Source organism: Pistacia vera, unplaced genomic scaffold (genome assembly GCF_008641045.1).
Source record: "Pistacia vera cultivar Batoury unplaced genomic scaffold, PisVer_v2 Contig167, whole genome shotgun sequence".
Classification (NCBI taxonomy): domain Eukaryota; kingdom Viridiplantae; phylum Streptophyta; class Magnoliopsida; order Sapindales; family Anacardiaceae; genus Pistacia; species Pistacia vera.
In genome coordinates, this window is record NW_022195758.1 from 103,230 (window position 1) to 175,318 (window position 72,089).

Genomic DNA, 72,089 nt, shown 5'->3' on the forward strand with positions numbered 1-72,089 from the left:
CACAGGACTGACCCACCAGAGGATTCCATATGGATGGTAACCCTAGTGTCTATGAACAAATCCTCTAATATGGTGTGCATGTGATCCTGTACTTGAGATCACCGAACGCTTTGTGCACCGATTGGTGCAGTTTGACACTAGCCTAACGCAGTTCTTTTTAGAGGTGTCAAACGGTAGTGATTGCTGCATCATAGTGTATCAAGGCTATGGTGATAGGGGAGGATTCATCACTCCCGGTACGGGAGAAGTTTCTCACGGCACATTCAGTAAATGGCAATGAAACTAAAACTATGGCCACAGTGGGATTAATTTGTTGCTCTATCCAGTTTATAATACGTCATTGGTCCAGAAACTGAATACTAATTATCGAGAGTAACCGGAGGTTGACACTATTTCTTGCCTTGTCTCGTCGAGATACAGTAGTGAAAGGATCGAATTGTCCGGTAGCCATATCGTTGACAGGTAGAACTTTGCTGAATCTGAATCTATCGGGTGGCCATGATGCCTTGCTAGGGCTAATCTTGGTCTGTGTATTAGTGAGACGTTAATTGGTGTTAATCACGATACTATACACTGCCGTTGATGAGGAGCCTATGGGTCACACACATAGAAGTAATTTAAGCCAGGAAGAAAGAGGGTGTTTCCGTCTTTTGGGCGAAAGGGTATTTTGGTATTTCTAGTGCAATTAAATTTGCTGAGGTCGTAGCCTTTATTTAATTTGTTAGAAAAATTAAATAAGTGAAATTACGTTTGAATATGTGTTCGCACATATTTAATTAAATCATCATTATTGTTAAATGTTAATTAAATATTAATTGATTTTAATTGAGATAATGATGAATTAAATAAAATATCTAATTGGGAGTGTTTGGTAACATGGGGTGTTTGGGTTGGAGCCCAAGCCCATTCCATATGGGAATAGGGCAACTAAGTTTGCCTATAAAAGAAAAAGTGTTTGTGTGGTTTTGATAAGATTTTAATTTGCCTTTTGAGAGAAAAGAAAACACACACAACACAAAGAAAAACACTCTCCCCCACCATTTTGGTTTGTGCCAAAATCAAAGTTTTTCTTCTTGATTTCTTAAGGCCAAGGAGGATCTAGCAAATCCCTCCTTGGTTCCTTGTGATTGTCTTCGTGTGGAATTCGTGGGTTCGATCCTACACTTGGATCGGTAGCAAACACGTTCAGAGACAATATTGGAGGAGCCTCCAACGTGGGTATGGATCTAAAACTCTAGTTTTATTTTTCTGCAGATTCTTGTTATATATAAACTGTAATTTCTGTGCCCTGATTTTGGGTTCTAAGGAACGATCCATTGTTGTAAAATTTTTGTTTTTCCACTGCGCAACTCGGATCGTTTCCTAACATGATGTAATTCGGTGCAAAACATTTGCGACATGCTTTTCCAAAACTTTATGTTTACAGCTGCAACATTCATTAGGTTTATGTGAAACTGTTTGTTGAATGGTTGGATGTTCAATGCAGTCTATTACTTATTTTATCACATATTTTATAATGTTGTCAAATCCTTATACGTCCCACCCTTTCCATGCTATCCTTTTTGTGCTTATTTGACAATGTTTTGCTAGAATGGCTAATGTTGTCGTCTACTTGTAACTGCAGGATGGATAAGTAAGCGTCAGGAACCGAAAGTGGCTATAAGAGCTTGTCCATGTCTGAGGCAGATATCAACCGGAAAGGGAAGGGCAAAGCCAAGACTGGTAAGAGCAAAAGGCAATGGACAAAAGCTGAGGAAGCGAATTTGGTTGAGTGCCTTGTGCAACTGAGGGAGAGCGTCCATTAGAGGGCTAAAAATGGGCAATTTAAAGTTTGTTTTTTTGGCTAGCTAGAGAAAATGATGGCCCAAAGTTTACCTGGACATGGGCTGAAGGCTTACCCACACATAGAGTCCAGGTATAAGTTGTTGAGGTGCCAATACAATGCCATCAATGACATGATAGAACATGGCAGCAGATTCGGCTGGAATGACCAGGAGAAGTGCATCATTGCGTCGTTGGATGTATTCAACGACTGGGTTAAGGTAAGTTGTAACGCCCCACTTAAGGTACGTAGTTAAATTGTGTTGTATTACTTTAATGTTTATTGATTTGTTCTCATTTGAGCTTGCATGTTGTTAATTTCAGTTGGTTGGCCCTTAGTTGGATTGATAAATTGATTTGGTTAAGTGTTTGCCCTGATGTTGGTTGAGACTTGGTGAATTTTTGAAATTCAGTCTTCGTCGGGGCGAAGAAATATCTTCGCCGCAGCAACATCGGCTTTGTGATTTGCGAGTCAGTTCTGTAATTTTTCGCGGGGACGACGGAAGTTCTTCACCGCAGCGACGGGCCAATTGAAAAGTTTAATGAAGTTTCTAGAGGATTTTTTCCATAGGGGCAAAATGACCTTTCTACCCTTAATTAGCAGGAAAAGTGGGGAGTAAAATGTAAGAGAACTTTATGGAAAATGTGTTGGAGTTGGGGGTGTGAGTGTGAGTGTAAGGAATTAAAGGACAAAGATGGAATTTCCAAGAAAGAGCAAGGGCAAAATGGGAAAGCATGTGTTAATTGTAAGTTATTAAGGGTTTGGGTTTAGAAAACCCTTCATTCCTCTTCTCTACCGCCATTCCCATTCACCACTTCCTCTCAATTTTCCTTTCAATATTTCAAGAATTTTAGAAGGCTTTTTGAATAGTTTGGGGTAGAAAGTTACTCTAAGGCATCCTAAGGTAAGGATTCTTGCTTTAGATGTGAAGTTTTGCTTATTTATGTATCTTGAAGTCTTATGGTTTTATTGTTTAACGTTGTAGAGAAGGGAAAAGTTATTAAGGAAAAGGAAAAGTGTTAGTGAAATCTCTCCATTACAAGGTAAGTAAATCCCAACCCAAGTTGAGATTTGAGAACTCTCTTGAGTAGAGATTGAATAGAAATTATGTATGCATGTTATGTGTTATGTTATTGAGATTTGAGATGGAGATGACTATTTGCTTTGTAGTGGTTAAATACACTTCAATTATGAGAAGTGAGATGTGTATTGAGGATGTAGTTGAGATGAAATTATAGGAGATTGAGAAATCTTTTTGGAAGTGTTATTTTACGACAGGAATTATAACTTTGTGAGGGAGTTTCCTCCCATTTTGGATGGTTCAAGAGAGGAGTAGAACCATAGATAAAGTAGAGTTTATGTATGCACATTAGTTGTTTGATGAAACACCTAAGAGAATCATGAGCATGAGTAGTAAACCTTAATTCTTGCAACATTGCATGTTGGCATTTCATGAGTGCATTAGTGGAGATGAACCATCCATATGCATTAATTGTGCATTGAGAAGTGGCTTGAGAAAGAGTAGAGAACTTTGTGAATGAACTACTCTAAGAGTAGAGAGAATGAGAAAAACACTAAAAACGGGTTGGTGCTTTGTAATCTCCACCTGGTAGTTACGAAAAGCGGGTTGGTGCTTTGTGATCTCCACCCGGTAGTTACTAAGAGCGGGTTGGTGCTTTGTGATCTCTACCCGACAGTCATGAAGAGTGGGATGGTGCTTTGTGAACTCCACTCGGTCGTGCCTCCAGTAAGATGAGGCCGTGACATTCAAGTGAGAAAGAATGAGCAAACATCAGAAAGAATAAAGAGAGAACACGAGTAGAAGTCACAAAGAGTGGGATGGTGCTTTGTGAACTCCACCCAGCCGTGCCTCCGGTAAGATGAGGCCGTGACATACAACAGAAAGTTAATAGAAAAGAGCTATGTGAAAGAGAAACAGAAAGAGAAATAAATGAGATAAGAAGAGTGTAAGGAAAGAATTAAGAGAAAAAGTTACGGGGATAGACGAGTAGAGGATTTACTTACTGAGCATTATTTTGTGCTCACCCCGTTGTTCTTCTTTGTGTTTGCAGGATCTAGGTGAGGACGCGGTCGGATGGGCGTTGGTAAGCGAGGAGCAATAGCTACACTGTCCACTGTTTTTATAACTTTTACAAATGATACCTTACTTTGTATAAAGAATGATTATATGTATTAAAAGAAAATTTTGGGCCCATTTACTTTTGCTAATATAAATATATTTTACTTGATATATTTCTATGAGTATCCTAGTATAAAGCAGTTATTACATAAGTGGTCTATGGTTGCAGCCCATATAATTACATGTTTTCAATTACAATTTACACATGCAATTCTTTTGATTACCTTGTTTACATCTTTTTGACCAATTTTATTATTTATTTTTTGCAGAGTCACCCTAAAGCAAAAAGGTTGCGTCACAAACCCTTTCCCCACTACGATAGGTTACTGTTCATTTTTGGGAAAGACCGAGCAACTGGCATGAATGTTAAGACCCTTGCCGATGCGGTTGAGGAATTGGAAAAAGAGATCATGTAAAACTCCCCTCCAGTTAGGTATCCTCTGAATATCCCTCAATGAGAATCCCGGGGATACATGTCTGGAGAACGAGTTGTATTTAGAAAAAAACTTGTATAAAGATAACAATAATATCGAAAACATGCATATAAGATGTCACGCAGGATCCAAACTTATAATTTCAAAAACTTTATGAATTTATCAGGATCCAAACTTATAATTTCAAAAACTTTATGAATTTATCCGGAACTTACACAATCAAAACATATTTATAGGGTGGAAGCTTCCAAAGGTGTTTCACAAACATTTACTATTTACATTATTTACATCAAGATAAAAATATCAAGATGACAATAAATCATCTCCCCTCACGTGTAGCCCGCTGTCTCTAGCATCCTTCGCTTCTGGTCTACCTACAAAGCAATCAACAATGAAAGGGTGAGTGCTAATCGCTCAGTAAGGAATGATCCATTTCATTCTAAATGTGATATTTGACCTTCATTTAAATATATTTGTTAACACACCACTTATCTTTTACATCTAGGTATACTTCCTTTTTTTTTTTCTTTCCAATTCATATGTTTTTCATCATTTTATCCCATGGCTATATAAACATCAATGCATACACATACAAATAAGTATGTAAACATGATACACACACATTACATGCCATGATATAACATCTAAATATCATGTAACATATGAAGCATTTAACGTGTAGCCGATCAGACTTTTCTTAGCGTCTTAAGCACTTCATTTCATCTAGCCTCAAATTCATCTAGAGTTCATATCATCGGGAGGCGTGCTTACGTGTTATTTAGCATCTAAAGCATATATTCATCTTTCCTCAATCGGTATACGAGGATATGTTTACGCGTTTTCTATCATGTCTATATGCATCTCTAACATCTTATGGCATTTAAATACATATTTTAGTGAGCTTAATACTTTTAATTCATCTATGGATTATCAATCCATTTACATTACCTCTTGTTCACATTCATCATCTACCTAATGGGTAAACATTAGTACATGGCTTAATCACATCAATATGTAATCAATTCATAATCATAAGAATTAATTATGTTAAATCTTAAACTTTAATAACTAGAAGCTTATACTTCAGGCCATTTTCCATCCATTTTCTAAACAAATTGGCTCTTGCACTAAACATAAAAGTTGTAGGGCTATGTCTTAAATTTCTAGTGCTTCAAGAATCATCTCATTTCGATTTTTATAACTCAAGTTATGGTCGAAATACTGAAGCATGTTTAACATAATCCCTAAGCTTACCAAATCCGAATTTTTCATATTAAACTATGCCACATCAATTCCTATTGACAATTAACCAATAGGTCAACTAATGGATCAAATAAACCTCCCCTTAATAGTCTTTAACATCTTAAAGGAAGTGTAAAATCTCTTTCCCATAATCATCCATTATTGGTATAACATTGTAAACTAATGCAAACAACACATCAACACTTCTAATAACAACCATTCAATGCCATGTGTCCTCCAATACTACAAGTTTTGCCACAATCAACATCCACACTTCAGTTTCTTCAATCAATCATAACAACTCATAAAACATAAATAGCAATAACTTCATGTATAATGAATTCAAGGCAATAAATAGAATAAATGAGTTCAACTACACTTGCCATCAACTAATTATATGCCTTAAAGCCTAAATTTAAGGTTGCATTAAAATCTACAAACCCTAGCATAATCCCTAAAGTCATGGGAGGTTCTTCCTTACCTTTTTAAAGAATTCCTCCAACAAATCCTTTGCCTTTGTCTTCTTTTACACCTTAATCCTACATATATAACATTATACCTCAACATCTACTTCAAATCTTCAAATCACATCAAACCTATGGTTTTTAATCCTTACCTTAAACCCTTCAACTTGAAGATCCAAGGCTCCTATCTTGTTCTCCTTGAAAAATTATGCAAAACTCCTTTAAAACTTAGAGAGAGAAAGCTTGTTTCATGGAGGATTTGAGAGAAAATGGAAGAAAGGTTGAAGAAATGCTCTCTCCCTTGGCTTGAACGAATTTCCTCTCATTTATAGGAAAATATTTCATTAATTTTCCAAAATTATGCTATTGGCCCAATTATTTTAATTGTATAACTCATAAGTCCTTAATTCTTCATATGAGGGCATTTTGGTCATTTCGCACTAAACATAATTATTACTTAATTAATGCCATTAAATGCAATTAAGCCAACTCATCCTTGACTTTTTCAATGCTTATCCATAGGCGAAATGACTATTTTGCCCCTAATACCTTTCTATGGATAATTAATTCATATCATTCCAAATGAATTGACTATTTTGCCCTTAGTTAGATTTTATGCTTTTTAACATAAAATTAACATCTAAAGGACTATTTTTAGTTAGGAACATACCTTTGATATCTTGGGTATTACAGATTGCCGACATCCATGACGTTGGCATGGATGTTGATGTCGAGGTGGAGGTGGAGATAGAGGGCCACAGTAATGTCCCAATGAAGGAAGATGTGGACAGCCACTGCTAGCCGCGGTAGAAGGACAATCCACAATAGCAAGAGGAAGGCAAAGGATAAGAGCCAAGATAGTTTCATGGAACAAATAGGCGTGTTTGGCAAAACAGTTCAAGGATCCCATGAAGAAATGAAGGACATTGCCTTGTTTTTCAAACGAGAGTCTTTGGAGGACAAGAGGAGGTTGTTGTTCAATGATATTTTCGAATTGGATAAGTTTACACTAGATTAGATGCTGGAGGTTGGCGAGGCAATTGCCAAGGAACCCCATAAAATGGATTTTTTCTTTGGGTTACTGATGGAAGTTAGGCGAGAGTATGTGAGGAACAGCTATCTGAAAGTAATATGTATCGACCATCGTTTGATCATTTAGATTAAATTAATGTTAGCTTATTTTGATTTGAGCAATGACGTCTTATTTTAGCGAACTGGGCTGTCTAAGTTAGTGTTATCCATTGCATGAATATGGTAGTTTTTGGCTAGATTGGGGGGATGCTGGGTATTTTGCATTGTAAGAATGGTGGATGTATTTGCAATTAGCTTACCAGTGGTAGTGCATTGTCTCTGCACTTAACTGTACCTTGTAAAGGGTATAGTTTGCTATGTAAGTAACTTGTTTTTGTAAACCCAACTTATCTAAGTTAATGTATGGAAATAGTGTTCATGTGTGATTGACATGAGTTCAGTTGTGTATCTCATATTTATGTTGTCAATACTTTATTAATGATAGCAAATAGTCCTGTGCACCAACAGTTATTTAAGAGATGCAAGGTATAATTAAAATGACTATGGACTGTTATTTCATAGCACCCATCATGAAGAACTGAAATTGACTAATTGCGTTATTTTTGTCCAATTTCAGGTAACAACACCATTTACACGAGCAAAGATTTCCCCTCAGGGAAGGGATGGAGTCGTAGAAGTTAGTCGCCCGGTTTGCGCTAAGAAAACTTATGAAGGCAATGGTACAAGTAACTTAGATTCTTAAATTGCCCTATAAAATTATTGTTGAAGTGTTAACCATTTGTATTTGCGTAATAGGTGTTAAACCTCCACAACATATGAGTCAATGCATTGCCACCAATAGAGAGCATGGAATGTTGAGCAATAGTATATTTGACCGACACCTGGGTATGCTTCTTTTCTTAATTCGAAAGCTATTTACCTGATGCTTTTACATGTGTTTATACATTGGGTTATGACAGGAAATTATGGAAAGGTTGGGGAGATGTTAACATGTCAAATTTCAAGTGCCTTGATTCCATGTGGTTTTATTTGTACTTACAACGATCACATAGGCGGAAGGTGTTGAGATGGGTTCAAAAAGAGGATATACTGTAGAAGAAATGTGTATTCATTCCCATTGTACTCTGGTTAGTTAATGTGCACTGTATTTACATGTTGTCTCCTTATTACTTCTCTATTTCGAGGATGCTAACACATTGCGTTTCTATATGGGCAGGGGTCATTGGAGTCTGTTGATTCTATGCAACTTTAGGGGAAAAAATGAGTTCAAAACCCAACACCAGTTGCATGTTATTACTGGATTCCCTTAGATCGGTAGACCCTATGAGGTTTGAACCCTTGATAAGAAAGTAAGATCTCCTAAAACCTAAACCTCTTTCTGGTCCAGATCCATGTCTATCCACAGTTTCTAAGTTTTAGTTGTTTTTAGCGATTTACATTTCCCAACTTGCTTGATAGGTTTGCTTGCGATATTTATGAAAATAAAAAATGACAGAGAAGATGGATAGTGTTGCTGAAATACCTTTCCTACTGTCGAAGGTCATTACTATGGCCTTGAACCAAAATAAAATTTTGGTTATGTATTACCGTATGACTGTACGTTGACTGAGTTAATGACTCCAATTGAATGTAGGTTCCCCAGCAGAGAAACCAAACAGACTGTGGGTATTTTGTCCTTTACTACATACTGAAGTTCGTGCAAGGAGCCCCATCATGTTATTCTGTAACTGAAGGGTACCCTTACTTTGTAAGTGCAACAACATTGGGAAAATACTGACATTTGTATACTAAAATGTAGAAAGAATGATGCAGTTGATTTTTTTTATCTATTTTGGTACAGATGAATTTCAATCCTTCCGTGACAAACTGCAGTTGGACGTCGTGTAGAGTAAGTTATTCTTGACATTTGTTCTGTGAATTAGTTGCATATGGCATATACAGGATAGTTTTTGCTAGAAAGGCTAATGTTGTCGTCTTAACGTCCCATATTACGTCACCATCAACATCATCATCATCATCATCATGGGTATTGGAAACTTCACCAACTTCACTCTCAATTGGATATATTGTCATTTCACTCCTAATGAAATTATGAAGTAGGCAACAGGCAGAAATTATTTGACATTGGGTTTTGATAAGGCAGAAGGATGCATCTCTCAAAATACCCCATCTCTTCTTCAGTATGCCGAAACACCTCTCAATACAATTCCTTGCCTGAGAGTGTTTCATGTTGAAATATTCTTAGGCTATTCTCGGTTGTTGGCCTTGCCTCCAATCATTCAAATGGTATCGTTGCCCCCTGTATGGGGCCAAGAACCCTTCTCCATTGGTGTATCCAGAATCACATAAGTAATAACACCCTATCATGAAATTTCACATGTCAGAATCCATATAAACATATACTATGTCACTCTATCCTAACATGTACAAGCAAATTCGATTGAAGATGTACCTTGAGGGACCTTTAAGTCATTTCTCCTACTAATGGCATCCCTTAGCACTCTACCATCTATAGCTGAACCTTCCCACCTAGGGAGAACATAAATAAATTGCATGTCAGGTGAGCAAACACCAAGCACATTCGTTGCAATTTCACCCTTTCGTGTTCGATACCTAGGTTTATCACTGGCGTCGACGTGAACCCTGATGTATGTTCCATCCAGTGCACCCAAACAGTTCTAACAACACAAAAAAATAAGAAAACATTGATGCAGTTAGTGGATGATGTTGAAACCAGAATTTTATGTAAATTATATGTAGTCGTTGGGAAAATATGTGCCTTGAACCATCTCCAGCATTCATCAGTTGAATTCTCCGGTATTGGCTCCGATTTCTTAAGTAAAATGGAATGCAATTTCAACACAATGTGAAACTTTCGTGAAAGTGTCTCACCTGATCTAGATATTTGTCTTTTCATAACCCTGTACTTCACATGGTGCACAAGGATGTGAAGGAAACTACCTACTATTTCCTCTATACTGGTATGTCTAGTTGAAACTAACCCCCTACGACTTTCTAGTAAATTACATAACTTAAAAAATGCTTTCCTATCCATTCTACAGTTCTCGAGACAAACTCCATCAATCTCAAAAATCATGTTCTGTAAGTTTAAATTCCTAATCTCACATCTACCAATTAACTCACCCGCGTAGGTTATGGAACGCCTAGATCGATTCCTATTCCTAAGGTGCAATGCTAACCCTAGAAAAAGAAACATGGTGAACATGTTTTCCAGCATGTCCAAGGGCAAAAGCAAAACTACCACCAAACACACTTTTGGCTTAGTGTTAAACGAGCCATGGTTGTTTCACCTAATCCATGTACAAACAAACAAACTATTACTTAAGAATAACTATACCAAAGTATTTGAGAATAAACAACAACATCAACTTATTCAACAATACCCAAAACATGAGGTTATTGCACAACAACAATCACCATTCTTTAGACAATAACACAACCAATAAGCAAACCAAGAAAAACAACACTCCATAATTCTATTGATATTTTCGAAAGCAAAAATCAACAGCAAAAAATAGTTAGCAATCTATACTCAGACAAAGCAAACTAATAATAATTGAATTCCTTTCTTCACCAAGTCCAGCCCAAATATAGTTTAGCTTTCCAGCATGACAGATACAAAATCATGATAGACAAGTTTAATTTACAATAAAAAGGGAAATCCAAATTAAATGTAAGTGGACAGTCTACATTTGATAAACACGTAATAGGCAATATCTAATGCATGTTTTTACTAAGCTGGTTTTCTTATTGACTATTAGTTAACAAACATAATAAACTGTGCTTATAGGAATATCAAATTCTGCCTAGAGGAATAAGTTACAAAAAGTGTAACTTCACCATGAAACTACAACATTGTTTACTGTTTACTTCGCTTTGATTGGGGCGACGGATGCTCAGATAAGCGGCGGCGCTTGGGGTTGACTCTTACCGAATGGAAATTAACAGAGCCGATCAAATGAGGAAATTTCAGCAACAGTTTTTTGTTAGGAAAAAATGACCAAGTCATGACAGCGGAAAACAAAAAATTATTTACAACATAGATCGTTCCTTAGAACGAAGATCGGGGCACAAATTTACAGTTTACACATTAAATAAGAATCTGCAGGAAATTCAGTCTAGGGTTAAGAAATCATACGCACATTTGGAGGCTCCTCCAACTTGTCTCTGAACAGATTTCGCTACCGACCCAAGAGTAGAATCAAACTAATGTAGTCCACACGAAGACAACCCCAAGGAACTAAAGAGGGATTTGCTAGATCATCTTTAGCCTTAAGAACCAAGAAGAAATCAAGCAAACTTTGTTTCAAGCAAAAAGCAATCTGGTGTAGGAGAGAAGAGGGCTGGAGTTTTTGCTTTGTGAATGAAAAATGAATTCTATTTTTTAATTATTTCACAAAGTTTTGCACTTATATAGTCCACACTGTGCCCTATTCCATCATGGAATGGGCTTGGGCACCAACCCAAACAACTCCTATGTCCAAACAGCCCCATTTAGATATTTTAATAATTATTATTGTTATTTCAATTAAATTCAATTAATATATATATTTCATATATTAACATTTAACACTAACAATAATTCATTTAAATATATGTTAACATATATTTAAATATAATTTCACTTATTTAATTTTATTAACAAATTAAATAAAGGCTACGACCTTAGCAAATTTAATTGCACTATGAAATTACCAAAATACCCTTTCGCCTAAAAAGACGAAAATGTCTTTCTTATAAACTGGCTCTTAAATTATCTTCTGTGTGTGACCCGTAGGCTCCTCATCATACCGGTAGTGTGTAGTATCGCGATTAACACCAATTAATCGTCTCACTATACACAGACCAAGATTGGCCCTTAGCAAGGCATCATGGCCACCCGATAGATTCGGATTCAGCAAAGCAGCTACCTGTCAACGATATGGTTACCGTACAATCCAATCATTCCATCATCCGTTATCTCAACGAGACCGAGGCATAGAAATAGTGTCAACCTCAATTACTCTCGATATGTGTGTATTCAGTTACTGGACCAATGACCGGAATTATAAACTGGATAGAGCAACAACTCAATCCCACTATGGCCACAGTTTTAGTATCATTGTCATTTACTGAATTGCGCCATGAGATAACTTCCCCCGTACCCGGGAGCGATGAATCCTCTGTTGACCACCATAGTCTGGATACACTCCTTGATGCAGCCAATCACTACCGTATTGACAGCTTTGATATCACGCCCGAGGATCCACACAGGAATGTCTCTCGGTGCCCACACAGGTACGTGACTCACAAAGTACTGTCCTCCCCCCTTAAGGGATAGCTAGCCTGATGGTACTCACCATGCTTCCCAATTGACTATAGCCCCTTGGTCTTGGGTTCGAGTGGTGGGGGAGGCGAAAGAAATCCCTTAAGGGGGGGGACAGTACTTTGTGAGTCACGTACCTGTGTGGGCACCGAGAGACATTCCTGTGTGGATCCTCGGGCGTGACAATAAAAAGACGCCTTTTTATTGTCACACCCGCGGCCCCACACAGGAGTCCCTTGCGGTGCCCACAGCTAGCCTGATGGTACTCACCATGCTTCCCAATTGACTATAGCCCCTTGGTCTTGGGTTCAAGTGATGGGGGAGGCGAAAGAAATCCCTTAAGGGGGGGGGACAGTACCTAGTGAGTCACGTACCTGTGTGGGCACCGAGAGACATTCCTGTGTGGATCCTCAGGCGTGACATTTGAATAGAACTACGTTGGGCTAGTGTCAAATTGCACCAATCGATACACAAGGCGCTCCGGTGATCTCAAGTCTAAAGATCACATGCACCACCATTCGTTAGAGGATTTGTTCGATAAACACTAGGGTTACCATCCACATGGAATCCTCTGGTGGGTTAGTCCAGTGAACTTGCCTATAGCAAGCACCCATGTGTTTCACCAGGTTGTCACCAAACAACCTTGACAAGTGAGATCAGTCATTGCCTTTCGACACGGTCGTTCAACACTATGATGGTCTTACTGTATTATCTGTGCCCTTACTTCAGAATAATACTAGGGCTACAGACGTTTCTAAAATGGCCACCATATGTGCTCATAGGGTTCTCACTATCAAGATTTAAAACACTTAATACCCTCGCAACGGTTCTATCATTCTAAGGATATATATCAATATATACAATGATGATTTGCGCGATATAGAATAAAATGTCTTTTATTGATCAATGAACATTATTACAAAGAGTCAATTCTACAATAATTGATTGGCTCTAGGTCACCTACTCTAACATTTTTAACAATGCCAAGCTGCCCTATCATCCTTTTTGACAAATGCACAAACGGATTTCAATTTGTACAACATTGTTCCTTTCCCTAAACCATCGATCTAAATCCCTAAACTATCGATCTAATGGTGCAATGTCCTAAACCGTCAATCTAAATCAAATAACTTTATAACAAAATGATTTTTAATTAAAAAAAGTACAAACCTAATCTCTCGAAAGCGCTACTGCTTGTGGTCATTGGAAAGCATCGTAGTGAAGATGGTCTGCGACGATAGGAAAGTCAAGGTTAGCATAATGATACACAATAATGGAGTACCAGAGTAAAGGAAGACGACGAACCTTGGGCGTGGTTGTCGACATCGTCTAGAGATTAGGTCAAACTCGATGTCGTCGCTGTTGTGTTCGTCGAAGAAGATGAATGAGAATGGTGGGTTACGGTTTCACAAAATTAGTAAGTTATAGGTGTAGGTCTTTCAAACTTCAGGGCCTTTTTATCTTAAAATATTATTAAATAAGGTTACAAATGTCTTTTTTCTGCTAAAATGACATATTTCTTATTAGGCATATATTTAAGGCAATTATGTCCCAAGTGATTGATATGTAATGACAAATTTGGATTAAAAAAAAAAAAAATAAACCCGATAATGTCAAATACCACCCCTAGACTAGGTTATCTTATTACTCCAAAGTTCATCCACAATGTTCATTATTGACAAATAAACAATACCGTCGTATTTTTTAACCTTCAAACCAAAAGCGGAAATTGCTGAAAAAAAAAAAAAAAAAAAAAAAATAGATAACAGCAGTTATCTTTATACAGCCCTAACCAACCACACCCTAAGTGTTGTTATGTTAATAATATGTAAGTTTTGTTTGTGGTTTCAGGAAGGGAGTTGAAAAGAAAGGCAAAATTGGAAATTTCAGTTTTGCCGTGGCGAAAATTTTATTTTGCCATAGCGAAAAACCCTGGAGTCTAAAAGACCATTTGTGCAATTCCATTTTCGCCACGGCGAAGCTGGGAAAATTTTCGAGAGTAAAGCGAATTTCCAATTTTTCCGTAGAAAGAATTTTTCTTCGCGGCAGCGAAACTAGAAAGTATATAAAGAAGTGCGCGGCCGACACCTCATTTTGTGTATACTCTCTCACTCAAACTCTCAACTTTTCTCCGATTTCAGCCAATTTTTAACCTAAATCTACCAAAATTTTACTGTCTAATCACTTCTAAACACATTTAATACCTTGTTTTGCAGGATTGAAGCCGATTTTTGAATTATTTTGAAAACCCTACGTTTTCAAAATTTGGGGGTTTTGTGCGATTCTTGTGGAAATTCAATCAATCAAAGGTGTATTTAGCTTGGGTTGTTAGTAAGTAAGAGTTTCCTTTCAATTAATTTGATTATTATTGCTTTTTATGGAAAAATTGATTGGGTTAGTTGAGATTGGGATTTTTATGCATTATTGTGATTGTGGGATATTTTTGGAAGTGATTTTGATATTCATTATTGTTAAAAATTGTTGGCTATTGGTTTATTTGCTATATTGATTGAATTGGTTGTGATTTGGAGAGTGGTTGAATCATTGTGGTTTGCGAAGAGAAATGTGGAGGTGGAGTTGGAAGTTATTTTGGTACTATATTCTTGTGTTGTGATATTGTGGTGTTATGGAGTGTTGTTGTATTGATTGCAGAGTGTTTTGGATTGAGTTGTGGGATATTTTTTGTGTGTAACCGAAAGTGGAGTGTGATTGAAGTGTGGTTTTCAAATTTTCTTGAATTCTTGTTATGGCTCCATTGAAGCATCAAGCAGTAAAAAAGAGGAAAGAGAGAGGTGAAAGTAGTAGAGGAAAGGCGAAAGTCACTGATGATCGTTATGTGAGCGACAATGTGAAGAAGCGATATGAATTGGATGTTAAGAAGCAACAAGGTTTTATTGAAGAAAGAGGACTTGATTTCTTAGATCATCCTCTGGGGTTAGTGATAGGATTCAAGCTTTGGGAATGAGAGAATTCTGCAAGGAGCCCAACCATTCAATCTTTGCAACGTTTGGTAATGGAATTTTATGCCAACTTCCCTGAAATCAAAAGGAAAAGTCTATGTTAGAGGTTTTCAGGTTCCATGTAATGCTATTGCTATTAATGAATATTATGGATTGGAGAATGTGGAGAATGATGAGTATGCAGATTCTTACGGAATGCAGACTAAGATGAAGTGAGTCAGAGGATAGCCAAGCGGGGAACTACTTGGCAGATTACTAAAAATGGGAGAAGAAAGTTTCTGGCAACAATTTGAACACTGACACTCGAATTTGGCAGTATTTTCTGTGTTCAAAGATGATTCCAGTCACACATCATAGTTCAGTGGATAGTGCTAGGGTCCTGATCTATTCCATCTACACAATGAAGAAAATGAATGCAGGAAAGATGATTATGACAAATATGATGCACGCAGCTAGACCAGTGAGAGCTAGTTATCTTTCCCCTCATCTCATTACTGCTTTGTGTACGAAGGCAAGAGTCCAGATCTATCCAGATGAGATCCAGATCCAGCCAGCACCAATCCTGAATATGAAGTATATGCTGAACCTTAAGACAGATGCACCAAAAAATCCAGTAGCCCCACAAGCGTCTCCTCATCCACAACAACAACCAATCTCTGATTTAAACCCAGACGGGACCGACCAGTCCGACCGAGACCTGGCAGCCTCTCCGATCCGGTTCAGGTTCCAAGGGGTTCTGCTATATTTCAAATTTATAGGAACTAGTTGAAATTTTGTAAGGGTGTTTTTACAATGTTTCAAAATTTTAGGGACTACTGTAATTTTTTTGGGCATTTAAATGAATTAAAATTTCAAGGACTAATTTGTAATTTTTGGGGGTATTTTTATAATATATAAAATTTAAGGGACTAATTAAATTTTTTTTAAATACTTTTGTTGTTGACGTCATCAATCCAATCGGTTGGACTGGTTAACCCGTGACCTGGTCACTTTGCCGAGTCTCATAACGGATCGGGTTTTAAAACAAATGTAATCAAGGAGCAAGTGCAGAAATTAACTGAAGATATGCACTACATGAAGCAATACCAACAATTGATAGGTCGCCAGCTGAACACAATCTTTGAGATGCGACGCCAATAGTGTCTTCAATGATATGGACATGACACGGACATGACACCTTTCCAATGGCAGGACTTCCAACCTGTTCCACCTGAAGCTGCAACCAATGATGAAGAAGAGGAGGAGGACGATGATGAGGAAGTTAACGATGAGGGATTTATTTTCTCAATTTTCTTTACACTCCATTAAAATTAGGTTTTAAGCATGTTACTACATTTTTTAATATACATTGATATCATGTACTTCGTTAAACTGTAAAGTTGAATCTGGTACTATTAATAAGCTTTTTATTAAAAAATAAAAATTAGTTCAGCCTTAGTAAAATCTTGGCTGCGCCCCTGATTCTTGGTAAATGAAGTTGAACCATTGCTGCTTAATTGAATCTATAATGCCTCGGCCTCGCCCCTATGAATCCTTCAAACAAGGTAAGTAGCAAGGAAAATAAATTTGTGAAGACAGTTTTGAAAGTTACAGAGAAGTTTGACCCTTTCTTGAATAAAGAACGTGGGCACAGTATATAAGAGTACTTGCTATAGCTCGTAAATATTAATATATGCATTATACATTCTCCTTCAATGGTTCTAACCTAATTAAGGATCAAATCCCAAACCGGAATTTAGCTTCACTTAACGAGGCAAAAGACAAGCTGAAAGGCTTCTTTCTGAGCGGTAATAAGCCCTTTTACAGACAAGGCTATGAATCCATACAATTTCACTCTACATCCAATGCCTTGAAATACTGAGAAAACTCAAGTAGTTGTCAATCACAGCAATCATAAATCTACCATGCCAGTTAACCTCGCTTTACAGGCCTTTGAACATAAGATTTGTTGGGATCCTCTGTCTTGAGCTTTGGGGGTCGAATTTCTCCTTTCTTACCCTGCATATAAACAATAATGAAAACCATTGTTTCAGGTAATTGCACTTGATTTCATGTCGTTAGTACGAATCGATTGTTTCATCTAAAACAATTATCAATATATTATCTGACCTTCTTTCCTGTCTTCATGAAGTCTCTCCAGCTTGAAACCTGACATTAAAATGAAAAGGAGATCACTTGTAGTCCAATAAACCAAACTAGTTTTTAGAGAAATTTATTACTGTTTTATGTTCCCAACACTTGTAAATTTAGAAAGGTATACATAAAAGTATGACATAATATTTAGATAAATAGATCTCTATTTTCATATGTTCAAGAAAAAATCATCCTCATTTCTCAAAATTCTGAATAGAAAAGCTAAAATTCATGTGCTCTGATCATGTTATCCCTATGTCTAGCATTATTTGGTTCAGCCTGCGGTTAGTACAACTGAAGGGTCACTGCCACGAAACTCCAACCATCGCAAATTCAAACATTTTACAAAAGAGCATGCGCTAAATGACAATAATAGACTCCAGGTGATGTGTTCCATTGTTTCTAACACTTTGGCTATGGCAAATTACTTGATAGCAAAATAATACAAGATGAGAAACCACACTTGAAATTACTTAAACCACTCTGCTCCAATTAGTCAGTTTGAACTACTAAACTAATAATTTCCTGGTTAAGTGAAACATCAGATCCGAAATAAAAAAAAAAAAAAAAAAAAAAAACAAACCCGTTGTTCTCTTGTTCCTTCCCACTGCTCCTCGTGCTCACGCTTTCTCTTCCACATTTCTTTTTGTTCCTCTTCATCCTTTTTCAATCTACCTTCCTCTTCTGATATCTACATTACAATAATAAGACCGCAATTGTTGTAATTGTAAAAGTGTTGAATTCTTCAATCATTTTCATTGTAAAAGAGAAAACACTCTCACCCACGCAAGACTTGGTTTTGATTGAAAATCAAAATACTCTTCATTTCTCTTGTTTCTTAAGGCTAAAGAGGGATCTAGCAAATCCCTCTTAGTTCCTTTCGTTGTCTTCGTGGGGACTACGTCAGTTCGATCCTACAACTGGGTCGGTAGCAAAATACATTCAGAGACAACTTGGAGGAGCCTCAAATGTGTGCGATGATTTCTTAAACTCTACATTAATTTTAAGATTTTGTTGGCATAAACTGTAAATTGTACCCTGATCTTGGTTCTATGGAACGATCCTTGTTATTATTGTTTTGTTTTCTGCTGCCTCAATGGTCGTTTCCTAACAGTTAGTGGATAATGTTGAAACCGGAATTTTATGTAAACTATATGTAGTCGTTGGAAAATATGTACCTTGAACCATCTCCAGCATTCATCAGTTGAATTCTCCGGTATTGGCTCTAGTTTTTAAGTAAAATGGAATGCAATTTCAACACAACTATTAACACAACGGAAACTTCGTGAAAGTGTCTCACCTGATGTAGATATTTGTCTCTTCATAACCCTATACTTCACATGGTGCGCAAGGATGTGAAGGAACTACCTACATTTCCTCTATACTGGTATGTCTAGTTGAAACTAACCCTCCAGACTTTCTAGTAATTACATACTTAAAAAATGCTTTCCTATCCATTCTACAGTTCTCGAGACAAACTCCATCAATCTCAAAAATCATGTTCTGTAAGTTTAAATTCAATCTCGCATCTGTCAATTAACTCACTTGCGTAGGTTATGGAACGCCTAGATCGATTCCTATTCCTAAGGTGCAATGCTAACCTAGAAAGAGAAACATGGTGAACATGTTTTCCAGCATGTCCAAGGGCAAAAGCAAAACTGCCACCAAACATTTTGGCTTAGTGTTAAACGAGTCATTATTGTTTCACCTAATCCATGTACAAACAAGCAAACTATTACTTATAACAACTATACCAAAGTATTTGAGAATAAACAACAGCATCAACTTATTAACAACACCCAAAACAGAGGTTATTGCACAACAACAATCACCATTCTTTAAACAATAACACAACCAATAAGCAAACCAAGAAAAACAACACTCACAATTTTAAACAATAACACAACCAATAAGCAAACCAAGAAAAACAACACTCCACAATTCTATTGATATTTCCGAAAGCAAAATAAACAGCAAAAAATAGTTAGCAATCTATACTCAGACAAAGAAAATAAAATAATTGAATTCCTTTCTTCACCAAACAGTGAATCTGTCTAGCCAAATAGTTTAGCTTTCCAGCATGACAGATACAAATCATGATAGACAAGTTTAATTTATGTAAAAGGGAAATCGAAATAAATGTAAGTGGACGTTTGCATTTGATAACACGTAATAGGCAATATCTAATGCATGTTTTTACTAAGCTGGTTTTCTTTGACTATTAGTTAACAAACATAATAAATTTTGCTTATAGGAATATCAAATTCTACCTAGAGGAATAGTTACAAAAAGTGTAACTTCACATGAAACTACAACATTGTTTACTGTTTACTTCACTTTGATTGGGGCGAGATGCTCAGATGAGCGGACGCGCTTGGGTTGATCTTACCGAATGGAAATTAACAGAGCCAATCAAAAGAGGAAATTTCAGCAGCAGTTTTTAACAATGCCAAGCTGCTTGTCATCCTTTTGACAAATGCACAAAAGGATTTCAATTTGTACAACATTGTCATTTCCCTAACCACGATCTAAATCCCTACACCGTTGATCTAATGGTGCAATGTCCTAAACTGTCAATCTAAATCAAATAACTTTATAACAAAATGATTTCTAATTAAAAAAAGTACAAACCTAATCTCTCGAAAGCGCTACCGTTGTGGTCATTGGAAAACACGTAGTGAAGATGGACTGCGACGATAGGAAAGTTAAGGTTAGCATAATGATACACAATAATGGAGTACTAGAGTAAAGAGACAACGAACCTTGGGCAGGTTGTCGACCTCGTAGAATCACGTCAAACTCGATGGCGCCGCTGTTGTGTTCGTCGTCGAAGAAGATGAATGGGAATGGTGGGTTAGGGTTTTGCAAAATTAGTAAGTTTAGGTGTAGTTCTTTCAAACTTCAAGGGTTTTATCTTAAAATATTATTAAATAAGGTTACAAATGTCTTTTTTCTGCTAAAATGACATATTTCTACTAGGCATATATTTAAGGCAATTCTGCCCAAGTGATTGATATGTAATGACAAATTTGGATTTAAAAAAAAAAAGATAAACCCAGTAATGTTAGAATACCACCCTAGACTAGGTTATCTAATTGCCCAAAGCTGATCCACAATGTTCATTATTGGTAAATAAACAATACCGATCTTTTTTAACCTTCAAACCAAAAGCAGGAATTGCTGAAAAAAAAAAGATAGATAACAGGAGTTATCTTTATACAGCCCTAACCAACCACCACTAAGTGTTGTTATGTTAATAATATGTAAGTTTTTGTGGTTTCAGGAAGGGAGTTGAAAAGAAAGGCAAAATTGGAAATTTCAGTTTTGCCGTGGCGAAAATTTATTTTGCCATAGCGAAAAACCTGGAGTCTAAAAGACCATTTGTGCAATCCATTTTCGCCAGGCGAAGCTGGGAAAATTTTCGAGAGTAAAGCGAATTTCCAATTTTTCGTAGAAAGATTTTCTTCCGCGGCAGCGAAACTAGAAGTATATAAAGAAGTGTGCAGCCGACACCTCATTTTCGTGAACTCTCTCTACTCAAACTTTCATCTCTTCTCCGATTTCAGCCAATTTTTAACCTAAATCTACCAAAATTTCACTTTATCACTTCTAAACACATTTAATACCTTGTTTTGCAGGATTGAAGCGATTTTTGAAGTATTTTGAAAACCTACGTTTTCTAAATTTGGGGGGTTTGTGCGATTCTTGTGGAAATTCATCAATCAAAGGTGTATTTAGCTTGGGTGTGTAGTAAGTAAGAGTTCCTTTCAATTAATTTGATTATTTGCTTTTTATGGAAAAAATTGATGGGTTAGTTGAGATTGGGATTTTTATGCATTATTGGGATTGTGGATATTTTTGGAAGTGATTTTGATATTCATTATTGTTAAAAATTGGTGGTTATTGGTTTATTTGCTATATTGATTGAATTGGTTGTGATTTGGAGAGTGGTTGAATCATTGTGGTTGTGAAGAGAAATGTAGAGGTGGAGTTGGAAGTTATTTTGGTACTATATTCTGTGTTGTGATATTGTGGTGTTATGGAGTGTTGTTGTATTGATTGCAGAGTGTTTGGTTGAGTTGTGGGATAGTTTTTGTGTGTACCGAAAGTGGAGTGTGATTGAAGTGTGGTTTTCAAATTTTCTTGAATCTTGTTATGGCTCCATTGAAGCATCAAGTAGTGAAAAGAGGAAAGAAAGAGGTGAAAGTAGTAGAGGAAAGGCGAAAGTCACTGATGATTTTATGTGAGCGACAATGTGAAGAAGCAATAGAATTGGATGTTAAGAAGCAACAAGGTTTATTGAAGAAAGAGGATTGATTTCTTAGATATCCTCTGGGGTTAGTGATAGGATTCAAGCTTTGGGATGAGGAATTCGTAAGGAGCCCAACCATTCAATCTTTGCAAGTTTGTAATGGAATTTATGCCAACTTCCGCGAGTCAAGGAAAAAATCTATGTTAGAGGTTTTCAGGTTCCATGAATGCTATGCTATATGAATATTATGGTTGGAGATGTGGAGAATGATGAGTATGAGATTCTACGGAATGCAGACTATGATGAAGTAAGTCAGAGGATAGCCAAGCCGGAACTACTTGGCAGATTACTAAAAATGGGAGAAGAAAGTTTCTAGCAACAATTTGAACACTGACACTCAATTTGGCAGTATTTTTGTGTGTTCAAAGATGATTCCAATCACACATCATAGTTCAGGGTAGTAGTGCTAGGGTCCTGATCTATTCCATCTACACATGAAGAAAATGAATGCAGGAAAGAGATTATGACAAATATGATGCGCAGCTAGACCAATGAGAGCTAGTTATCTTTCCCCTCATCTCATTAACTCTGTAGGGGTGTGAAAAAAAATTCGAAAACCAAACCAGACCGAAACCGAGCGAAAATTCGATTTTTTTGTAAACCGGTTCAGTTTCGGTTTTCAAAATTTCATAACCGATTATCCGGTTTGGTTTTCGGTTATAGATTTTTTTCAAACCGGTTAACCGAAACCGGATTTTAAAACCAGTTTTTTTAAAAAGAAAAAAAGTAATATTTTCCCCTGTTTAATATTGTCAAGAACATGGGAGAGTGTACATTTACAAGTCAAACCAACCCAACCTCTAGGCGTCTCTCTCTCTCATTTCTACATCTCATGTGTAGATGTGTACCTCGTGGTTCGTGCTTCTTCATTCTCTCTCCCAATTTACCATTTAAGTTGTCATCTCCTCTTCTCTCAAGTATTCAAATTCCATTCTCATACTCTCTCTTTCTCGCGACTGAAACTTGAGTTTGGAATGGAGAGGAAAGAAACGGCTTCCTCTTAGTCTTAGTTCTAGAAATTCCTATCGTCAACGAAACTTTTGAGGTACGTGGCTTCTCCTCTAATCTCTATTTCTGATTAATTTGTTTCTCGTGTTATTGTGTTTAGAACTTATTGTTATGAGTTTTTGCAGACTTCAAGGTGCCATGCCAAGATTAATCATGAGATAATCAAATCTGCTATTGCCTTCGAGGGATGCTTTAGATTGAAAGAAGATTAAATTTTTATATTTAAAATTCGGCTCAAGTCAGTTAACCAGTTTTTCGAACCGGTATTCAGTCGGTTTTAAATTGGATTAAGCATTGTCGGTTCGGTTTCAGTTTGGATTTTTGCTGAATCGATTTTCGGTTCGGTTAACGGTTTTTTCACACCCTATGCTCTGTGTACGAAGGCAAGAGTTCAGATCTACCAGATGAGATCCAGATCCAGTCAGCACCAATCCTGAATATGAAGTATATGTTGAACCTTAAGACAGATGCCCCGAAAATCTAGTAGCCCACAAGCGTCTCCTCATCACACAACAAAACCAATTCTGATCTAAAAACCAGACCGGACGACTATGACCGAGACCTGGGAGCCTCTCCGATCCGTTCAGGTTCCAAGGGATTCTGCTATATTTCAAATTTATAGGGACTAATTGAAATTTTGTAAGGGTGTTTTTACAATGTTTCAAAATTTTAGGGACTACTGTAATTTTTTGGGCATTTTAAAATGAATTAAAATTAAAGGACTACTTTGTAATTTTGGGGGTATTTTATAATATATAAAATTAAGGGACTAATTAAATTTTTAAAAATACTTGTTGACATCATCAATCCAATCGGTTGGACTGGTTAACCCGTGACCTAGTCACTTTGTCGAGTCTTATAATGGATCGGGTTTTAAAACAAATGTAATCAAGGAGCAAGTGCAGAAATTAACTGAAGATATGCACTACGAAGCAATACCAATAATGATAGGTGGCCAGTCGAACACATCTTTGAGATGCGAGCCCCTAGTGTATCTTCAATGATATGGACATGACCCTAGTTAGTAAATACGCGTATAAAATGCGTTTTGACGTATGTTGTAAAAACTGTCGAATTATACACGTAATATGAATACCGTATAATCGCGAAATTCGCGTATTATTGCCAAAAAAAAAAAAAAAACTCATTGCTCACCCCAAAACGACGTCGTTTTGTGGGGTTTAATTCAAAATTAAACAAATCTCTTCTCTTCTTCGGTTCTTCTTCTTCCTCAGTTCTTGACGAACGACATTTTCAGCTTTTCTTCCTCAGTTCTTCCACGTTTTCAGCTTTTCTATCTCTTGGGTCTTCATCTCAGGAACCAGCAGAGTCATCGAGGAAGCTGGATGGCGAACTGGTTGACATTTTTAAGGGGTTGTGTTTGTGTTTGGGGGAGAAGATAAGTTTGAGGAAGGGAAAGTATTGGCAGAAAGAATAGCGCAGATGTCATTTTTGGAGCTCTGAAAGAAACAACTGGCTTGTGGGTGAGACAGAACACTAGAGATGATTTGATTGAAGAAGAGAGAGGAAGGGGGGTTTTTAAGATGGGTCATAGGGGTTTTGTGTTTGTGGTGGATTTCATCTAACACTATGACTCAACACTGCAATATGTTTCTATTGCACAAACACAAAAATAAAATATCTTTTCAAAGAACTTAGAACAAGACTGGGTGGGAATTTGTAACGCAAAGAAAAGAAAAGATTAATGTTAGTAATTGAATACTCCCCATTTGAAATGTTATATTAATTTTAATTAGATACTCTTTATAAAGTGTTAATTAATTTTAATCAGATAGTCCATAAAAGTGTTAAAAACTATAATTGATATTGCCGTATTTTTAAAACGTATTATTGATAATATATCGTATTAAACCCGTATATCCGTATCGTATTTTTCCCATATCCGAATTTTATAGTCGAATTTTATAAAACGTATTTTTTACCGTTTGCCGTATTATACCCGTAAAATTTCCGTACCTTTTTTTTTGCCATAACATATTTACTAACTAGGGACATGACACGGACATGACACCTTTCCAACGGCAGACTTCCAACCTGTTCCACTGAAGCTGCAACCAATGATGAAGAAGAGGAGGAGGACGATGATGCGGAAGTTAACGATGAGGGATTTATTTTCTCAATTTCTTTACACTCCATTAAAATTAGGTTTTAAGCATGTTACTACATTTTTTATATAACATTGATATCATGCACTTCATAAAACTGTAAAGTTGTATCTAGTATAAGCTTTTTATTAAAATAAAAATTAGTCAGCCTTAGTAAAATCTTGCTACGCCCTGATTCTTGGTAAGGAAGTTGAACTATTGCTGCTTATTGAATCTATAATGCCTCGGCCTCGCCCCTATGAATCCTTCAAACAAGGTAAGTAGCAAGGAAAATAAATTTGTGAAGACAGCTTTGAAAGTTACAGAGAAGTTTGACTTTCTTGAATAAAGAACGTGGGCACAGTATAAAGAGTTGTATCATTGTTTTAAAAACCGGACCAGAGAGCAACCGCTCTGCTAGTTGGGTCACGGTTCAACCGTCGATGGACGGTAACGTCATCACACATCATGAAAGCAAATTTTATAGCCTAACCATTTTAAAAAGCTAACACTAAAAGAGTTTATAAATCATATGTCGGCTAACCTAACATTTCGAATTCCTTCCAGTGAGTTGAGTAATTAAAAGCTAGCCTCCCAACCATTACATCTGGCTTGTTGAAACTTTATTTGTATTACAACAACTGCAAGATTAAAACATTTACAAACTCACGTAACTAAGTTGTGTAATGGCACAAACTGAGATTGTACATTGTCCCCAATTCTTTACATAAAGCACTGGACAGTTTCTTTGTGGCTTCCAAATGTAAAAGGGATGAGTAAAATTTCAAAATTGGATACACTATTTCAAAACAAAAGCAAAAATGATAAAATAAACATAAAATAGATCTTTTATTGCATATAAAAGTTATACAGTGGCTTGAATTCTAGTTCGAAAATGCCTCTTATTAATACAAATAAAATTATATGACAACCAAGAAAAAAATAATTCAAAAGTTTGGAAATCACAGAGCTTGAAGGACATCCGAAAAACACTCAAATGATTGAATCCATGTGGCAAAATGTTACCAAATTTCACAAACCATCCACCATCTGCAACGCATCATTCAAAAGGGTAATTTGAAAGTACTAAGATGTAATATATACTTCTCATACATCACTTCCACCCAAACAACAACAGCTCCAAACACAGTCAGAAACAATTCCATGCCAAAAATAATCTCCACACATCACTTCCACCCAAACGCAACAGCCCACCAACAAACGGTAGCTTAAAAATTGTACAATAAATATCCGACTGCGGATAATGGGGTGCGAATTCGTTAATAAATTGTAGCTCAAACAGTCAAACTTACTCTATTTAAAAAAAGACAAAGAGAAAGCACACATTTCAAATTTACCAGCAAAGGTCCCAAAGATTACAACTCAACCTTGAATCAAATTGGATTGTCAAGACATGCATACTAATCGACCTTCATGCGTCGATTTCCGGGAGGGAGAAACGCATCGTCGCGATTTCAGAGACTGAAGTTGTGATCGATTTTAGCAACGAATGGTTGTTATTTCAATAAGGGATGGTTGCGATTTAAGAAGATTTGAGTTTTGATTTGTGATATTTTTCAGATTTTCGCGATTTCATTCAAATTTTTTTCAAGTTTTTTGCGCTTAGAGGAACTAGGAAGAAGAATTGCGCAGACAAAGGGAGAAAGTGAGAAATAGGGTTTTTTCATTTTTCAGACTGGGCCAATTTTTCTTACGGTCTGATTGGCCTGGCGGTCCAGCACTGTTCACGTGGCTAATGACAGGTTAAAACGGTTATTGCGCAATAGCGGGTTTTATGGTGACTCGAACCGGACACGTGACCGGTTCACAGTCAATCGATTGGACCGACCAGTCCGGTCTAGTCCGGCTTTTAAAACAGTGCTTCTATACCATCACTGACAGATTGAGTAGAGATGTATGCTTGTATAAGTATGTTATGTTGTTGAGAATTGAGTTGAGATGAATATTATGAGAAGTGTTTTTGATGTGTGATGAGAAATGGAATTTGAGATGAAGTTTGAGAGATGTTGTGTAAATCTTTTTGGAAGTGCTTTTCTTGACAGGGATTATGGTTATATGAGGGAGTTTTCTCTCATTTTGGATGGCTAGAGAATGAAGTATAGTAGTAACTTTAGTAGGGTGTTTTTATGCACATGAGTTGCTTGATGAAATGCCTAGGTGAAATCTGCCCTGTCACTACCGTGACTTTCTAAGTAATTTTTGGGCATCTTACAGATTGAACTGGGCTGAGGCCAAAACATAGAAGTTATATCCCTGTTTCTAAGCTTTAAAATGAGACCAAAACCGTAGCAATCCGAGGTTTATAACGCAAGTTATGGCCTTTTTAGTGTGGCCTGTGTAGAATGACTGTTTTGAGGAAATCTTGTATTTGGCATTTCATAAGTGCATTAGTGAGCATGAGCTATCCATACGCATTTTTATGCACTTAAGAAGTAGCTTGAGACATAGTAAAGAAAGAGCTAAGAGAAAGAGAATAGAGTAGGTTGTGCGATGGGGAACCCGTGAGTAATGGGTAGAGTATTCCCGCATGTACGCCGCATTGAGAGAGCGGCATGAGTATGAGATAGAGAAGTGGTGTAGCCCGTGAGAGTGCATGCGGATGAGGGCTATACCCGAGTACCCGAGAGAGAGATTATACACTCACGTGGCCAAGGGTTTCGAATCCATGCATAACCGAGTCCGATCGGCTAGAACGAGTAAAGGTCACGTAGAGTGGGAGCGAGTCCCGGCCGTGCCCCCGGTAAGATGGGGCCGTGACTTATTAAAGAGTTAATAGAAAAGAGTTCTAAGAGAGAGAGAGAGAGAGAGAGAGAGAGAGAGAGAGAAGTACCAAAGAGAAATTGAATGAGAAGTTGTAAGGAAATAATTAGGGAGAGAGAGTTACGGGGATAGATGAGTAGAGGATTTACTTACTGAGCATTGTTTTAGTGCTCACCCCGTTGTTTTCCTATGTTTTGTAGGATCCAGGTGAGGACACAGTCGGATGGACGTCGACACGCGAGGGGAAGCGGTTACACTGTCCACCATGTTTTAATATCTTTTGTACACATTATAATTTTGTGTAAAAATGTATATATTTGTAAAGAATATATATGTTTAATAAAAAAGAAAATTTTGGGCCCAATTTCTTTATATTACTTTATATGTTTTTTATTATGAGTATTTGAGTAGAAATTGGCTATTACATAATACGGTAAGGCTATCATAGTGTTGAACGACCCTATCGAAAGGCAGTGACTGATCTCACTTGTCAAGATTGTTTGGTGACAACCTGGTGCAACACATGGGTGCTTGCTGTAGGCGAATACACTGCAACAAGTTCACTAGACTGACCCACCAGAGGATTCCATATGGATGGTAAATCTAGTGTCTATGGAACAAATCCTATAATGAATGGTGGTGCATGTGATCCTTAGACTTGAGATCACCGGAGCGCGTTGTGCTCCAATTGGTGCAGTTTGACACTAGCCTAACCCAGTTCTATTCAAAGTTGTCAATACGATAGTGATTGGCTGCATCAATGAGTGTATCAAGACTATGGTGGATAGACAGAGGATTCATCACTCCTAGGTACAAGAGAAGTTATCTCACGGCGCAATTCAGTATATGGCAATGACACTAAAACTGTGGCCACAGTGGGATTGAGTTATTGCTCTATCCAGTTTATAATACAGGTCATTGGTCTAGAAACTGAATACATAATATTGAGAGTAACCGAAGGTTGACACTATTTCTATGCCTTCGTCTTGTCGAGATAATGTATGATGAAAGGATCGAATTGTACGGTAACCATATCATTGACAGGTAGTTACTTTGTTGAATCCAAATCTATCGGGTGCCTATGATACCTTGCTAGGGGCTAATCTTGGTCTGTGTATTAGTGAGATGATTAATTGGTGTTAATCGCGATACTATACACTACCAGTATGATGAGGAGCCTATGAGTCACACACGTAGAAGATAATTTAAGACTTAGGAAGTAAGAAGGGTGTTTTCGTCTTTTTAGGCGAAAGGGTATTTTGGTAATTTCACAGTGCAATTAAATTTGCTGAGGTCGTAGCCTTTTATTTAATTTGTTAGAAAAAATTAAATAAGTGAAATTACATTTAAATATGTGTTAGCATATATTTAAATAAATTATCATTATTGTTAAATGTTAATATATATATATATGAAATATATATTAATTGATTTTTAATTGAGATAATGATGAATTAAAATAAATATCTAACTGGAAGTATTTGAAAACATGGGGTGTTTGGGTTGGAGCCCAAGCCTATTCCATATGGGAATAGGGCAATTAAAATATTACTATAAAAGCAATGTTTTAATTGTAAAAGTGTGTGAATTCATTCAAATCATTTTCATTGTAAAAGAGAAAACACATCTCACCCACGCAAGACTTGGTTTTGATTGAAAATCAAAATACTCTTCATTTCTTCTTGTTTCTTAAGGCTAAAGAGGGATCTAGCAAATCCCTCCTTAGTTCCTTTCGATTGTCTTCGTGTGGACTACGTCAGTTCGATCCTACACCTGGGTCGGTAGCAAAATACATTCAGAGACAACTTGGAGGAGCCTCCAAATGTGCGTATGATTTCTTAAACTCTACATTAATTTTCTACAGATTCTTGTTTGGCATAAACTGTAAAATTGTACCCTGATCTTGGTTCTATGGAACGATCCTTGTTATTATTGTTTTGTTTTCTGCTGCCTCAATGGATCGTTTCCTAACAGTTAGTGGATAATGTTGAAACCGGAATTTTATGTAAACTATATGTAGTCGTTGGGAAAATATGTACCTTGAACCATCTCCAGCATTCATCAGTTGAATTCTCCGGTATTGGCTCTAGTTTCTTAAGTAAAATGGAATGCAATTTCAACACAACTATTAACACAACGTGAAACTTTCGTGAAAGTGTCTCACCTGATGTAGATATTTGTCTCTTCATAACCCTATACTTCACATGGTGCGCAAGGATGTGAAGGAGACTACCTACTATTTCCTCTATACTGGTATGTCTAGTTGAAACTAACCCTCCATGACTTTCTAGTAAATTACATAACTTAAAAAATGCTTTCCTATCCATTCTACAGTTCTCGAGACAAACTCCATCAATCTCAAAAATCATGTTCTGTAAGTTTAAATTCCTAATCTCGCATCTGTCAATTAACTCACTTGCGTAGGTTATGGAACGCCTAGATCGATTCCTATTCCTAAGGTGCAATGCTAACCCTAGAAAGAGAAACATGGTGAACATGTTTTCCAGCATGTCCAAGGGCAAAAGCAAAACTGCCACCAAACACACTTTTGGCTTAGTGTTAAACGAGTCATTATTGTTTCACCTAATCCATGTACAAACAAGCAAACTATTACTTAATAACAACTATACCAAAGTATTTGAGAATAAACAACAGCATCAACTTATTCAACAACACCCAAAACATGAGGTTATTGCACAACAACAATCACCATTCTTTAAACAATAACACAACCAATAAGCAAACCAAGAAAAACAACACTCCACAATTTTAAACAATAACACAACCAATAAGCAAACCAAGAAAAACAACACTCCACAATTCTATTGATATTTCCGAAAGCAAAAATAAACAGCAAAAAATAGTTAGCAATCTATACTCAGACAAAGTAAACTAATAATAATTGAATTCCTTTCTTCACCAAACAGTGAATCTGTCTAGCCAAATATAGTTTAGCTTTCCAGCATGACAGATACAAAATCATGATAGACAAGTTTAATTTATGATAAAAAGGGAAATCGAAATTAAATGTAAGTGGACAGTTTGCATTTGATAAACACGTAATAGGCAATATCTAATGCATGTTTTTACTAAGCTGGTTTTCTTTTGACTATTAGTTAACAAACATAATAAATTTTGCTTATAGGAATATCAAATTCTACCTAGAGGAATAAGTTACAAAAAGTGTAACTTCACCATGAAACTACAACATTGTTTACTGTTTACTTCACTTTGATTGGGGCGACAGATGCTCAGATGAGCGGCAGCGCTTGGGGTTGACTCTTACCGAATGGAAATTAACAGAGCCAATCAAAAGAGGAAATTTCAGCAGCAGTTTTTAACAATGCCAAGCTGCCTTGTCATCCTTTTTGACAAATGCACAAACGGATTTCAATTTGTACAACATTGTTCATTTCCCTAAACCATCGATCTAAATCCCTACACCGTTGATCTAATGGTGCAATGTCCTAAACTGTCAATCTAAATCAAATAACTTTATAACAAAATGATTTCTAATTAAAAAAAGTACAAACCTAATCTCTCGAAAGCGCTACCGCTTGTGGTCATTGGAAAGCACCGTAGTGAAGATGGACTGCGACGATAGGAAAGTTAAGGTTAGCATAATGATACACAATAATGGAGTACTAGAGTAAAGAAAGACAACGAACCTTGGGCGTGGTTGTCGACATCGTCTAGAGATTAGGTCAAACTCGATGTCGCCGCTGTTGTGTTCGTCGAAGAAGATGAATGGGAATGGTGGGTTAGGGTTTTGCAAAATTAGTAAGTTATAGGTGTAGTTCTTTCAAACTTCAAGGGCGTTTTTATCTTAAAATATTATTAAATAAGGTTACAAATGTCTTTTTCTGCTAAAATGACATATTTCTTACTAGGCATATATTTAAGGCAATTCTGTCCCAAGTGATTGATATGTAATGACAAATTTGGATTTAAAAAAAAAAAGATAAACCCAGTAATGTTAGAATACCACCCCTAGACTAGGTTATCTAATTGCCCCAAAGCTGATCCACAATGTTCATTATTGGTAAATAAACAATACCGTCATCTTTTTTAACCTTCAAACCAAAAGCAGGAATTGCTGAAAAAAAAAAAGATAGATAACAGGAGTTATCTTTATACAGCCCTAACCAACCACACCCTAAGTGTTGTTATGTTAATAATATGTAAGTTTTGTTTGTGGTTTCAGGAAGGGAGTTGAAAAGAAAGGCAAAATTGGAAATTTCAGTTTTGCCGTGGCGAAAATTTTATTTTGCCATAGCGAAAAACCCTGGAGTCTAAAAGACCATTTGTGCAATTCCATTTTCGCCACGGCGAAGCTGGGAAAATTTTCGAGAGTAAAGCGAATTTCCAATTTTTCCGTAGAAAGAATTTTTCTTCGCGGCAGCGAAACTAGAAAGTATATAAAGAAGTGTGCAGCCGACACCTCATTTTCGTGAACTCTCTCTCACTCAAACTTTCATCTCTTCTCCGATTTCAGCCAATTTTTAACCTAAATCTACCAAAATTTCACTCTCTAATCACTTCTAAACACATTTAATACCTTGTTTTGCAGGATTGAAGCCGATTTTTGAAGTATTTTGAAAACCCTACGTTTTCTAAATTTGGGGGGTTTGTGCGATTCTTGTGGAAATTCAATCAATCAAAGGTGTATTTAGCTTGGGTTGTTAGTAAGTAAGAGTTTCCTTTCAATTAATTTGATTATTTTTGCTTTTTATGGAAAAATTGATTGGGTTAGTTGAGATTGGGATTTTTATGCATTATTGTGATTGTGGGATATTTTTGGAAGTGATTTTGATATTCATTATTGTTAAAAATTGTTGGCTATTGGTTTATTTGCTATATTGATTGAATTGGTTGTGATTTGGAGAGTGGTTGAATCATTGTGGTTTGTGAAGAGAAATGTAGAGGTGGAGTTGGAAGTTATTTTGGTACTATATTCTTGTGTTGTGATATTGTGGTGTTATGGAGTGTTGTTGTATTGATTGCAGAGTGTTTTGGATTGAGTTGTGGGATAGTTTTTGTGTGTAACCGAAAGTGGAGTGTGATTGAAGTGTGGTTTTCAAATTTTCTTGAATTCTTGTTATGGCTCCATTGAAGCATCAAGTAGTGAAAAAGAGGAAAGAAAGAGGTGAAAGTAGTAGAGGAAAGGCGAAAGTCACTGATGATTGTTATGTGAGCGACAATGTGAAGAAGCAATATGAATTGGATGTTAAGAAGCAACAAGGTTTTATTGAAGAAAGAGGACTTGATTTCTTAGATCATCCTCTGGGGTTAGTGATAGGATTCAAGCTTTGGGATTGAGAGAATTCTGTAAGGAGCCCAACCATTCAATCTTTGCAACGTTTGGTAATGGAATTTTATGCCAACTTCCCTGAGCGTCAAAAGGAAAAATCTATGTTAGAGGTTTTCAGGTTCCATGTAATGCTATTGCTATTAATGAATATTATGGGTTGGAGAATGTGGAGAATGATGAGTATGCAGATTCTTACGGAATGCAGACTATGATGAAGTAAGTCAGAGGATAGCCAAGCCAGGAACTACTTGGCAGATTACTAAAAATGGGAGAAGAAAGTTTCCTAGCAACAATTTGAACACTGACACTCAAATTTGGCAGTATTTTGTGTGTTCAAAGATGATTCCAATCACACATCATAGTTCAGTGGATAGTGCTAGGGTCCTGATCTATTCCATCTACACAATGAAGAAAATGAATGCAGGAAAGATGATTATGACAAATATGATGCATGCAGCTAGACCAATGAGAGCTAGTTATCTTTCCCCTCATCTCATTACTACTCTGTAGGGGTGTGAAAAAAAATTCGAAAACCAAACCAGACCGAAACCGAGCGAAAATTCGATTTTTTTGTAAACCGGTTCAGTTTCGGTTTTCAAAATTTCATAAACCGATTATCCGGTTTGGTTTTCGGTTTATAGATTTTTTTCAAACCGGTTAACCGAAACCGGATTTTAAAACCAGTTTTTTTAAAAAGAAAAAAAGTAATATTTTTCCCCTGTTTAATATTGTCAAGAACATGGGAGAGTGTACATTTACAAGTCAAACCAAACCCAACCTCTAGGCGTCTCTCTCTCTCATTTCTACATCTCATGTGTAGATGTGTACCTCGTGGTTCGTGCTTCTTCATTCTCTCTCCCAATTTACCATTTAAGTTGTCATCTCCTCTTTCTCTCAAGTATTCAAATTCCATTCTCATACTCTCTCTTTCTCGCGACTGAAACTTGAGTTCTTTGGAATGGAGAGGAAAGAAACGGCTTCCTCTTAGTCTTAGTTCTAGAAATTCCTTATCGTCAACGAAACTTTTGAGGTACGTGGCTTCTCCTTCTAATCTCTATTTCTGATTAATTTGTTTTCTCGTGTTATTGTGTTTAGAACTTATTGTTATGAGTTTTTGCAGACCTTCAAGGTGCCATGCCAAGATTAATCATGAGATAATCAAATCTGCTATTGCCTTCGAAGGGAATGCTTTAGATTGAAAGAAGATTAAATTTTTTATATTTAAAATTCGGCTCAAGTCAGTTAACCAGTTTTTCGAACCGGTTATTCAGTCCGGTTTAAATTGGATTAAGCATTGATTCGGTTCGGTTTCAGTTTGGATTTTTGCTTGAATCGATTTTTCGGTTCGGTTAACCGGTTTTTCACAGCCCTACTGCTCTGTGTACGAAGGCAAGAGTTCAGATCTATCCAGATGAGATCCAGATCCAGCTAGCACCAATCCTGAATATGAAGTATATGTTGAACCTTAAGACAGATGCCCCGAAAAATCTAGTAGCCCCACAAGCGTCTCCTCATCCACAACAACAACCAATCTCTGATCTAAAACCCAGACAGGACCGACTAGTCTGACCGAGACCTGGGAGCCTCTCCGATCCGTTCAGGTTCCAAGGGATTCTGCTATATTTCAAATTTATAGGGACTAATTGAAATTTTGTAAGGGTGTTTTTACAATGTTTCAAAATTTTAGGGACTACTGTAATTTTTTTGGGCATTTTAAAAATGAATTAAAATTTCAAGGACTACTTTGTAATTTTTGGGGGTATTTTATAATATATAAAATTTAAGGGACTAATTAAATTTTTTAAAAATACTTGTTGACATCATCAATCCAATCGGTTGGACTGGTTAACCCGTGACCTAGTCACTTTGTCGAGTCTTATAATGGATCGGGTTTTAAAACAAATGTAATCAAGGAGCAAGTGCAGAAATTAACTGAAGATATGCACTACATGAAGCAATACCAATAATTGATAGGTGGCCAGTCGAACACAATCTTTGAGATGCGACGCCATAGTGTATCTTCAATGATATGGACATGACCCTAGTTAGTAAATACGCGTATAAAATGCGTTTTGACGTATGTTGTAAAAACTGTCGAATTATACACGTATAATATGAATACCCGTATAATTCGCGAATTATTCGCGTATTATTGCAAAAAAAAAAAAAAAAAACTCATTGCTCACCCCAAAACGACGTCGTTTTAGTGGGGTTTAATTCAAAATTAAACAAAATCTCTTCTCTTCTTCGGTTCTTCTTCTTCCTCAGTTCTTCGACGAACGACATTTTCAGCTTTTCTTCCTCAGTTCTTCCACGTTTTCAGCTTTTCTTCATCTCTTGGGTCTTCATCTCAGGAACCAGCAGAGTCATCAGAGGAAGCTTGGATGGCGAACTGGTTGACATTTTTAAGGGGTTTGTGTTTGTGTTTGGGGGAGAAGAATAAGTTTGAGGAAGGGAAAGTATTGGCAGAAAGAATAGCGCAGATGTCATTTTTGGAGCTCTGAAAGAAACAACTGGCCTTGTGGGTGAGACAGAACACTAAGAGATGATTTGATTGAAGAAGAGAGAGGAAGGGGGGTTTTTAAGATGGGTCATAGGTGTTTTGTGTTTGTGGTGGATTTCATCTCAACACTCATGACTCAACACTGCAATTATGTTTCTATTGCACAAACCAAAAAATAAATAAATATCTTTTCAAAGAACTTAGAACAAGACATGGGCTGGGAATTTGTTAACGCAAAGAAAAGAAAAGATTAATGTTAGTTAATTGAATACTCCCCATTTGAAATGTTATATTAATTTTAATTAGATACTCTTTATAAAGTGTTAATTAATTTTAATCAGATAGTCCATAAAAGTGTTAAAAACTATAATTGATATTGCCGTATTTTTTAAAACGTATTATTGATAATATATCGTATTAAACCCGTATATATCCGTATCGTATTTTTCCCATATCCGAATTTTATAGTCGAATTTTTATAAACGTATTTTTTACCGTTTGCCGTATTATACCCGTAAAATTTCCGTACCTTTTTTTTGCCATACCCATATTTACTAACTAGGGACATGACACGGACATGACACCTTTCCAACGGCAAGACTTCCAACCTGTTCCACCTGAAGCTGCAACCAATGATGAAGAAGAGGAGGAGGACGATGATGCGGAAGTTAACGATGAGGGATTTATTTTCTCAATTTTCTTTACACTCCATTAAAATTAGGTTTTAAGCATGTTACTACATTTTTTAATATACATTGATATCATGCACTTCATTAAACTGTAAAGTTGTATCTAGTATAAGCTTTTTATTAAAAATAAAAATTAGTTCAGCCTTAGTAAAATCTTGGCTACGCCCCTGATTCTTGGTAAGTGAAGTTGAACTATTGCTGCTTAATTGAATCTATAATGCCTCGGCCTCGCCCCTATGAATCCTTCAAACAAGGTAAGTAGCAAGGAAAATAAATTTGTGAAGACAGCTTTGAAAGTTACAGAGAAGTTTGACCCTTTCTTGAATAAAGAACGTGGGCACAGTATATAAGAGTACTTGCTATCATTGTTTTAAAAACCGGACCAGAGAGCAACCCGCTCTGCTAGTTGGGTCACGGTTCAACCGTCGATTGGACCGGTAACGTCATCACACATCATGAAAGCAAATTTTTATAGCCTAACCATTTCTAAAAAGCTAACACTAAAAGAGTTTTATAAATCATACTGTCGGCTAACCTAACATTTCGAATTCCTCTTCCAGTGAGTTGAGTAATTAAAAGCTAGCCTCCCAACCATTACATCTGGCTTGTTGAAACTTTATTTGTATTACAACAACTGCAAGATTAAAACATTTACAACACTCACGTAACTAAGTTGTGTAATGGCTACAAACTGAGATTGTACATTGTCCCCAATTCTTTACACTAAAGCATGGACAGTTTACTTTGTGGCTTCCAAATGATAAAAGGGATGAGTAAAATTTCAAAATTTGGATTCACACTATTTCAAAACAAAAGCAAAAATGATAAAATAAACATAAAATAGATCTTTTTATTTGCATATAAAAGTTATACAGTGGCTTGAATTCTAGTTCTGAAAATGCCTCTTATTAATACAAATAAAATTATATGACAACCAAGAAAAAAATAATTCAAAAGTTTGGAAATCACAGAGCTTGAAGGACATCCGAAGAAACACCTTCAAATGATTGAATCCATGTGGCAAAATGTTACCAAATTTCACAAACCATCCACCATCTGCAACGCATCATTCAAAAAGGGTAATTTGAAAGTACTAAGATTGTAATATATACTTCTCATACATCACTTCCACCCAAACAACAACAGCTCCAAACACAGTCAGAAACAATTCCATGCCAAAAATAATCTCCACACATCACTTCCACCCAAACAGCAACAGCACCAAACAAACGGTAGCTTAAAAATTGTACAATAAAATATCCAGTACTGCTCGGATAATGGGGTGCGAATTCTGTTAATAAATTGTAGCTCAAACAGTCAAACTTACTCTCTATTAAAAAAAGACAAAGAGAAAGCACACATTTCAAATTTCACAGCAAAGGTCCCAAAGATTACAACTCAACCTTGAATCAAATTGGATTGTCAAGACATGCATACTAATCGACCTTCATGCGTCGATTTCCGGCGAGGGAGAAACGCATCGTCGCGATTTCAGAGACTGAAGTTGTGATCGATTTTAGCAACGAATGGTTGTTATTTCAATAAGGGATGGTTGCGATTTCAAGAAGATTTGAGTTTTGATTTGTGATATTTTTCAGATTTTCGCGATTTCATTCAAATTTTTTTCAAGTTTTTTGCGCTTAGAGGAACTAAGGAAGAAGAAATTGCGCAGCACAAAGGGAGAAAGTGAGAAATTAGGGTTTTTTTCATTTTTCAGACTGGGCCAATTTTTCTTACGGTCTGATTGGCCTGGCGGTCCAGCACTGTTCACGTGGTCTAATGACAGGTTAAAACGGTTTATTGCGCAATAGCGGGTTTTATGCTGACTCGAACCGGACACGTGACCGGTTCACAGTCCAATCGATTGGACCGACCAGTCCGGTCTAGTCCGGCTTTTAAAACAGTGCTTGCTATAGCTCATAAATATTAATATATGCATTATACATTCTCCTTCAATGGTTCTAACCTAATTAAGGATCAAATCCCAAACCGGAATTTGGCTTCACTTAACGAGGCCCAAGACAAGCTAAAAGGCTTCTTTCTGAGCAGTAACAAGCCCTTTTACAGACAAGGCTATGAATCCATACAATTTCACTCTACATCCAATGCCTTGAAATACTGAGAAAACTCAAGTAGTTGTCAATCACAGCAATCATAAATCTACCATGCCAGTTAACCTCGCTTTACAGGCCTTTGAACATAAGATTTGTTGGGATCCTCTGTCTTGAGCTTTGGGGGTCGAATTTCTCCTTTCTTACCCTGCATATAAACAATAATGAAAACCATTGTTTCAGGTAATTGCACTTGATTTCATGTCGTTAGTACGAATCGATTGTTTCATCTAAAACAATTATCAATATATTATCTGACCTTCTTTCCTGTCTTCATGAAGTCTCTCCAGCTTGAAACCTGACATTAAAATGAAAAGGAGATCACTTGTAGTCCAATAAACCAAACTAGTTTTTAGAGAAATTTATTACTGTTTTATGTTCCCAACACTTGTAAATTTAGAAAGGTATACATAAAAGTATGACATAATATTTAGATAAATAGATCTCTATTTTCATATGTTCAAGAAAAAATCATCCTCATTTCTCAAAATTCTGAATATAAAAGCTAAAATTCATGTGCTGTGATCATGTTATCCCTATGTCTAGCATTATTTGGTTCGACCTGCGGTTAGTACAACTGAAGGGTCACTGCCACGAAACTCCAACCATTGCAAATTGAAACATTGTACAAAAGAGCATGCCCTAAATGACAATAATAGACACCAGGTGATGTGTTCCATTGTTTCTAACACTTTGGCTATGGCAAATTACTTATTAGCAAAATAATACAAGATGAGAAACCACACTTCAAATTACTTAAACCACTCTGCTCCAATTAGTCAGTTTGAACTACTAAACTAATAATTTCCTGGTAAAGTGAAACATCAGATCCGAAATAAAAAAAAAAAAAAAAAAAAAAAACAAACCCGTTGTTCTCTTGTTCCTTCCCACTGCTCCTCGTGCTCACGCTTTCTCTTCCACATTTCTTTTTGTTCCTCTTCATCCTTTTTCAATCTACCTTCCTCTTCTGATATCTACATGACAATAATAAGATCTAAATGAAGGAAAGCCCTAAACAAAAAAGGTTAAAGAAAACAAGAAACCGATCAGCATCCAGGATACCCTCATCTGCATTTTCCTCCTCCGCCATTCTTGTTGTGTTAATATTTCTCGAACCTTCAATTTCAGCTCCTGCTTAAACTCCTCTGATTGTTCATACTGTTGCTCATATTTTCCCTATATCATAGAGTGGTCAAATTCCACAGATTGAATGGAAGATTATGACATTATTAAATGGAAAATGGCAATGGAAACAGTAATTTAATATACAAGCAATGTACAAACTAGGAACAACCAAGTGGAGTCGCCAGCACAACAATTACTTCTCAAGAAAAGATAATAAGCTCAAAAGATTAACAACACATTCATAAGGTCATAAAAAGGTCAAGGTCAATTAAGTCTCTGATGGTAGTTGCCCTCATCAATTTATTATCACCTTGGTAATGAAACAAGCAATTCAAATTTGGAAACTGACCATGCCATCAGACCATAAGTCATACTTGGTACACAAGCTGAGCAAAAAGTAAGCTAAACAATGGAAAGTAACTGTGAAAGTTTCACTCAATTTTCAGTAATTTCTGCAAAACAGCTATATATGATTTTGCACATTAAAACTGCAAGTAACATCTAATTGAGCTACAATGATTTCAGTACAACTGATTGAAAGCTCATAATGATGGAACCCTATGCTTTGTCTCATATCACAAAGTTTGAAGGTCATAAGTGCGCCAGAAGCCCCGTAACTTATTCAGTAAAGCAGAGGAGACAAAAATCCTAACCTTTACTCCTGTACTCAAGTGCGGCAAATATATAAAGAATTTCTAGGATGCTTTGCAATTCACAAAAAACTATATTGACCTTCTAAATTGCAACACTTAACCTCTAAAAATATTAAGAAAACATTCTGATTCAACTTTTTAAAATATTAACTTCAGAATAAGCTATAGCAACCTTCAATGTAATGATTATATTAGAGCTAAATCTAGAAATCTAACTCCAAGAAGAATTCATTCAACCATACTGAATACAAATAACTCAATGAAAATATTATGTACAAAATATAACAAAGGATAAAACAGACATAAGTGATTTCTTACATACCTCGTCAACTAATGACTTTATTTTAGAGGCTGCATCTTTCTTCAACTGCCTCTTTCTCTTTGCCCTAAGTTCTTCTGCAGATAACAGAAATTAGGAATCAGCTTTTTTCTTAATTTAGGAAAGCATAAAAAACATATATATAGAAAGAAATTATTATTCATACTCTTAACAGAAGAAAAAAGAAAAGTTGCATTATGCCATAAATCAGGATATAAGACAGTTCAGATATGGCCATGGGAAGTAGCCATCCCAATGACACATTTCACACAAAATCCTAATTACACGCAATATAATTCATAAAAAATCTAGCCAAGTAAGAACATATATAACCAAATTTGAATCATGAAATACCTCTAGAAATGAAGTGAAACCAGAAAGCAGTTAAACTCAAGCGCAAAGAAAAGGATGAGAACACAGTACTGACCTTTTGCTGCATTAACTTGAGTAAGAATATAATCCCTTTCTTGTTCATCACCCAATAGTTGCTGTGCTTTTGCCAGTGCTGTTCACAGTCAACAACTTTATGATTACAAAACATTTCATGGAAAAAATAAATGATTGAATTTATCCATATCGCCTCAGGGCATTACTTGAAGTGGGCAATAACAGCTCTATGGTGCGAGAAACATGAACAAGACCATGCATCACAGATCAAAAACACTGTCTTACAAGTTGGGGTGTTACATGCATCACAGATCAAAAACAGCCTAGCACATCTCACAAGAAACTGATGGAAAAAAACTAAGGCTTCGTTTGGCTCACATTTGGGAATACTACTATTAGTATTCCCAATAAAGTTAAATAGTAAAATTGCAAAAACTCACAATATTATTCAACCTCTTTTAAACCCCCTAAATTTGTTAATTTAATTAAATACCCTTAAATATTTTTTTAGAAATTGCAAAAAAACCCCAGGAACCATATTTACCAGATTCCGGCCACCACCGCCGGAAAATGGCCAGAATCTGGTATAATGGCACACTACCGGCTGAATCTGGCCGGTACTGTGCCGATCTAGCCTTTTTCAGCCAGATCTTTGGCCGTAGTCAGTCGTCAACGACGGCCAACACATGGTCGTCGTTGACCATCAACGACGGCCGTATCTTTGGCCGTCATTGACAAGCAAATACGGCCAGATCTGGCCGTCAATGGCCAGATCTAGCTGTAGATCTAGCCTTTTCCGGCCATATCATATCGGCGCAAGACTGGCAAGATCCAACCGGTCATGTGCCGATACAACGACTCCGGCCACCCTCCGACGGTGGTGGCCGACTGTCCATATTTAATGGGTGGGTTGGGGGTGTTTTTATTAACTTTTAATGTTTTATTATAGGGGTTTTTAGTAAATAAGCAAACATAGGGGGGGTGTTCAGTAAATAAACAAATATAGAGGGTATTTTTATTTATTTTCAAATCCTACATCGTAATACCTGCCCAATTCAACTTTTTTTAACTTTTTTCCAAAAACTTTTCTAAAAAGTGTAAAAAAGTGAACCAAACGGAGCCTAAATGCATCTTCCTTAGGTGATATTAAATTAGAAATTAGAGTAAAACCGAAGACAGTCTCAGTTACGTCTGAAATCTATAACATCAACCACAACTTGATTCTTTAATTTCCTCCACAAAAGTTTGGACTGAGTTGGTATTCCAACAAACTAATAGGAGTAACTTCTTCTTCTTTTTTTTTTTTTTTTTTCTTTTTTTTTTTTTTTTGACAGTTGTAGAGGCAGCCCAAGGTCCCTGACAGATGACACAGAAAATTCAGATCATCATGTTATGGGGAAGTAAAATGAAAAGAAGCGCCAGAGATTCCCTTGATTTATATTTTAGTGATTTTATTCTATTTTCATATATTTTTATGTAAGACAAGGGTTTGTTTTGTAGGAGGTAGTTTAGACTATTACTCTATTTTTTATTAGGGTTTTGGCATCCTATAAACAGAGGCCTTGGCTATTATTGCTCTCAGACGTGATTTATTATAGAAAATGAATTTCGGCTTTCTCCCCAAGGTTACAATGTTTCCCCCCTTTCTAATTCTTCTCCCCTAATTCTATCCTTCCTTTTCTCCATCAACCCTACTCCACCTATTTTCAACCGTGCAAAACTAAAATTCACTATTCTACTACTAGTTTATGCCAACTATTCAAAATTCATTATTTTCTACTTCCAAATAGTCCATGGCATCACAAGGTCTATTAACTTCATTAAAATGTCTAATTTCCATAACTAGCATTGAACAGATATCCCGTTTTAAATAGTTAGCCTCAACAAACAAAATAAATTCGTGCAATTAAATGACAAGAAAGATCAAAGTAGAAATGCATTTTGATATAATAATTAGGAAAGAAGTTTGAAAAACCTAAGTCCTGTATTTTGTCAAAACCAAAATCTAGACCAGGAGACTTCACAACATTGAAGATAACAAATAGGCCCACTCTAAATATAGAGGGGAAATATAATTTAACAAAGTTCAAAAATTAAATTCCCCATCTTGAAGGTTTCAGTGAAAAAGAGTTTCTACACAATGCACTAAGGAACCTGCCTAGATTTGCTGACATCATTTGCCTTTGCTAAATGAGATAACTATAAGCAGACTGTTATCATGACAAACATCTTCCTGATATAAAGCAATACTTCTATTATCATTTTTTTTTATCCGATAGAATCTTTGCATCTACTATAAAATGCAAAAAAGATATACAGAAGATAAATGAAAAGCAACAAGGCTGCAAGGGCCAAAACAACTAAGCTCTGCCACAGAACCCTATCAGGCAGAACATTGAGCAATACGTGTTGCATTTGCTACATACTTATAAACCTCCATTTAACTCATACGTTGACATCTTTCACATAAATCAACAAATCAACCGTATGTTGGCTTTTTTTCTTCCTCCCTTTATTTTTTCCAAAAAGAAAAGAAAACTAGTGCACCTAAAATATGCATACAGCCAAGTTTGGACCAGATTCTAATATTATTTTAAATAGGTTATTGATTTAAATAGTTAGAACTGTGTACATACCTAAAAACAAAAGCAAAAAAGGCAAACAGTCCTACCCATAGCTCCCAATTCAAACATTGCCAGTGGATAACTTATCTGGATATAAAGCACCTTCAAGTATACATGATATTATCAACAACTGACTATCTGGGACATGTTAGTTTACCTTCCAAGAATAAATACCAATCTAGTTTCCTAGAAATTTAAAGTAAGCCCCATACCTAAGTTCCCGCAATCCGTCCATCTAAGAAATAATATTAATATCTGACAGCACCCTATCTTTAATGGTTGGCCTAAACTATTAGGCCCTTCAGTCTCAAAAACACCATAATAACCGATAGAAGGTTTTTTTAACAGTTAACTGTCTGGTCAAACAGCATTAGAACAGGAAAAATTAGAGGATATCCAGTTCCCTTGTAAACTGAACTTTTTGTGTTTAGTAGTCTTTGGATAGGATTGTAGAGATGCCATAGAAAAGCGATGTAGTAAAAATGAGAAGCCAAATATGATATCTTTATTCTCTGTAACCAAGAAAGGTATGAAGAGTGGATCTGTTTACCTGCAAAAGCTTCTTTTGCTTGTGGATGCTTGCATTTATCAGGATGAACCAACAAAGATAACTGTAAATGTTTCACACACAAATGCGTCAACCAGTGACAGACTCTAAATATCAGCAATAATCAGAAAATTGTTGATCCCGTCATTTTATGTCTTTAGTTTTTTGTCTACAAAAGAAAAAATAAATTACCTTACGATACTGTTTTTTTATATCATCTGGAGTTGCATCAAATGGTAGGTTTAAGTACTCAAATGGATTCAGCTTGAAGCATGATAGAATCCTAATTTTTTATAGTTTTTCAACAAGAAGAGATTAATTAGCATAGAACAAACTAAGTTACAGAAACGAAGAAAACTATATTAGATCAAGAATGGAAGTGTTAAAGGAGTTGATGTATGTACAATCAAAAGAGAAACACAACAATAAAGATGAGATATCCTTCCAAGAGGGGGGAAAATGAGGATTATAATCTGGGGGGATGGGGGTAATGATGCAGGCATTAAAAAGATATCTGTGATAAATTTTAATTAATAAATGTATGGTCAAAAAGTCAAGTAAAAAAATGAATGCGAAAGAGTTTCGTACTTAAATTTAGAGTCAATAATCAATCCTTTTTTTTTTAAGACAATAGTCCATGAAGTCAAAGGAAAAGCAAGGACTTTTAATTTAAAGTTATCTAGAAAATTTTAGTTAGTGCTGTACTTGTCATAAAAAAACAATTCAAGTTAGAGCTATAAAAGGGCGGAGCAAACTCATTGTAAACAGGTTTCCAGCATTAAACATATCAGTGTTTTATCCAAAATTCTTATTATTCTACAGGTGTGGCTTTTCCTTGATTTAACCTCAAGAAATCTTGGCTAAAATGGAGATTGAAGAAATTCAGTCCCTAATCCATTTATAGTAGGCTATACTTATTTACAGTTTGCATCAAATAATGAACGAAACACTTTTAACAAGAGAGACAGAAAACCTCCAAGATGAAAAACAAAATCAAGGGGGCATAAGTCTCCACAGAGGATTATTTGTGCCCTTAACGAATAAATAGAAGGAATTAGTTAGTGCATAAGGAGAGAATTGTGCAATCTCCAGAAGTTCAAGCAAAATGGCAGCTTCCTCAAACTAAAAGTATGAAAAGAAGATGGAAAGAATATCTACATTATGAGAAGAATTAAAAAGCATGAAAATACTCCTACGGTGAGAAAATGTATAAATATACCATGACGCTGAAAGAGACTAAAGAAAATGTGAGAGTAAGACATGACAAGAAGTCAACCAAAATATCTCCCTATGAAAGAGGGTTATTTTTAAAGTTCGGGGGTAAACTTTCCACCAATAAGTAGCTTGAATGAGGTAACCAAACCATTTAAATAAGAGGAATTTCATTGTCTAATACTCATATGCTAAATGTTTTTGGCTAAATACTCAATGAGACAGCAGAATGTCAGCAAATGAATGAAAAATTAAAAATCCTTTAACCTTAAAATATTTGAATATGAAGTGTTCTAGGAGTTTTTAGATTGTTCTTGAATGTGAGTTTCTGAAGTATATTGATTAAACACTATGCCTGTACTCTACTTCAAGAAAAACTATTCATTTTATTATCCAAAAAACTCCACAAAACTGAAATTCACACAGAATTATTCACGTAGAGCAAATCCTGGTAAAATAATCAGGCGAAACCCTAAATGGTGAAATTAAGAACAGAAAGGATGTGTTAAATAGCATATTTTCATCTCTATCTTTCTTTTTCAAGGCGTTATGCAATCATGAATGAAACATCATTTCAGTTTCATCAATAAATTAATTAACATAAGATTTTATAAGAGTTGAAGGTACAAATTTTCATCACATTCATTACAGCTTGACTGTTCTCAAGTTGAATAAAATTTAGATATATTTTCATCATTCCTCCCAAAAAAAAAAAACTCTAAGTTATCTCTAAATGTAAAAAATACCCTGAGTAACTAATGAGTACATGAACCCTCCCATCTTTACACCAGCATTTGAAAACTATAACATCGTATTGCCTAAAGATGCAGCACATATACATTAACTCTTCCACAATCTCTCCTTGACACATACAAAGCAAAATCATTTTCAAACTCTTATTTAATTTTATTTTTGGTTTTGCCCACCCAATTTATCTACAGAATAGACATTTCAGCCACAGCATAGATATTTATATAAAAAAACATTAAAGATAACCTATTCCTAATTACCACTCCAATGCAATACATACGAAATCAAAATGATACCTAATAAATTGTTCAATCTAAAACACAAAACAAATATATTTCATCTGAGGTAGAAGTACATGTATCCAAACCACACAATTACCAAAAATCCTATGCAAGAACTATTTTTTTATACATTACATGAACATATCGAGAAAGTTTCTTTTGAAACCCCAACAGCAACTAATCAAAAAGCAAATTGTATGATCTTAAATTACACAAATATACATAAAAATTCAGAGATAAATCGACACCAGAAACCCTAAACTCCTATTAAAAAATATAATAATAGCATCAGACGAACGACAAAGAATGAAACAATTAACACAGAGAGCGAGAGAGAGAGAGAGAGAGAGAGAGAGAGACCTGAGGACTTCGTTATCTCTTTCAACTTCGCTGACTTCGGCGAAGAAGCTCTTGAGAAGCAAATCCTCATAGACGGTGTCTCCCATCGCGCTGTTGCTTTTACGATATCTTTCTTCTTCTCTTCTCCTTATGTGTGTTTCTCTCTAGTCGAGTAACGTCACAGATGGCTCGTTTTGGGAGTTGGCTTGACGGTCCAGATCAATTGAAATTGCTGTTACCTCCTTTTAAGTAAGGCCCTTTTTAGAAGAAAGAACTTTGATAGTGTTCGGTTCTATTCTCAATCTCATGTTATATTAATAGATTAGAAAGACATATTACTTACGATGTATTTAGTTGAAGGTTATTTTTATCAAGGTAATATCACCTTATATCACTTAAAAAATAAGTTAAGACTACCATATTTGATTATTAAATAATATAATCTTTTAAAAACAATAATTATTTTCGATGGTTATCTCTATTTTCTTAAGTATTTTAAGATTAATTTTAATTTTATTATAATTTTACCATTAACTATTAAATTTTTTGGACAATAATACTCTTATTTTAAAATTAATTTACAAGAACTTGTCATTACAATTTTATCCCTAATTAATTAAGTTTTTTTATAATAATGTTCTTATATTTAAAACAAATTGCAAGCCACCTAGGATCATCGTCGTCGCCTGACGTTGTCAGAATGGCGCACAACCAATCAAATTTGATCGGTTGTGCACCGATCTAGTTGTTTCCCACCAAATCCACGAGCATCTAGCCTTTTGCGGCCATTGATCCATGGCCATGACAATTTGAAAATAGATCTAGTTGTTTTTAGTCAGATCTACGGCCATATCGACGCACAATCGGTTAGATCTGATTGGTCGTGAGCCGTTCTGATGACTGTTGATAGTCGACGCCCGACAGTTGTGTACAATGGTGACTAATTTTGGGTGGTTTTCATATAAATAGTGAGGGGCATTTATGTCCAAAAAAATAATTTATAAAGTTATAGAAATCATTTTACACAATTGGACTAATTGTTATTTGGCTAACATATAATGGCATTTGTGTACGAAAATTTTTTAATTAAGGGTAAAATTTGTATGAATAGTAGATTACCCTGGTAATCTTTTAATAACACCCCTTAGAAACAGTAATATGATTACCCCTATATCACCTACAATAAAAACTATTGGTTTATAATATTTGAAAACCAAATATGAGAATGTCTAGAATCAAAAATAAATTACCAACATTATCTTCTTCCAGCCCCAAGCATCTAGTAAACCTCCGCCTCTTTTTTCCCTCATAAGGATTGCTGCCTTGCCCTCACGTTGGTTTATCAACTATTCAAAATTCGTGGTAAAAAAAGAAGAAAGGAAGACAGTAAACATATTAGGCCAATTGCTCCTAATAGAATCTGCATTAGGTCGCCATTGCAAATTTTTGTACTTTCATTAATTTTGCAATTGTAATTTGATTTTTGCTGTAATTTCCTAATAACATTTAATTCTAAAGGGCTATTATCCCTTGCCTCCCCTGAGGTTTAGGTTTAGGCCAGTTACACCCCGGAGGTATAAAATAGCATCTTAAGCCTCACTTCATATTTCAGAAATTGTCGCATACCTCCCCTCTAAGTTGTTAATTAACAAAAAATCATTATATAACCAGGGGCAAGTAAACACATAAAAGTGCAAGAAAAAATAAAAACAAGGGGAGGATTTTTACCACCTGTGTTTTCTTTTACCTCTATGTCTAATAATAAGTCTGGAAGGCAAACACTGTAGCCTTTGTTTCCCAACCACCATCTTTCATAACAAATAACCATCCTTCTATTTTTCATACTAATAAAGTTTGCTTATTAATTATAAGTTATAACTAATAATTATTGAAATTAAATATTTTACTAAAATACTTAATAAATTCAAACAATTTCCATATAATATCATATTGATGATAATTTTAAAACAAATTAATTAAATATATAATGATAATTCAATTAGTAAAAAAGAAACATCATCCTAAACTATAAATAATTAACAAAGATATTGCAATCTTCTTTAATTACAATGTATTTATCTCTTTGAGTNCCCCAACAGCAACTAATCAAAAAGCAAATTGTATGATCTTAAATTACACAAATATACATAAAAATTCAGAGATAAATCGACACCAGAAACCCTAAACTCCTATTAAAAAATATAATAATAGCATCAGACGAACGACAAAGAATGAAACAATTAACACAGAGAGCGAGAGAGAGAGAGAGAGAGAGAGAGAGAGACCTGAGGACTTCGTTATCTCTTTCAACTTCGCTGACTTCGGCGAAGAAGCTCTTGAGAAGCAGATCCTCATAGACGGTGTCTCCCATCGCGCTGTTGCTTTTACGATATCTTTCTTCTTCTCCTCTCCTTATGTGTGTTTCTCTCTAGTCGAGTAACGTCACAGATGGCTCGTTTTGGGAGTTGGCTTGACGGTCCAGATCAAATGAAAATTGCTCCTTTTAAGTAAGGCCCTTTTTAGAAGAATGAACTTTGATAGTGTTCGGTTCTATTCTCAATCTCATGTTATATTAATAGGAAGAAATATTACTTAGGATGTATTTAGTTGAAGGTTTTTTTCCATTACCGGTAATATCACCTTATATTATTTAAAAAAACTAAAAAAGAAGTTAAGGTTATCATATTTGATTATTAACTACTATAAAATTTTTATAATCTTTTAAAACCAATAATTATTATCGACAGTTATATAAAAGGTAATCTGAATATCTCTATTTTCTTAAGTATTTTAAGATTATTTGGTAATCTTAATTTTATTACAATTTTACCATTAACTATTAAATTTTTTTGACAATAATGCTCTTATTTTAAAATTAATTTACAAGAACTTGTCATTACAATTTTACCTCTAATTAATTAAGTTTTTTGATAATAATGTTCTTATATTTAAAACAAATTGCATTATTGCAGGCCACCTAGGACCGTCGTCGTCACCTGACGTCGTCAGAACGGCGCACAACCAGTTAAATTTGATCGGTCGTGCACCGATCTAGTTGTTTCCCACCAAATCCACAACCATCTAGCCTTTTGCGGCCATTGATCCACGGCCATGACAATTTGAGAATAAATCTAGTCGTTTTTAGACAGATCTACGGTCATATCGACGTACAATCGGCCAGATCTGATTGGTCATGCGCCATTCCGGTGACTGCCGATGGCCGACGCCTGACAATTGTCTGCAATGGTGACTAATTTTGGGTGGTTTTCATATAAATAGTGAGGGGCATTTATGTCCAAAAAAATAATCTATAAAGTTATAGAAATCATTTTGCACAATTGGACTAATTATTATTTGGCTGACATATAATGGCATTTGTGTACGAAAAGTTTTTAATTAAGGGTAAAATTTGTATAAATAGTAGATTATCCCAATAATCTTTTAATAACACCCCTTGAGACAATAATATGATTACCCCCTATATCACCTACAGTAAACACTATTGACTTTACAATATTATCAAAATATTTTATTACTTGAAAACCAATATGAGAATATCTGGAATCAAAGATAAATTACCAATGTTATCTTCTTCCAGCCCTAACCATCTAGTAAACCTCCGCCTCTTTTTTCCCTCATAAGGATTGTTGCCTTGCCCTCACGTTGGTTTAACAACTGTTCAAAATTCGTGGTAAAAAAAGAAGAAAGGAAGACAGTAAACATATTAGGCCAATTGCTCCTAATAGAATCTGCATTAGGTCGCCATTGCAAATTTTTGTACTTTCCTTAATTTTGCAATTGTAATTTGATTTTTGCTGTAATTTCCTAATAACATTTAATTCTAAAGGGCTATTATCCCTTGCCTCCCCTGAGGTTTAGGTTTTGGCTAGTTACACCCCGGAGGTATAAAATAGCATCTTAAACCTCACTTCATATTTCAGAAATTGTCGCATACCTCCCCTCTAAGTTGTTAATTAACAAAAATCATTATATAACCAGGGGTAAGTAAACACATAAAAGTGCAAGAAAAAATAAAAACAAGGGGAGGATTTTTACCACCTGTGTTTTCTTTTACCTTTATGTCTAATAATAAGTCTGGACGGCAAACACTGTAGCCTTTTTTTCCCAACCACCATCTTTCATAACAAATAACCATCCTTCTATTTTTCATGCTAATAAAGTTTGCTTATTAATTATAAGTTATAACTAATAATTATTGAAATTAAATATTTTACTAAAATACTTAATAAATTCAAACCATTTCCTTATATTATGATATTGATGATAATTTTAAAACAAATTAATTAAATATATAATGATAATTCAATTAGTAAAAAAGAAACATCATCCCAAACTATAAATAATTAACAAAGATATTGCAATCCTCTTTAATTACAATGTATTTATCTCTTTGAGTGCATAAAAAAATTCTAAAATTCTAAACCCCCCCCCCCAAAAAAAATGCCCATCATTCTATTTTTCTTTTTCTCTCCAACACAAAATCTTCAATCTTTAAAGAGAACAACCATCCTAAACTTTGTATCCTTAAAATGTTATGCCTGGAAAAGTAGGGCTGACGCAAAGCCCTGTCAGCGTAAGTGGTCAAAGCTTAGGCAAGTCCAGCAGTCGTCCAGACGCAACCACGTCGCATGATGTCGTAAGTGGTATGCTCCTGACAGTTCAGTGGGTGTGCGCCAAGCTAGCGAAAGGCTAGAGGTGATCCACGTGTCCAATCCCTGCAAAACTCGAGTGAATTACTCGAGCAGGTGAATAACGAGGCGCAAGGAAGGATTTGCACAGCAATCTGACCCACTCACGGATTTAGTAATCATTACATGATTTTATCCCACTATAAATAAAGGGCTTCTCTCCCGTTTGTGGGATTGGCTAATTTCTCTCTGTAATAACTTATTTTCTCTTTGTAATCACTTGTAAGTCAGCTCGCGCTTATTTTCTCTTTGTAATCACTTGTAAGTCAGCTCGCTGAACGCGACCTGATCTTAGTATATTAATACAATATCAATGGGCATAGGAGTCGCTTGTTTAAGCATCTGAATCACTTAAACATCGTTTTCTATCTTTTATCTATTTTCATACCTCTAATCGCGTGTGTTCTCTGAGTCAACTCAGCATTTCACATGTGTATTTAGTTGGTTGGTGTCAAAATCAAAATCACTCATAAAAAGAGAAAGAAATTTTTTATAAAGTTAAAAGCTCCATAGCCGTTCTAAACTTTGTATCTTTAATCTGCCATTGATAAAATGTATATTGAAAAACAAAAAAATTTATCGGTAGGCCATTAAATGAATTGAATATGTAATTAGATAAGGATAATCTTAAAAACTAGAATCGGGCAGTGTAATTAGATAAGGATAATCTTAAAAACTAGAATCGGGTAGGGGCCGCGCGAACGCAGGCCCCCGCTGCCACAAATAATGACGTAGGCTCTCCCAGCTTGGGGAGACCTTAAAGCAGCACCCCTTCCATGTGCAATGAAGGTTACGGCCCTAGGCCATGGGTCTTCTTGATCTCCCATTGACCCCGTCCAGGTAAGTGATTTTAACGTCGCTCCATGTTCATTATTTGTACTTTCCTTTTCCCATATCCTTTGTTGTGTGTTCGATGTGGGATTTATCTCAATCTCTCTTTTTTTTTTTTTTTTGGTTGCATTAATATGAATATTCCTATGGATTATCATAGTTTACAACTTCAAAGTCTATTCATCAGCGTAATCTAATATGAGTTCACCATAGAACAATTACAGTTAGTAAATTAATTAATTAAAAAAAGGTGCTGTACAAGCTTTTTACAGTCAAAAAGCGGAATTTCCGAATAACCAACGCTCTAGAAATTTATGCAAAATCCTGTAAAGAAAAAAAAATTGAAATTTTTATTGCTATTATAATTTATAAAATATATTAAATATACCCTTTTTTATTAAAAGTACAATACTACCACATAATTCATTTGACTTGAAATAAATTTAAATATGATCGCTCTCATTTGACTTAAAATAAGTTAGAATGTGTTTGACAAACATTTTACTTAAAATTGTTGTGTTTTTAAAAACGATGAAGACATGTTTAGAAAATTGGATTTTAAATTGTTGCTATATGTATAAAGAAGAAAAAAAAAAAAAGGACATTAATTCTGCAAGTATTTTCATAATTATTAAAATATATTTCAATAAATACTAAAAATATAGAAAATAAAATAAATTATTAATTTTATTAAAAATTATGCTTAAAATTGTTGTGTTTTCAAAGCTATGAAGAGATGTTTAGTAAAATGGATTTTCAATTGTTGCTATTATGACATGTGTATAAAGAGGGAAAAAAAAAAGGACATTTTATTTCTTAAAGTATTTAATTATCAAATATATTTCAATAAATACTAAAAATAAAGATAATATAAAAAAATATTTTTAAAAAAAATTGTTTAAAATTTGTGTGGCCTCAGAATCTAGGAAGGCATGTTTTGTAAAATGGATATGTATAAAGAAAAAAAACAGACATATTTTATTTCTTAATGTATTTTCACAATTATTAAGTAATATTTTAGTAAATACTAACAATAAAGAAAATAAAATAAATTATTAATTTTATTAAAAAGAAAATACAAATATTTCATTTCAAATTGTCGTTGCTTATATAAAGACAAGAAAGGACATATTATATTTCTAAAACTATTTTCATAATTACTAAATTATATTTTAATAAATACTAAAATAAATTATTAGTTTTATTAAAAAGAAAAATGCGAAATATTTATATTTCAAAAATTGTTCGTTGCTTGTGTAAAGAAAAAAATTCATAGCTGTTAAAATATATTTTAATTATATTTAAAAAAAAAGAAAAGAAAAGAAATTATTAATTTTATTAAAAAGGAAGGAATATAGAAAAAATCTGAGCGCTACTAGTGGCGTGTATGGCGCGAGTGTTGATAACAGGGTGACAGCCAACAAGTCAAATTATTATTTTTTAATTTCATAAAAAATATTAATAAATTACTATTAAATGAATTAAGAATTAATTGGATTTTTCAAAGTTACTCTAGGTATCAAACTGATGAATGAATAATAAGTTTAAACTGTCATCACTTTAAAAAGTAGTTTATCAAAACCTTAGTATCATAATTTTAAGAATTGACTTAATTATAGCAATCCCAAATATACACGTTTTGTATTTAGTTTTTATATATAATACAAAGTAAGAAACAATAGAACTTTTAAAATATAAAATTAAATTATAAATTTGGTTATAGTTTAGAAATAAATTAAATATAAGTTAAAAGTTTTTATATGGGTTAATGGCTAGTGCCTATTAGATAGATCATGATGTAAGCTTGTTGATGAATTATACGTTATGCAACAACCAATAATAATTGTATAATATAGTGAAACTCTTTTATTTATTAGATGAAGCCTATCTTTCTCATCATATAATATATTACTCTTTTTTTATTTGCTTTCAAATGATAGCTGTATTTAACTAACCTAACACATATCTGCATCTTCTAATTATATTTAATGTTTATACTTCGCCAAACACTATTATAATCCAATCTTGCCTGTCAAACAATATCATTTATAGCCATGAGCTATCAGGTTCACTACAGGAACAAGGTAAGTCTTCCACTATTTAATTTTAAAATTTGTTTATTGTAATGCATTTTTACACCTTTCGCAATACAACAATGTTAGTGGAGGTTTTTACGTGGACACCTCTAAGGTTTGGAATTTAATATTTACACCCGATACAAGTTAGTGAAAAGCAACAATAAATGTATACGTGTAATTCACATCGATTCAATATATATTATCAACATTAGATAATTAGATTTATTGGAGAATAATGGATGAATTCATGTACTAAAAAAGGCATCATTTACTATGAACTTCTTAACAAATATAATATCGAAATTATTGAAATTTGCATAAATTTTAATTAAATCTTTAAGTTAGAACGTCATCTTAAAATAGAATTATAATTTTGAGGCTTTAATGAAATTTGAGCATAATCATAGGATCCAAACTATTTCAGTGAGTCAAATAACAAATTAAAATAAATAATGCAACCAATTATAAATCTATTGTAACGGAAAAACCAATATCAAAACATCCCTAATTCAATAATTAACTCTTTAAATTCTTTTGCCTGTTATATTTAAGGAGTGTATACAAATAATAATTTAATAATTAACTCTTTATTTAGTTTTTGCCTTCTATGATAAATAAGTTGGGATACTGTAATATAAATTGACTTTAAATATTTTTTGTCTTCACATAAAATCAACGAGTGAGGATATAGTAACATACAAAATATAAAATTAATGAGTTATGATATAATAAATATCAGATTACTTAAAAGATTATTTTCTATTTCAGATCATAATTTATCTTAAACTTATAAAACAGAAGTACAATTAACGAAATATAATTTCATTAATTATTGAGTAATGGCTGTTGAAACAATCAGCTTGCAAGTCCGCTCTAGAATTGCCACGTCTAAAATTATGAGAAAACATTATTGTTAATTATTAAAAGTAACAAATAAAAATTATATAATAAAATTGGACAGGGGCCGCGCGAACGCAGGCCCCCACTGCCACAAATTATGACGTAGGCTCTCCCAACTTGGGGAGACCTTAGGGTAGCACCCCTCCCAAGTGCAATGGAGGTCACTGCCCTAGGCCATGGGCCTCCTTGATCACCCATTGACCCCGTCCAGGTAAGTATAATTCTCGTGGGCTTTGTACCTTTTATTTATATCTCTCTTTTGGATTGCTTTTTCTTTTGTCTATGCAATGTGGGATTCATCCTTAATGCTTTTCATTTATCGTGAAAGCTCAAATTGATTGAAAAATACCCATAAATTTTTTTCATTTCATGAAAGATTAAAAAAAAAACTAGCTATTTCTATTTAATACTATATTCAACTATTTTAAATAATATGAATACCAACCAATGATTAATGCTCACAGTATCACCTAATAAACTTCAATTATTTTGAGTATGATTTTATTTAAGAACTCTGAAAATAACCTTTTCATTTGGAGTAATGACTAGTGTAGTTTGGTATTTTTGTATTTAACTGAATTAGTTGGTCATAATGTAGGCATAGATGTTAAGTAAACTTCACTTAAACCCCCAATTTGTTTTAATTTGAATTAGTATCCCAACATTTTGAGATTGTTTTGGAAAGGAATGAACCTTTAGCCCAATCATATTTCGTTTTAGACCTTGATTTGAGGAGAATTTTGAATTTTGATTTACTCAAAAGTTGGAACTTAGAAATGCATTTGATGCCCGAATCCATATCATGTATACGTCAATCCAAAAGTAGAGTTTAACCAAGATAAATTGTTGTTTCTTCTTTCTTTTGCTTACCTTTATTACTTCATCATATTCACACTTGAATTACACTTTTTTTTACAACATTGTAAAATGTATTTTGTTATTCTAAGGGAGCCGCCCGTCTGCTACTTAAAATTGACAATTACCCAAAAAAAAAAAAGTAAGAGAATTAATTTTTACCTCCTCCAATTTATTACTATCCTCAGTTTTATATATATAGGTATAATTTGAACAATTTATCCTTAACAAAAGTTACTAGATGTACATGTAGACGTAAAAATCTACCTTACGGAAAAGGGGGGTCTGATCCCTCGAGGTTGAGCCACTACTATCTACTGTACCTACACACGTGAAGCGAACGGAAAACACTAGGGTGGTGTTTGCCGTGGCACTCCGACGCTCAAGTCAGCAAGGCTAAAAGGCTAATATAGTGAGGGCTAGGGAATGAAGATTACGGAAGTCTAGTCGGGGACTGTGACTATGGCGAATAAGTGAACTCTCGAGTTAAAGAGTTTAGGCTGTGAAGGTGTAATGTCGATGTCTTTTGTAAGGGCTGGCCTCTGCTTATATAGTCGTCTGGTCTTCCAATCCTAGTGGGAGCAAGATTCCTGGTGTGACTGTGATGCCAACCCTAAAAGAATCAGGCCGTATCAGCTGTCCTTACGTGTCTAATAGAATTTAATTCCGTTTAGGAGAATGACCCTCAAGTGGGAAAGTCCTCAGGAAAGAGGAAGACGACCTTGAATAGGGGATTGATCAAGAATGGGAAAATGTTGAAGGGGCTATGGGCTCTGGGCTCACCCATAGGCCTAGATATTGGACAGGGCTTAAGAGGCTCGCGCCCATGTAGTTCGGGCCGGTTATACTTCGTATCAGATGGGGCTAATCCGAATTGGGCCTCTGCAAGATTAGGCCTGGTCATTCTTTACCAGTGATCTTGTTTCCCTATTTGGGCCGAGGACGATTTTTGGCCTTAACAGTACACTTATAATCTATTTTATATTTTCAATTTTTAGATAAACCCTATATCTATATCTTTATAATCATTAAAACAATTTTTTTTTTTAATTTCAAATATTTATTTGGTTGACGAAAATACATATATTGTTAACACTATGGAGAAAGTAATTACACAACAGGATAAACTTAAATCTAAAGAAGAAAAAGTATGTGTTTGTTTTGTTATTTTGAGTAGTATTTTTGAAAAAGTTGAGTTGAGTTATTATTACAAAGATTGGATTTGAATTTGAAATGTGTTTGGTAAAACTATTTTTTAACCTCCTACATTTGTTAATTGGTTAAACACCCCTTACAATAAAAGTTTTAAAATTAACAAAAACACCCACATCCACACCCACCCATTAAATGCCGGTAGTCGGTCACCACCATCGGATGGTGGTTAGAAGTCGTCGGAATGGCACACGACCGACTGGATGTAGCCGGTTGGGGGTGTTTAGTTAAATTAACAAATCTAATGGGTTAAAAAAATATAAATATTTTGAGTTAAATAGAATAAGATTGGATTTTGAGAATATTGAAATAAACATGTATTTTGAACATGATATGATTGAGATAGGGAAACAAAGAGGGAGCCTAAGTTTCAAATTTTAAATTGGAGAAAATAGTTATAAACAAAAAAACCTAATTAAGTTTGAAATTAGGAAAATGGTGTAAAAAAACGTAATTAAATATGAAATTGAAGAAAATAAATGTAAAAAAAAAAAAAAAAAATTAAACTTAAAATGTTAATTTTCGTATTAAACAAGGTTTAAAGATTTAAAAATAATAATAATAATAATACAAAGAGGTATACTTAGCACAAATTAGACCGGGCTTAAGAATCACTCGTCAAAAAACATAGGTTAGTTCCACGTGCAAGCAAAGCAAAAGCCCAAACAGAGAATCAAACAAAAGAGGCAATAGAGATAACAAAACTTGGGAACTTTCTTTACCCATCACTACAAGCCACCAAAAGAATAAACACAAAATGCTCTTTCAGTTTCAATTGTTATTAACATTTTTATGAACCTGGGTCACTCTACTTCTTACATTCATGCAAATCCATTACTTCCCATTTGATTAATTTATGGTTTATTCACCATTAACGTTGCTATGGGCGCTCAGAAGAGCATCCATGCTGGCAAAGGTCTCTATTTTTTTTTTTTTTCTACTTGTTATCTTTAATTAGTACACGATTTTCATTCATTTAGTTATTGATAATGTATTCTTGTGTTCTTATTTGCAGCCAAGATTGATGTTAATGTTGATTTCACTCACAAACTTTGTGCTTCTTTGATGTTTCCTCCTCCCAGGTTTTTTTCCACAACTCATTTGTTTTTTTATTATTATTTTTTTAACACATTGCAATTGTTAGTGTAATTGAGCTTCCTCTGTCACTGTTTTTTGTTCAACAGGAACACTGCCAGTCCCCTTTCTCTTGTAATTGGCAGGTGGGTATTTTAGTTTTGTTATTATGTTATAGTTTGTTTCTGGTTCTGTATGAAATTGTAACTTTTTTCTTTTTTATCTTGATTTTTATTAGTGATTAAGAGTAGAGATTTAAAGGTTGGTGTAAAAAATGATTCAATGTGTTATTTGCAGTCTATGCATTAAACATCCAAATTTATTTGGTGGAAGTGAGAAGCTTGATGTATCTTGGGATAAGGGGCTTTATGATTCAAATGTGTTGTTAGCTTATAGAAGGCCAAGACCTGAATGGCTTTCTCAACAGTGTTTTGTTGTTCAGGTATATATCTCCACATTTCTTTTAAAGCCATATTTTCCCTTGTTTTATATGGTCTCTGGTGAGTGTATTCAATGGGAGACTACAATTTTTATTAGTTTGGACATTTTAGGGACTTCTCAAACCAATTTGGTTTAATTAATAGGAACCCTATTGAGATTTTGTAGTGAAATTTTGATTTTGTGCTGGAATTCAGGGTATATGTGTTTTAATTTTTTAAATTTGTGCAGCATTCTCTTTCACCAGAAATTGGGGTCCATGGAGTTCCCATTGACAATTTTTCCCGCTCAGGGAGTGGAGGAGTGAATTTGTCTCGTTTATCACTTGGGTTAGATATGAGTGAACCTACAAGTTCCAGATGGAGCAGCACGACTAGTATAAAATTTGAGGTTTGCTGAAGATTCTTGACTTATCACTTACTACAGTATCTACAGTCTACTTGGCATCTAAATTTTAATAGTTTGTTTATCTGCAATTCATGAGTCTATTACTTATTCGGTCGGGAGAATAACTACGTTGAGGCATGCAGCATGTTCGTCCTGTGAATGATGATTGGCGCTGTATAAGTAGAGATCTTGATGGGTTTCCTGTGACTTGCAGGTGATTGAGATTTGCACTTCTGCACTTCAATGATACGATGATCTGATTTCTAATTTCCTTTCTTTTTTAAATGCTCGGTATGCAGTGGTAGCACCTCTGACAATATGTTAGTTTTAAAGCAAGAGTCTCGATATGCAAAGGCAAATGATCACAGTTTTTCTCGTGTAAAGTATCTCTATTTGCCAATCTACAGCGCAATAATTTTTTTGTAATTTGATTTGTATTATAATTGCTATTTTTCTTGTGTTCCACTAACTCTGTGAGTTGCTCATCTTTTCAGTTTAGCATGCAAATAGAACAAGGAATCCCAGTGCTGTCAAAGTGGCTAATCTTCAATAGGTTCAAATTTGTTGTATCAAAGGGTTTTAAACTTGGACCAGCATTTCTCTTGACTAGGTGAACAACATTTCCTTTGGCTCAATTATGCTTGGTTATTAAAACATGTATGTTGGTAAGCTGTAGTTCATAGCAGGAATGCTGGGAAGCTAGTATCTGATTCAGGAGATCAGCTAAAAATCTTAGCAAACACATAAGACAGTTTCAGATAAATTGAAGATGCCATACTGTCTTGTTTTTTATCGGAATTAGGAATTAGTAAATTGATGGAGAAAAAGGAAAAATCATGACTTACACTATATGAACTACAAGAAGAAATCGTCAGTTTTTATAAAGTAAAATGGTTAAATGTACTACAAGTGGATACCTTGGCCGACAAATCGAAATTAAGTGAACAACATTTCCTTTGGTTCAATTATGCTTGGTTATTAAAACATGTATGTTGGTAAGCCATAGTTCAAAGCAGGAATGCTGGGAAGCTAGTATCTGATTCAGGAGATCAGCTAAAAATCTTAGCAAACACATAAGACCATTTCAGATAAATTGAAGATGCCACACTGTCGTTTTTTTATCGGAATTAGGAATTAGTAAATTGATGGAGAAAAAGGAAAAATTATGACTTACACTATATTAACTACAAGAAGAAATCGTCAGTTTTTATAAAGTGAAATGGTTAAATGTGCTACAAGTGGATACCTAGACCGACAAATCGAAATTAGGTTTTATATTCTTGCTTTGTTTACATCTCACTTACTTTTTCCTCTTATAGTCTGACAGGTGGCTCCATAGTTGGGGACATGGCTCCTTATCAAGCATTTGCAATTGGGGGTCTTGGTAGTGTGAGAGGATATGGCGAGGGTGCTGTTGGATGTGGACGATCATGTCTGGTTGCTAATACTGAATTAACATTCCCTCTGGTATGAAATGGCTTTATCTCATTATTATTTTTACTTAGCCTTGAGTTGTAATAACTTGTATATCATATTTGTTGCCTTTAATGCCTTGGCTATCTGGCTGACTCATAACATTCGCAGTCTTCTTGTACATACTACAGTAAATAATGTTCAATATTTCTGGATTTTTTTCAACTACTCTTTGGCTCAGAAGACTCATTTATAATATAGATACATGCCATGCAACAATGTCATGGCAAATTGTGGACCATTTTGGGTTACTTCTAACTACCTATTTTCCCTTTTTAATGGCTGAAGTCTGCTTCTCTGATTTGAAATTCCTATAATGCCTATCTATTATTTTTAGTATTTTGAAAAATATATAAAACTGTTTGTTTATGAGTACAAATTGCTTCCAACAATTTTGGTTTTTGAAAAAGTGCTGTTTGATGCAGAATTTCATTGTGAGCATCTAGAGAAGTTATTAAAATTTAAAGTTCGATCTGTATCTGAAGCCTGTTTTGTGCAATATCATGTCTTTTATTAAAATAAGATTGAATACCAGGAATTCAACTATCAAAAAGCCTAGTAAATATATATTTTTTTTGTTTGGTGTATGTAAATATTATTTCTTTTTATGATCATACGGAGCAGTCTTCTATTCAGGAACAGTGTCAACCAACTCTGTCCTTACTCGGTTAGAAGTTAGCGAGCTATTCAATAAAAAAAAATGTCATTACAAGGATAGGTGGTTTAGAATTCTGGCAGTGGTATGTTCAGTATTATTCTAAATTTATTCAATGGCAGGCCAAGTCCATTTTTTTTTTTTGGTGGTTAATATTTTAATCTCTGCCCTCTGTCCTTCTGTTCAGTATTACTCTGTCTGCTTGATTTTCTTAAAAAGCTCATGATATCTTTATTGAGATTTCCTAAATTTTGGTAGTGAACAAAAGGCATTCCCCACAGCTTTTGTTTTCGAGTTCAATTTCTTATGCAGTTAGTCTGGTTATGAACATCAGAACCAATTAATAAAACAGGGAGATGTATTGATTATGCTTGTTATGCGGTTTTGGTAGTGTTAAAGCAGAAGGTTGGTTCAGGGTTCTTTAGACATGTCCTACCACTTTTACTTTAATGTCTGATTTTCTGAGCAGGAACTTCCTGAAGGTTCCAGCTGGATGTTTTAAAGGATCTGTATTCAGCTTTTTGAGCTAACTTGTATAAACATTATGATATCTAACATTAAACGAAAAAGGGATTTTCCAAATTCTTGTGGCCTGCATAAAACTTGTCTTGTCCTATGATTATTGAGCATGAGTTTCATGCACAATGAACAAAGAAATACAGGATGTGTTTCTCGTTTTGTTTTCACTTGTATTTTGCTTTGATGTTCTAATCAGTTGTCTGCATTATATGCCAGATATATGTTGTGTATTCTTGGAATAATGATGATAAAAAATATAGCTCCCTTTGGATTGAGACAATGTATTCAAAAGCTCGTTAGTTGCCTCTGAATTAAAATGCTGTGTCTGCCTCCCCATGATTCATGAGGCATTTTCCTAATTTCACTTCTGTGCGCGATTGTGTCTCCCTCTCGCCAAGCCACTATCACAAGTGCAAACAAGGAGGCACGTCCCCTGCAAAACTGAACAACTATGTTTATATCTTAATTGATTGTCTATGGTTATTCAAGTTCTTATATATTGCTGTAGTACTTTTTCTCTGTTTCTCTACTAATACATGAAACTTGAATGTTGTTGAGGACACCCTGGGTTACAACGATACATTTCATCATAGAAACAGAAACAGAAGCAGAAGCCATACTAAATGAAGAGTCCCTATTCTGTGTGGTTTTTTGTTATTACTTTTATTCTGCTGCTTCTTTAATTACTATTTCTTACTTTTTTCTGCTGATTAAACTGTATTCCTAATTTATATGCATGTCTTTTGTTTAACCTCAATTAATTAGTGGTTTTGTTTATTATGTTTGCTAGGATGTGGTTACAATCTTGTTAACTTTGTATGGGCTTTTAACCCGCATTCTTTATATGGTTAAAATTTTTATATGGATCTAGTTGCTACAAGGATTTATATATATATATATACATACATACATTTATTAGAAAAATAAAATGATTAGGGCTGAAGAAGTTTGATATATTCTAGTGGTGCCATAGTAGCAAAATATCATGTATGTGGATATCTGCATTATCATTGGATTGCATACGCGGTGTGGAATTGGCATTTGATCAGATCAAGCTGATCTTCAGTTTTTCAACTAACTGGCAAGAATAGAATTGTCTTTTTAGAAACATGAGGATAAAAAAAGAGAAAAAGTGAGCCAGCTTCTTCATACTTAATAAATTGTGATAAGTTCTACATCTTGTCAGAAAGTGTCTTGTGATTAATATTGGAAAGTTCATTAGGAAAAATGAGTGCTTTTGTCACTTATGATCTTTGAATATTTCTACTTGTTGAGCTCTGATGAATACCCGGAACTTTTCTTACTGTTTCCAGAACAAGATGTTGGAAGGTGCTGTTTTCTTGGATGGTGGTACTGACTTGGGCTCTGGTCGTCAAGTACCAGGTGAGTTTCATCACCATTAAGATACAATCCTACTTCCAAAGTTTAGATTTTACATACCGTTTATTTTTTTCATGAATTTGTCCCTAGTAACAGACTAAAGAGTTTTGTCAGTATTGTCTAGTAAGGACTCACAATGGTAAACTATATAGGCGCAAGAAATCTTTAATTTTTAGAATAAACATGTTACTTCTAAAGCCTAATTCAAAAAATGTACATCTGACATTTCTAATTTTGGTCTGAGACGTTTTCTCCCTACTGATTTCACTTTGGTGGTCTATGTGGCCTCAATGCAGCTAACCATGATGTTTTTATAATTTGACTGTTCATCTGCTACGGTGTTGGCATTGCAATGCTCTTTTGGAAACTTATATTTATGGTAATAGTTGATTTGGGACTTTCAGGAAATCCAGCAGTGAGACAAGGCAAACCAGGATCCGGAGTAGGTCTTGGATATGGCCTGCGATTTAGGTCTCCTTTTGGTCACATGCAGCTTGATTGTGCTGTCAATTCATTCCAACAGAAAACAGTCTACTTCGGCATCACCAATCTTGCTCCATAAAGGTCTTTCGCCTGAAGAAATTTGCAAATTTCATGTGTTTTCCTCACCTGAGTAAAAAGATGATCCCCGAATTGGGAGAAGGGTGGAAGGGGAGGGATGAGTTGCATAGTATAAGGATAATATTTTTCAAGCTACACTAGCCATATACACAACATTTTCTTACAAAATCAAAAGAGTATTGGAGTGTTACGTTTGCTTTGATTATTGATTATTAATTTTATTTTTTGCTAACATTTGATTCTTGACAAATGTAATATACAAATATTGTTTTCAGTAGAAGATGAATAATTTCATGAATTAACAATATTGTTTTCAGTAGAAGATGAATAATTTCATGAATTAACAAAGTATTCTTTTAATGTGAAATGTTTAATTCTGTGCACTTGTATTACTTAAACCACTAATTCATGGATGATATTCAAATTTATATCACTTGGTAAAAGTGTAAAACCACATATTATTAATGAACCACATTAAATTTGTCATTATATAAAGTATTTTTGTGTCTTGAATGAAGCGTAGATTTTGTATTTACATTATCATTGAATAAACCAGAGTCTCAGGTGACACTTATTCCTGCCTAGAATTTTGTTTTTCCTTTGTAAATTGAAGAATCAGTTTAATGATTAATTAGATAATTCTATGAACTTTATACGTCTAGAACTAGAAGAAGGATTTAATAATTTATTTTAAAAAAAAAAAAGATTAATTAGGTGGGACATCATATGGTTACAAAAATTCAATAATACTATGTTTACTCACGAACTTATTGACTAGCTTACTAACTTTTTTAAATATAAAACATAATACGGGTATCATAAATATAATACATATATTATATATAATTTTAACAAAGGTGAATAAAATAGTTAATAAATTTGTGAGTAAATATAATATTATTGTATAAAATTAAGCATAATATATGTACTATATATAATTTTAATAAATGTAAATAAAGTGATTAATAAATTCATAAAATGATTAATAATTTCGTAAATAAGCACACTATTATTGTACAAAAATTACATGCTTGAGCCAGAGGTGAAAGCCACCTCAACAACCCCAACTAATAAAATTTGAAACCTCGTATTCTTTTGTTACTAATAATTTATTAAAATAATTCAACTTTATTAGTTCCCACCTAACCTCCAGTGTCAGCGTTTCATTGGTCGGCGGTTAGTTTTTTTTTTCTTTTCTTTTTAAATTACAAAATTGCTCTCGCTCTCTCTCTCTCTCTGGCACAGAGAGAGAGAGAGAGAGAGAGAACATAGTAAATCAAGCTTTTCTGAATGAATACAAAATGATCCCACTGTAGAAAGCGTATTTTGTGTGATTGAAATTTAACTTTTCATGTAATTACATGTATTTCGGTTTTACTGTTTTCATTTTTGGTGTATTCTCTATATTACAAAAACACTCCAACAATACCTATATTTATAACCCAAATTTCGACATCTAAAATATTAGTTTTATGTAGCTTCAAATTAATCAATTTCTTTTTTTTTTTTTGAAAGAAGTCATAAAAGAACATGTTTCAATCATTTTGAATCTTGAATATCAAAAGAAATAATTTAAAAAAAGAGTAATACTATACTTACAAAGAAATTTTACAAAGATTTCAATATAAAGTGATGTGGCAAAAAATGAATGGAAGAGTGAATTTAATGAGTTTGACTTTTTGTTTCACTCTTCTATTTATTTTTTGCCACCTCACTTTGTATATAAATCTTTGTAAAATTTCTTTGTAAGTATAGTATTATTATTTAAAAAAAAACAACTATATATTATTGACTCTATTTGCTACTAAAAAAACACTTAAAAGTATATTTACATTAAAATTCTCATAATTTTTTTTTTTGCACATAAAATAATTTACGTAAATTATTGCCGCCCGAAATTGAAAGGCTACAGAAAATTAAATTAACTTCTTTTAAACAAAAAAAAAAAAAAAATCCAAATAACTATTAATTAAATTTACATTCAAATGAATAAAAAGTTAAAAGTAAAATTTACCTAAATATTTTTAACTGTTCGTCAATATTGGCTATTGGTCATACTTGCTATGTGTTATTACTACAATGAATATCTTCTATTTTATTACTATTATTTGAAAAGTATACCCTTATTGATAATTCTCCCTTTTTATTAATAAAGTTTTTAGATATAATTTTTTAGAAAATAATAAAACTTTATTACACTTTTTTGTTTCCCCAAAATATTGTAAGTGGATCTAAATGATCAATCTGGGAACTATTGTTTTAGGCTTGCCAAGATGTTGAAGACATTAAATGGATGACAAATTTTACAAAACTAATATTTTCCCGACAAAGTTCAATAATCTCAACTATCATTCTTTAATATTTTATAGAACGACCAATAATAAATTAGACTGAAATTTTCTTTAGAATAAAAATAACAAAAGAGCCTTCATTTCAACTAGGGCTGTTAACAAGCCGAGCCGAGCCGAGCCGAGCTTTTAGCTTAACGAGCTCGGCTCGTGAAAAGAAAGAAAAATGCGACCGAGTCCGAGCCTCTAATTTCTTGATCGACTCGATTCGTAAAAAGAAAAAAAGTTCGATCCTGGTCGCGAGCCAGCTTAACAAGCTGAGTTAAAGCCGAGTTAGAGCAGACTTGTGAGCCCGCAAAAACATGCAATTTTTTTTTTAGATTCGGTGCAGATTTCTCTCTCCCATTTATTGCTCTTCTCATTCACTTCTTTTCCCTTCTATTTATTATTTGATTTGTTTTCTTTCTTTTCTCTCTCTCCATACTCCAATGGCTCACCTTTTTTTTTTTTTGGTTGTTCCTTTCTTTCTTTCTCCCCGTTTCCCTTGCTCTCTCCAGTCTCCACCAACTTTGAAGTTATTCTCTTCCTCTTCTCTTTTGTTACTTATTACTCTTTGCTTTCTCTTTTTTTTTTCTCTCTCTAATGACACTTGTTTCTCCTATTTTCTCTTTCTTTCCTTCTTTCTCCTTTTTTCCTATTTTCTCTTTCTTTCTTTCATTCTTTCTCCTTGTTTCCCCTGCACTCTCCACCAACTCTGATTTCTTTCCTTCTTTCTCCTTGTTTCCCTACACTCTCCACCAAATCTGACGCCAACAACTTGCCTAAAATGGTTTGGTTTGGTTTTAGGGGAAAGGATTTTAGTCGCGTTTTTAGGGATTTTAACATCAAGGTGTTCTTTGTCATTTTTGCAAACTTTTTGTTTTAAAAATTTTAGTTTAATACTCTATACTTAATAAAACCCTTAAAACACCCCTAATAATTCGAGCCTAGCTCAGCTCGCGAGCCTAACGAGCCGAGCTGAGCCGAGGCAGACTCAAACTCGGCTCGTGCTCTCTCACAAATCAAGCCGAGCCGGCTCGATTCTAGACGAGGCGAGCTGTTAACGAGCCGAGCCGAGTCGGCTCGTGAGCGTGTCGCCTCGTTGAACAGCCTTAGCCTTCAATATCAATATGTATAAGCAACATAATGGCCATCAGCTTTGCTTAGCTTCAAATGAGTCAAATCTTTTTTTCATTTTAGAAATATAAAAAATAAAAAACAAAAGAATGCCCGTTAATTATTTTGAATTTAATATTTAAAGACCGTAGTTACAGCTAGGGGTGCAGTCGAGCCGAGCCGAGTAGTGGTTGGCTTAAGCTCGGCTCGGATGTATTGGTAGGAGGCTTGAGCTCAACGAGCTTTGGCACACGAGCTTGAGCTCGACTCGTTTAAGAAAATGAATGGTTCGAGCTCGGCTTGGCTCGGCTCGATTATTCAGTTATTATATAAGAATTTAAGAAAACGACATCGTTCATCTTGAACTTAACCCACCTTCTTCTTCTTCCACTGCCCCTCCCACTAACTTATCAATCGATGCTGAAGAATCCACTGAGACCAAAATCCAATGCCTCATCTCAGAACATTTTTCTGATTTCTATATATATTAAATTTGGGTTGTTAATTTGTTAAGTGGGTCTTTTATTATTCTTCTGTAAGCGAGCATAAAACTAGGAAAAGAAAAAGTGTTAATGATTATCTTTGTTTTTGGGTTTAGTGTTCAAAATATTGAAAACAAGTTGAAGCTGCAATCGACGATGGCTGATGTTGCGGTGTGAAGAAGTGAAGATGACGGTGGTGGAGGTGGAGGTGAAATAAGGTTAAAGGGAAAATGTCTCTGTTTTAGGGATTTTACGGCGTGCAGGTGAAATAAAGTTGAAGGGTAAACGAAGGCTAGTCGTTGAACGATAGTAGCTAAATGAAGGCTGGACAACGGTGGCGTCTTAGATCTTGCGGTGTGAATTGGTAGAGGTGAAATACAGTTGAAGGGAAAATGTCTCTATTTCAGGGATTTTACGGCCGAATGTCCTTGTTTCAGATTTTAGGGCAAATTTGAATACGCGAGTTGAAACAAATTGATCGATCTCACGAGCTCTCCTACTTGAATGATGTCTCGAGTTTCTCAAAAGTTTGCGAGCAGTTTGAATTGAACCCGAAAAGCTCAACATTATTCACGAGCTTGAAGATAAGCTCGAACTCTTGAACTACTCGATTTTCTACGAGTCGAGCCTGAGTTCGTCATGAGTCGATCCCAAATAGCTAACGAGCTACTCGATTCGACTGCACCCCTAGTTACAGCTGATAAAATGTTGTTATTATCATGTTTTTACATCTACCGATTTAATTAATTTATTTAGCATATTTATCAAAATGTAGAAAGTAATTTATTGGAGGAACAAAACTTTTGATATGTCAACAATTGAGGGTGGATGATGGCACTTTCCCAGACAACAACATGCTAAAATTATTCCCAAAGTTCGGCAGGTGCGGTTGATAATGAAGTGGGCCACCCAATGGGTCCATTTAAAGGGAAAAAGTCAAATATCCCGGCAATCATAAAGGGGTTGTGGCCCATCATTTATGTACATGCTCTTGTATTCTACTTACATTCAATACCCCACTTAATAATCATCAATGCTCAGGCTACTTTAATATATACGCATCAGTAGTTACACAGAAGAATCCATAGGCATAGCAGGCTAATATTATTAAGAAAAACCAGCAAATAAATAATAGAAACATGAAGACAGTTTTAAAATAAAAAATATATTCACATATTTAATTACATCCGTACGCATCTCCTACAACAAATTTAATTCTCTAATAAAACAGGCGGCTTTATGATAGCAAATAAAGGAGCTTTCACAATCACAATCACCAGCCAAGTGGTTAACCAACACCAACAAATCTGGGAACTATTGTTTTAGGCTTGCCAAGATGTTGAAGACATTAAATGGATGACAAATTTTACAAAACTAATATTTTCCCGACAGAGTTCAATAATCTCAACTATCATTCTTTAATATTTTATAGAACGACCAATAATAAATTAGACTGAAATTTTCTTTAGAATAAAAACAACAAAAGACCCTTCATTTCAACTAGGGCTGTTAATGAGCTCGGCTCATGAAAAGGAAAAAGAATTCGAGCTGAGTCCGAGTTGAGCCGAACCTCTAATTTTTTGACTCGGCTCGAATCGTAAAGAGAGAAAAAGATTTCCTTGCGAGCCAGCTTAACAAGCCGAGTTAGAGCCGGCTCGCAAGCAGCAAAAAACATGCAATTTTTTTTTTAAAAATTCGTTGTAGATTTTCTTTCTCTCATTTATTACTCTTTCTCTTTCACTTCTTTTCCCCTCTAATTTATTATTTGATTTGCTTTCTTTTCTTTTCTCTCTCTCCAAACTCCAATGGCTCATGTTTTTTTTTTTTTTTTTCCTTTCTTTCTTTCTCCCTGTTTCCCTTGCTCTCTCCCGTCTCCACCAACTCTGAAGTTATTCTCTTCCTCTTTTCTTTTGTTACTTATTACTCTTTGCTTTCTCTTCTTTTCTCTCTCTCTCTAATAAGGCATGTTTCTCCTATTTTCTCTTTCTCTTCTTCTCTCGCTCTCTCTCTCTCTCTCTCTCTCTCTCTCTCTCTCTCTCTCTCTCTCTCTCTCTAATGAGGCATGTTTCTCCTATTTTCTCTTTCTTTCCTTCTTTCTCCTTTTTTCCTATTTTCTCTTTATTTCTTTCATTCTTTCTCCTTGTTTCCCTTGGACTCTCCACTAACTCTGATTTCTTTCCTTCTTTCCCATTGTTTCCCTGCACTCTCCACCAAATCTAACGCCGACAACTTGCATAAAATGGTTTGGTTTGGTTTTAGGGGAAAGGATTTTAGTCACGTTTTTAGGGATTTTAACATCGGGGTGTTCTTTGTCATTTTTGCAAACTTTTTGTTTTAAAAATTTTAGTTTAATCCCCTATACTTAATAAAACCCCTAAAACACCCCTAATAATTCGAGCCTAGCTAGAACTCAGCTCGTGCTGTCTCACGTCGGCTCGATTCCAGACAAGGCGAGTGTTAACGAGCCGAGTCGAGTCGACTCACGAGCGGCTCGCCTCGTTGAGCAACCCTAGCCTTCAATATCAATATGTATAAGCAACATCATGGCCATCAGCTTTGCTTAGCTTCAAATGAGTCAAATCTTTTTTTCATTTTAGAAATATAAAAAATAAAAAACAAAAGAATGCACGTTAATTATTTTGAATTTAATATTTAAAGACCGTAGTTACAACTAGAGGTGCAGTCAAGCCGAGTAGTGGCTAGCTCGAGCTTGGCTCGGATGTATTGGTAGAGGCTCGAGCTCAGCTCGAGTTCGACGAGCTTTGGCACACGAGCTCGAGCTCGGCTCATTTAAGAAAATGAATGGCTCGAGCTCGGCTCGGCTTGGCTCGATTATTCAATTATTATATAAGAATTTAAGAAAACGACATCGTTCATCTTGAACTTAACCCACCTTCTCCTTCTTCCACCGCCCCTCCCACTAACTTATCAATCGATGCTGAAGAATCCACTGAGACCAAAATCTAACGCCTCATCTCTGAACATTTTTCTGATTTATTATTCTTCCTTAAGCGAGCATAAAACTAGGAAAAGAAGAAGTGTTAATGATTATCTTTGTTTTTGGGTTTAGTTTTCAAAATACTGAAAACAAGTTGAAGCTGCAATCGACGGTGGTTGATGTTACTGTGTGAAGAAGTGAAGATGATGGTGGTGGAGGTGGAGGTGGAGGTGAAATAAGGTTAAACGAAAAATGTCTTTGTTTTAGGGATTTTACGGCGCACAGGTGAAATAAAGTTAAAGGGTAAATGAAGGTTGGTCGCTGGACGGTAGTAGCTAAATGAAGGCTGGACAACGGTGGCGTCTCAGATCTTGTGGTGTGATTTGGCGGAGGTGAAATACGATTGAAGGGAAAATGTCTCTGTTTCAGGGATTTTACGACCGAATGTCTTTGTTTGAGATTTTAGGGCAAATATGAATACGCGAGCTTAAACAAATCGATCGATCTCACGAGCTCTCCTACTCGAATGACGTCTCAAGTTTCTCAAAAGTTTCGAGTAGTTCAAGTCGAGCTCGAAAAGCTCGACATTTTTCACGAGCTTGAAGATAAACTCGAACTCCTGAACTACTCGATTTTCTACGAGTCGAGCCTGAGTTTGTCACGAGTCGATCCCAAGTAGCTCACGAGCTACTTGGTTCTACTGCACCCCTAGCTGCTGATAAAATGCTATTATTATCATGTTTTTACATCTACCAATTTAACTAATTTATTTAGCATATTTATCAAAATGTAGAAAGTAATTTATTGGAGGAACAAAACATTTGATATGTCAACAATTGAGGGTGGATGATGGCACTTTCCCAGACAACAACATGCTAAAATTATTCCCAAAGTTAGGCAGGTGCGGTTGATAATGAAGTGGGCCACCCAATGGGTCCATTAAAAGGGCAAAAGTCAAATATCCCGGCAATCATAAAGGGGTTGTGGCCCATCATTTATGTACATGCTTTTGTATTCTACTTACATTCAATATCCCACTTAATAATCATCAATGCTCAGGCTACTTAATACATACGCATCAGTAGTTACACAGAAGAATCCATAGGCATAGCAGGCTAATATTATTAAGAAAAACCAGCAAATAAATAATAGAAACATGAAGACAGTTTTAAAATTAAAAATATATTCACATATTTAATTACATCCGTACGCATCTCCAACAACAAATTTAATTCTCTAATAAAACAGGCGGCTTTATAATAGCAAATAAAGGAGCTTTCACAATCACAATCACCAGCTAAGTGGTTAACCCACACCAACCTATTTACTACTTTTACCCATTCACGTGATGTGATGTGATGCAATGCAAAATTCAACTGTCGGCAGCTCAAATTAACATATCACCAAACAAAGAAAATCCAGCCCAACATAAACTTCCATGTTTCTTTCATTATATAATCATTTTATGTAAACGGCTATGAGATTCTTAGGTTGAAATTGTCCCTAGATTCTTATAGTAACTCATTGGACAACAAATATCCACA

General features: G+C 34.9%; 4 protein-coding genes, 1 long non-coding RNA gene and 2 other non-coding genes across 7 annotated transcripts in view; 1 reads left to right on the forward strand and 6 right to left on the reverse strand.

The window, feature by feature from the left end:
- Positions 1-9,027: 9,027 nt before the first annotated feature.
- On the reverse strand, positions 9,028-10,231 carry LOC116125509. The gene is made up of 4 exons (XM_031411221.1): positions 9,914-10,231; positions 9,587-9,812; positions 9,404-9,494; positions 9,028-9,214 (listed from the first exon to the last, which is right to left on the reverse strand). Exons 1-4 carry the CDS (start codon positions 10,229-10,231, stop codon positions 9,028-9,030), a joined length of 822 nt encoding a protein of 273 aa, XP_031267081.1.
- A 6,841-nt stretch (positions 10,232-17,072) lies between these two features.
- Positions 17,073-18,250, reverse strand: LOC116125527. The gene is made up of 3 exons (XR_004127352.1): positions 18,137-18,250; positions 17,530-17,568; positions 17,073-17,418 (listed from the first exon to the last, which is right to left on the reverse strand). It is a non-coding gene; the product is annotated as an uncharacterized LOC116125527 (long non-coding RNA).
- Positions 18,251-38,037: 19,787 nt separating this feature from the next.
- On the reverse strand, positions 38,038-46,892 carry LOC116125521 (dnaJ homolog subfamily C member 8). Its single transcript, XM_031411230.1, has 9 exons — positions 46,632-46,892; positions 44,221-44,311; positions 44,032-44,092; positions 40,898-40,975; positions 40,474-40,547; positions 39,436-39,549; positions 39,240-39,347; positions 38,633-38,671; positions 38,038-38,521 (listed from the first exon to the last, which is right to left on the reverse strand). Exons 1-9 carry the CDS (start codon positions 46,715-46,717, stop codon positions 38,435-38,437), a joined length of 738 nt encoding a protein of 245 aa, XP_031267090.1. The 5' UTR covers positions 46,718-46,892; the 3' UTR covers positions 38,038-38,434.
- A 5,113-nt stretch (positions 46,893-52,005) lies between these two features.
- LOC116125530 lies at positions 52,006-52,167 on the reverse strand. Its single transcript, XR_004127355.1, has one exon. It is a non-coding gene; the product is annotated as a U1 spliceosomal RNA (small nuclear RNA).
- Positions 52,168-55,185: 3,018 nt separating this feature from the next.
- Positions 55,186-55,347, reverse strand: LOC116125529. Its single transcript, XR_004127354.1, has one exon. It is a non-coding gene; the product is annotated as a U1 spliceosomal RNA (small nuclear RNA).
- A 2,545-nt stretch (positions 55,348-57,892) lies between these two features.
- On the forward strand, positions 57,893-63,771 carry LOC116125524 (outer envelope protein 39, chloroplastic). The gene is made up of 11 exons (XM_031411235.1): positions 57,893-58,111; positions 58,211-58,277; positions 58,380-58,415; positions 58,567-58,711; positions 58,939-59,097; positions 59,238-59,308; positions 59,394-59,472; positions 59,589-59,704; positions 60,414-60,561; positions 63,055-63,124; positions 63,526-63,771. Exons 1-11 carry the CDS (start codon positions 58,078-58,080, stop codon positions 63,681-63,683), a joined length of 1,083 nt encoding a protein of 360 aa, XP_031267095.1. The 5' UTR covers positions 57,893-58,077; the 3' UTR covers positions 63,684-63,771.
- Positions 63,772-71,890: 8,119 nt separating this feature from the next.
- LOC116125525 (glycosyltransferase BC10) overlaps positions 71,891-72,089 on the reverse strand; it is a 3,053-nt gene continuing 2,854 nt past the window's right edge. Inside the window, exon 2 of the mRNA XM_031411237.1 lies at positions 71,891-72,089. This exon is cut by the window's right edge and continues 481 nt beyond it. The gene's annotated coding sequence lies outside the window, so the exon portion shown is untranslated.

Bases quoted from the DNA above. Each gene is read 5' to 3' on its own strand.
- LOC116125509 (XM_031411221.1), bottom strand. From the start codon at position 10,231: ATGATTTTTGAGATTGATGGAGTTTGTCTCGAGAACTGTAGAATGGAT. The intron at 9,813-9,913 runs GCACATATTTTC...TTGTGTTGTTAG, and splicing joins AATGCTGGAGATGGTTCAAG to AACTGTTTGGGTGCACTGGA. The intron at 9,495-9,586 runs GTACATCTTCAA...ATTTCATGATAG, and splicing joins TGACTTAAAGGTCCCTCAAG to GGTGTTATTACTTATGTGAT.
- LOC116125521 (XM_031411230.1), bottom strand. From the start codon at position 46,717: ATGGGAGACACCGTCTATGAGGATTTGCTTCTCAAGAGCTTCTTCGCC. The intron at 40,976-44,031 runs GTAAACAGATCC...GACTGTGAACAG, and splicing joins AGCAAAAGAAGCTTTTGCAG to CACTGGCAAAAGCACAGCAA. The intron at 39,550-40,473 runs GTATGTAAGAAA...TCTATGATATAG, and splicing joins TAAAGTCATTAGTTGACGAG to GGAAAATATGAGCAACAGTA.
- LOC116125524 (XM_031411235.1), top strand. From the start codon at position 58,078: ATGGGCGCTCAGAAGAGCATCCATGCTGGCAAAG. The intron at 58,278-58,379 runs GTTTTTTTCCAC...TTTGTTCAACAG, and splicing joins TTGATGTTTCCTCCTCCCAG to GAACACTGCCAGTCCCCTTT. The intron at 60,562-63,054 runs GTATGAAATGGC...TACTGTTTCCAG, and splicing joins CTGAATTAACATTCCCTCTG to AACAAGATGTTGGAAGGTGC.